The following is a 72,089-nucleotide window of genomic DNA, read 5'->3' as shown; positions in this document are numbered from 1 at the left end:
TTATGTCGATGCAGAGTATGTGTGGGGAGTGTGTGTATGTGTGGGGAGCATAAGCAAATATTTCTAGTGTAGTGAAAAAAGTCTGGTGCGCTACAACGTGTTACAATGTTGAAATCAACAATATCTAATATTGAACTTATATATATGAAACAAAAATTATATATGTGAATAAAGTCCACAAAAAAGGATGCTAAAGTCCAAACGGGTGCTGAACAGATCCCGGCTTTCCAACTCCAAAATAAACAGGTATGGAAAAACGTAGAAAACAAACTGGTGTTGAAGTGATTTTCAGCAAGGTATGTGACAGTTTCCCTCCACCTCTTGAGTATACTTATAGATTCACCCCTATTTCTTGAGGTGTCATCAGAGGTTTCTTTGGAACGATTACTATCAATATATGCCCATTTCATTTTCACTCTGGTAAGAAGTATACTCAAGAGGTGGTGGGAAACTGTCACATACCTTGCTGAAAATCACTTCAACACCAGTTTGTTTTCTACGTTTTTCCATACCCGTTTATTTTGGAGTTGGAAAGCCGGGATCTGTTCAGCACCCGTTTGGACTTTAACACCCTTTTTTGTGGACTCTATTCACATAAATAATTTTTGTTTCATATATATAAGTTCAATATTAGATATTGTTGATTTCAACATTGTAACACATTGTAGCGCACCAGACTTTTTTCACTATATTTAATTCCACACATTGGATCTTTGGTAGCAGCACACCAACATTATTAACGCACTTTCTCACATTTTCCAAATATTTCTAGTGGCAACTTCATTTGCAAATTTCACAAAAACACTAGCCTATCATATGTTCAACAGCCAGTAGCTTTTTTCCAAATATTCAACCATCCAGAGGTGTGTGTTATAGTGTGATAGGCACAGGGCCGGCCCTACCATGGGTCCCGCTGGGTCCATTGGACCCAGGCAGCACTTTGAGAGGGGCAGTTAACAGGTGCCCAAGATTTTTTTCCAGCAGTTTTGTGTGTGACAAATGGCCCTGGGCCACTCCACTGCCCTGTAAAAAGGCCGCGCTGCTGCCCTCAACACACATACTCATAGTTGCCGGGTGCAAGGGTACTCACACCCAGTCTAACACCGGCTGTTAAACACCTGAGCACACATGAAGAGCTCAGGTGTATGTACTGCCAGGGCGGGGTACCTACAGTAGACAGTGAGCAAAGATTCCTTTTCCACCAACAGCCAATGTTCGGGTGCAGCTTGCATTTCTATTGGGTGGAACTGGAGGAGTAGATGTAGAGTCCAATATATGGAACATCATCATTTTAATTATACCATAAATTTCTTTCACCCTCACAGTGAACTTGTCCCTTTTTTATTGACAGCAAAACAGAAGTCATGTTGTTTTAATGCACAAACCTGTGTTAAGATTTCAATACATAAAAAGTTTAGTCTGTTCACTAAATTGTCCAGTTAAAGTAAAGGTACATTTTAAATTGATGGTTGTAGATTAAGTTTCTGTCTGCTAGCTGTTCTTCCCAATAGAAAACAAAGCACACAGACACTCATAGCCAGTTGCTGTATTTTTGTAGTTAAAATATGGACATTTACCTGTGAAATAGTTAATAACTTTTAGTGCAGTGAAAGACATGTTATTGTGTACCCATATACAACAGATACCTTACTGTCATCCAAGCTGTTTAAATTGCATAAATTAAAACGATTGACCTCTAATGTCTCAGGATAGCTTCACCAATGACTTATCAAAACGTTTTATATAAACTAGATTTTTCCCTTCTAATAAATGTTTTGAATATCCATGGCAAAACAAATTGTATGTACAGTATATATTCCCCTGAGTTATATACTTATGTATTTTCTGCTTAATTATAGGCTGCTGCAGTCTCTTCATCAAGCAAGTACTCCATTAATTATTAACTTTTCTAACATTTCACTATCTCAGAGTTTCTATTTTCTTAAATGCAATGCTTAGTTCACTTAATAATAATTTAATTTTGGACATGTTTATACATTGCATTATTTGGCACATTGCAGCAGTAATTAGCTGCCACATTCTCAAGTCTTCTGTCAATTTAATTTTCATCCAGTAGATAAAATATACTCATCCTGGGGCCATATTTTTTAAGTGTATCTCTACAACTGACATGTGACAAGCCTTCTACGCAGTCTTCTGGTGTTTTGAAGTATCATATGTGACAGACCAAACTGGGACAAAGGCTTTAGGAGGGGACTAGGGGCAAGCCTCCTACCCACTGACTATGGACCCTAGATTTTAAGGGAACTCTTTGGGAGGTGTGTGCCTCGGGGCCTTGCTTCAGATTCAAGTCCATGTTTCCCCTAAACACACAGACTCTGGGAACTGGAAGACCCATATACATATTTGGGGTCTCTAGGCCCAAACCAGCAATGACTGTTGAGACTCAGAGCAGATGTTAATGTAATCAGCTCAAGCAACCTTGTGCTGGGGTCTCCTGCTATAGTTTGTTTATTAAGGTGTTATTTTTTTTATTAAGTGTGTCTCACCCAATGTCTGCTTCCTAGGTGTGCAGTTAATTGAGAAACCTATTGTTTTTATCTGTCTGCTAGAATTGTGTCCACTTCACCTTATAACCAATTTATTGTGGGATGTTATATGTTTGTTGATTTTCTTACTGTTTAATTAGATTATTGTTTACATAAGATCCCTGTTAGTTGTTAGCTGTTAATTGGATTGAAGTTTGCATTGTCTTGATAATATCCTCAAGAGGGGAATGTCCTCCTGTAGGGTAAAAAGCATGTGTCTGTGTTTCTATAAAGAGTCATTCCTTTGGCTCTATTCCAATATCTTGTCTGTGTACAATGCTTGGGGAAAAAAGAGCTGGTATTAGCTTGCGGTCTGCTTGGAATGGTTTGGAGGGCAGAAGCCAGAAGGCACTGTTTGGCGGAAGGAAGCAGCCAAGCGGGGTGCCAAAGCGGTTCCGCCACATCATAAGTCTCATGTGATATCTTGAAAATATCAAGATGTCAGCAAACCTATGAGTGTAATTACTTGCATGTGTATAGATCTGCTGCTCTCTGCTGTTAGTGACTGATATTATAGTGTTATGTATAATTATGTATTAGCATCTCCTGTCTCTGGGGGTTGGCTTAAAAACTTCCAGAATGAGGAGGTAGATAGAGGGAGATGGGTCTTACTCCACATGTCCACATACAGGAGCTGCATTACTGCAATACTGTTTTTCATCCAGACCAGTAGCAGAGACTATTAGGTAAGCAAATTGCTTCTGTTAAATATGGACACCTTCTAATCTGCGGGGACTTTAATTTAACAACAGATCCTCACTTATACAATAGTTCTGAGGTGAAAGGTTGTGGAAATTCTTTAAGCCAACTGTTCCACTCAGAGGAGATGTACGATGTCTGGAGGTGACAACATGCAAGCAAAAGAGATTACACTTACTTCTCTTCCAGACATCGCACATACTCCCATTTTAACATGTTTGTGTCTGATAAATGGCTACTACAAAAGGTATCCTCCTCTAGGATACATGATTTAACCTGGTCTGACCATGCTGTAATCTCCATTACTATAGCAGAGAAGCGTGTCTCCCCTTCTGTTCCCACCTGGTGCTGCAACATTTGATTATTACAAGAGACCAATAGCTCTAAAGTTCTCAACCAACATCTTAATTCATTTTTCCATTTAAATAGGTCTTCTGTTGATGACCCACATACACTGTGGGATGCTCATAAAGCATACTGTACATGAGAGGCATTCTGATCCAGCAGGGTGCCAAGGGGAAAAAGCATTACAGCCTTAAACTCAATACCCTCCTATCTGAGATTCATAGATTGGAATCCCAGAACAAACACGACACAAAGTGAAGCACCTCCCTAAGCCTCAGCAAATTACGAAATGATTAGGAATCTTACTAAAACAGCCGTATGATAAAATTATCCACCGTTTAAAAGCAAACTCCTACGCAAACGCAAACAGAGCTGACAGATACCTGGCTAACAGAAAAAAAAATAGCCCAAGCTAAATCCAGAATTGCTCATTTAATCCACCCTACCCTACACCACAAGATTAATAAACCCCAGGATATAGCAAACCAAATTGATGAATATTATGGGGCTTTATATAATTTAAGAGATGACCCAAATACTTCCCAACCCACCAGAGAAGACATTAAGGAGTTTCTACAGAAACTGAACCTCCCTATCCTCTCAGAGTCACAGTTACTCAAGCTGAATGCCCTGTTCACTACCAAAGAAATTGAACATACTATAACATCCCTCCCCAATGGAAAATCTCCAGGTCCAGATGGCTTTTCAAATGACTACTTCAAGACTTTTAGCAGTATTCTATCTTCTCATTTACAAGAGGTCTATACCAAAGCAGCCCTCCCCTCCTCCTTTCCAAAGGAAATGCTATCTGCCTATGTTGTCAATACAAAAAATGGTCACTTCCCCCACCTATAACTGGTCTTAACAGCAAGGAGCACTGGAAGGCCAAACGCATGTCAAAAAAAGCCAAGGAGTTTCCAGTCACAACTTACCAACCAGCCTGTGACCAATCAAATTAACCTATCTAACAGTATGCGTTAAAAACAGGGTTTTAGTTACACACATTTGCAAATACATGCATAAGCTGCAGGCAAAGGCAAGGCACCCTGATATCAAGAGATCCTAACTCTACCTTTAAAGAGTCTCCACAGTGAGAGCACATGTATTCTGATGGATAGATGGAGGACAGGTGACTGGAGGGAGCCCACCCCTCCTTAAAGGCGCAGGGTCACACTGAACACCCAGCATATTGCACAATGGCAGCAAAGGTGTCTGTGCCTATGTCGTCACCCTACCCAAACCCGGAGAAGATCATACCACGCCAGCTAATTTTCCACCAATATCACTGCTGAACACTGACATCAAAATATACGCAAAAATACTAGCCAAACGACTTACTGATATTATTACGTCCCTAGTAAAAAGTGACCAGATAGGCTTTATAAGGGGCAGACAGACTTCTGACACAACCAGAAGAGTTCTTAACATTGTACATTATGCAGAAAAAACTCGAACACCTTCTTTACTATTCTCCATTGATGCAGAGAAGGCGTTTGACAGAGTACTTTGGCACTATAAGTCATAAGTGTTATGTAAATTTGGATTTCAGGGTAATATACTATCTGTGATTATAGCTTTATACTCACAACCATTGGCAAATGTCTACACCTCTGGCCTCCTTTTCAAACTGTTTAATATCTCTAATGGGACTCTAAGGGCATGTCTATTGCTTTTCATAAGAATCTCCCTATGACTTTTGTAGACCAGAGGGCTGACCCTACGGGTAGATATCTGGTATTTAAGATCTCTGTTTGGGGAAGACTATTTACTGTTTTAAATTGCTGTCTACCTAATTCCAAAAAGATATAAAGTTGCTTTCCAGTTTCTGGCAGTCTTATCCAATTTTGCCGAGGGGGAAATCATCCTGGGGGGACTTTAATCTTGTTTTAGATCCTTTAATAGACTCCTACATGGCTTGATTATCAATTTCTCATTGTCAATTAAAAACTATTAAAAAAGGGGGGCATGACTGGCGCATACGGCGGATGGACGTTTAGCTCCGGAGCTCCTCTAACACCCCAGGCATTAAAGCCCCAAGCGACAGACCAAGATACCCTGTCAGACCGCAAACCAAGCCTCTGAATCCACACACTACCTGGCACTATGTCCCGCCGGCGGAGAGAACAATCTCACCCACAAAAGCTAACAGCTTTCTTCCACCAGGCTGCAGGCGGTGGGAAGCAAGATGGTGCCGGCCCTTCCCGCTCACGCGGAGGGAAGGACAGCTTGGCGGGGACTCCCCGATGTGGATCCCTTTTCCAGGGAACCCCAGGTCCATCTCCACCACCCGGAGCCTCCACGCCCCTTAGCAGAAGCCAGGCCAAATCCAGGCCGTGGCTGGATGACAAAAACTCGGCCTATGGTGAGTCCTATTATAGTACAGAACATCACTAGGGAACTACCTGACTCCATCCTATGTTTCCCCACTGCTAACCAGCCATTGCTGGATACCACGATGAAGGATATGCTGGTCTCCTTGCCCTTGCACAGCTCTATCCATTCAGACATTTTACACCTTACTAAACATTTTAAAGAAGAAATACATTAACTGGGCTCTAGAGTAGACCACGTGCAAAACAAAATGGATGAATTTGCTGGCACTATAAACGACTCTATTGATGCTCATGATGAAAAATCTGACGATCTCCAATGGGTTAAAGCCAAACTAGCAGATTTGGAGGATAGGTCCAGGCACAATAACCTGAAAATTAGGGGTATTCCAGAAAGTGTACAACCTGCAGACTTGCGCCAGTATGCCCTGGACCTCATCAAAACCTTGCTGCCAGAAGTCCCTGTTTCTGAACTAGCTATCAATAGCATTCACCATATACCCAAACCACTATTTATTCCTGATAAAGTCCCAAGGGATTTTTTGATGCAAATTCACTTTTTTCACACTAAAGACCAATTGATGTCTATATCCAGGAATCAGAATTCCTTTCCGGCTCTGTACACCAACCTGCAATTTTTTGCGGACTTCTCGCAATACACCATGCAACTTCGTAAAAAATTGACCACGATCACAAAGGCTTTGCGCAACGATGCAATTACATATAAATGGGGTAATCCTACCAAACTGTTGGTATCTAAAGATGGTCAAAATCATGTTGTCTCCACCTTGGAATCCAGGATCCAACTTCTGCAAAAGTGGGAGATCATCCCTGATCACCCCCTCTATAAAACCTCTGTGAAAGCCTGAATTACTTTTAACGGAGCCTACCGTCTGCTTGGTGCTAACTCCTCAAGTTGAAAAACCAGTGCCTTGGTATTTTTTGCTCATTTTGCCTGTCCTGGACTACATGTTTGCACCAAATGCCAGTAATTGGCAGACTGTTTCCCCCCCCCCCCCTACACTGATGCAGCCTTAACATATTCTGCATCCGGATATGTAATCCTCCCTTTTATTTCGATAGATTTTTATTGAATTTTAAATGCATAATGAACAAACAATAACAATAACGTGATGTCTGAAATATACAATAAATGTCAGATCAATGGCAAACAGTATAACAAAATTTAGTCATGTGATGTGTCAGGATACAATAATAACAATAAAGGACACGCATGGAGGGGAGGAAGGGCCCCCCCCAGACCGGCCCCAGCACCAGCCACCCCCGGGTCCCTCAAGTATGGCCCAAGAGCGACCGCCCGCCACAGCCGGCCTGGGGGGAGGCCCCCCCCCCCGTCACACCTCCGGCTCGCCAGACTGGTGGATGGTCCCCCAATCCGGCTACCAAAACCGTCTGAACCATAGAAATAAAATACCTGAACATCTACATAATTAGAAGAAAGGGGTAAAGGGGGAAGGGGGGTAGGTGGTCACATCAGTATTTGCCTATAATATAGGGTGGTAAGCGCAGGGGTCACACATGGTCTTTAAGAGAAATTTTCAGCAAAGTCAAAATCTAGCTTTAGAGTACCATCGCAGCCAAGGTTCCCACTTATTCGTTAACAAGTCTGCTTTGCCTGTAGAAGAGGCGAACATGAGTTCATGGGTAGCATGTGTGTGCATGGTGAGAATCACCTCTCTGATACTAGGGGTATCCAGTGATCTCCAGTGTCTGAGGAGCGTGAGACGTGAGGCTAAGAGGATATGAACAAATGGTGTTCGGATAGGACGTGGACGTGGAATGTGGTCAATGTTCAAAGAGCATAGTGCCAGTTCAGGGGTCAGCGAAAAGGAAGTTCTCCCAATTTGGGACAGAATTTCCTGCACCTTGTGCCAGTATGAGTATAGTTTTGGGCATTCCCATAAAATGTGGACTAATGAACCGACCTCTCTGCAGTGCCTCCAGCATGCAGGAGAGGCGTGAGCGGCAAACCTGGAGATATGTTGTGGAGTTAGGTACCACCTCAGGTTGATGTTTTGTGTAATTTTCCATAAGTTTGCACACTTAGTAGCCTCAAACGTGTAGAATATTGCCCACTGCCAGGCCAATATTGGGAATTCCTTCCCAAAGTCCCTTTCCCATTGGGAGTATGGAGCAGATTTAAGAAATTATGGAGATCCCTTTCAGTGGGGTTTTACTGGCAGTGAGATACTGGGCTATGAGCCAAGGCAATGCAAGGGAGATGATCTTATTATGTTGCAGAAATTGGTGGATCTGTCGGTATGTTATATTCAATTTTCAGGGACTGGAATGTTTTAATCGCGGGTCCTATCAGGAGGTCTTCTATCTGTGTGACCCCCAGATCTATCTAGTGGGTCACATTCAGGTAAGGAATAATGGAGGCCAGGCTAATTAGGGGTATTGGAATGGAGGTGAATCGCCCAGAGGGGATTGTAGAAGTCTCCTCCAGGAAGATACAGCGGCAGATAGGGTTGGGGAAAGGGACGTGGTGGGTTCTTTCTTATAACAGGATGCGAGTAGAAAACCACAAAGGTCCCCCCCCCCCAGCACCTGAGAGCTTTCCATTTCCACCAATAAAGGTGCATCTTCACTGCGGAACCAAAACCTTATTGGAGCCAGGACAACAGCCTAGTAGTAGTCCCTTACAGAGACCATGCCCCCCCCCCCCCCCCCCGACCTTTTGTGAAGAACCAGTTTGTGGAAGGAGTATCTAGCCCTTTTGCCTTTCCATACGTATCTACTCAGAAGGGATTGGGCTTTCTTAAAAAAGGAGATAGGAACTGGGATTGGGAGTGTCCTGAAAAGGTAAAATATTAGAGGAAGAACCATCGTCTTAAATAATGCTAACTGTGCCATCCATGACAGTTACGTTTTAGCCAGACTTTGGAGTATGCCAGCATACTCAGAAAGGGGGAATAGTTGAACGAGGGCATCTTTCACGTTCGATGTGAGCTATCGAATTCCGACTGGCTTCCTGGACCTACGTGAGTCATTGTTTTGCAACTCTTTGCATGCTACACCCACCTGCCCATGTCTATTAACATACTGACATACAATGTACGAGGCCTCAATCACTCTGTCAAACGCAGGTCCCTCTGGCAAGATGCATTGAAATACAAAGCGGACATTCTTTGCGTCCAGGAGACTAATTTCCCCCTTCTCCAACCCCCGCCCTGCAACCACCATAAATTCCTTCATTTATTCACTGCTTCCTTCTCCAAAAAAAGGAGAGGAGTACTGCTGGCTGTGAGATACACCTTGGCATTCCAATTAATCCAGGAAATAAAGGACCAGTCGCTACCTGATATTGATCTGCAATATTTGCCACGGGTTACATGCTTGACGGCCAACACAAGGTTCAGCCAGTTGGCAGTAAAAGTGATATTCCTTCCCTGCCCATGTTTGCTAGACCATGTGTCTGTGGTCAGATGTATATATTCACTTGCAGCTGAACATGGCCATACAGCTCTGGAATGCCTTTCTGCAAGAAATATTTTATGCCTGGGACCTTCCATTGTTGTGTTCCAATGGCCACAAATTTACGAAAGGCCTCCGAGTCCACCAGTTGATATGGCAGTAGTTGGCGGGCTATCAGTTCCGACAAGCCAGCAGTGAAACATTGGGCAAGAGGGTTATCCGGTGTCATCATTTTTTTATGCTCCAACATTTGGGCCACAGAAGCCTGCCTTTTTCCAGAACAATGTGACAACGGCATCATGGAAGGTGGAGTGGAGGACAAATGTGAGGAGAGAGGAGAAGGAGAAGAGGCTGGACAGTGAAAGCCTGGAGTGTGGCTTTGTGGGTTCTGACGGTGTTGCTCCCACTGGGCTCTGTGATGGGAGTTCAGGTGCCTTCTTAAGGCGGTTGTCCTTAGGTGAGGGTTGGGCTTACCACGACCTGCGTTGACTGCAAAAGGCTGCAGATGGCAGCACTGTTGTCAGCACCGGACACATTAAAAAAAGCCCACACTGCGGAGCCATGTCCCGGCGTCCTGGGAGCGCCAGATGTGACTGTATATGGTTGATGGCTCGCTCATGATACATTTGCAGTCTGCTTTGTACCTCTTGTGCAATGCAAGTTCTGCCTACCTCTACTCCCTATCTGCCGGTCTGTCTCTCCCTCTGAACTCCCCTCCTCTTCCTCTCTTGTGGGCACCCACGTGACGTCCATAGACACGTCATCATCCACGTCACCTTCCCCACCACTAACAATAGAGATCACTGAGTAGGCAGCAACAGCGGGGACCAACCTCCTTGGGCTGATCTGGGTACTGTTGTCAGACTGCTGAGTGGCGGCTGTTGATACCTCCTCTTCCTGATCCGATTCCATCAATGGCTACGCAATGCAAATGTCTTGTGATGGATCGGAAAATAATTCCAGTGACTCAAGCGGAGGGTATGTGGTGGTGGTGGTGTTTGTGGTGGTGTCTTTGGGATGCACACACCAGAGAGTGAAGAGGGTGCAGATAGAGAGGATGAGGAGTGTGTAGAAGAGGAAGGCTGAGTGAGCCACTCAACCAAGTCTGGTGCGTCCTTTGACATAATCGAACGCGTCTTCTGAAACTTCACACTTTGGCTCCAGCCTACTGCTCCTGCCCTACCCCTACCACCCCTGCGTAAGTGTCTGCCTCTTCGTCTGCCTGTCATGTTTTTAAATTACCCTGTGACAAAAGTCTCTAGAGAATCGCAGTATATCTGGAAAAATGTATATAACACCCTGCTTCAATCTGTGGTATTGGAGGCCACAGGTTTATCACACCAGTTCTACAAATAATTGGCCAGTAACTGTTGTCACTGTGTGTAGCACAGTTAACACTGCAAAAGAGGCCACATTTCTGCAGGACTTAAATACAATCTTAGAAAAGTATACTGTTAAATAACACCCCACTTCAATATGTGATATTGGGGGGCCACAGTTTTATCACACCAGTTCTACAAATAATTGGCCAGTAACTGTTGTCACTGTGTCTAGCACAGTTAACACAGCAAAAGAGGCCACATTTTTGCTGGACTTAAATACGCTCTTAGAAAAGTATACTGTTACATAACACCCCACTTCAATATGTGATATTGGGGGGCCACAGTTTTATCACACCAGTTCTACAAATAATTGGCCAGTAACTGTTGTCACTGTGTCTAGCACAGTTAACACAGCAAAAGAGACCACATTTTTGCAGGACTAAAATACACTCTTAGAAAAGTATAATGTTAAATAACACCCCACTTCAAAATGTGGTATTGGGGGGCCACTGGTTTATCCCACCAGTTGTTTAAAAAAATAGGCCAAGGAGTTTGGCACTGTGTGTATCAGAGTTAACACAGCAAAAGAGGCAATATTGTTGCAGGACACAAATACACTTGTAAAAGTATACTCAGATAACACCCCACTTCAATATGAGGTATTGGGGGGCCACTGGTTTATCACACCAGTTGTTCAAAAAATTGGCCAGGGAGTTTGGCACTGTGTATATCAGAGTTAATGCAGCAAAAGGGGCAATATTGTTGCAGGACACAAATACACTTATGAAAGTATACTCAGATGACACCCCACATCAATATGTGGTATTGGGGGGGGGGGGGGCACTGGTTTATCACACCAGTTGTTCAAAAAATTGGCCAGGGAGTTTGGCACTGTGTGTATCAGAGTTAACACAGCAAAAGAGGCAATATTGTTGCAGGACACAAATACACTTATGAAAGTATACTCAGATAACACCCCACTTCAATATGTGGTATTGGGGGGCCACTGGTTTATCACACCTGTTGTTCAAAAAATTGGCCAGTGAGTTTGGCACTGTGTGTATCAGAGTTAACACAGCAAAAGAGGCAATATTGTTGCAGGACACAAATATGCTTGTAAAAGTATACTCAGATAACACCCCACTTCAATATGTGGTATTGGGGGGCCACACTATTATCACACCAGTTGTTCAAAAAATTGGCCAGGGAGTTTGACACTGTGTGTATCAGAGTTAACGCAGCAAAAGAGGCAATATTGTTGCACGATACCAATACACTTATGAAAGTATACTCAGATAACACCCCACTTCAATATGTGGCATTGGGGGGCCACTGGTTTATCACACCAGTTGTTCAAAAAATTGGCCAGGGAGTTTGACACTGTGTGTATCAGAGTTAACGCAGCAAAAGAGGCAATATTGTTGCACGATACCAATACACTTATGAAAGTATACTCAGATAACACCCCACTTCAATATGTGGCATTGGGGGGCCACTGGTTTATCACACCAGTTGTTCAAAAAATTGGCCAGGGAGTTTGGCACTGTGTGTATCAGAGTTAACGCAGCAAAAGATGCAATATTGTTGCAGGACACAAATCCACTTAGGAAAGTATACTCAGATAACACCCCACTTCAATCTGTGGTATTGGGGGGCCACAGGTTTATTACACCAGTTCTACAAATAATTGGCCAGTAACTGTTGTCACTGTGTGTAGCAGAGTAAACACATGAAAAGAGGCAATATTGTTGCAGGACACAAATACACTTGTAAAAGTATACTCAGATAACACCCCACTTCAATATGTGGTATTGGGGGGGCACTGGTCTATCACACTAGTTATAATACATTAAAAGTGCTTTTGTCACAGTTTGTAGTATTTGCTGCAGCAACGCTCAGTCACCACATCAGTCACAATGCTGCACAGTGCACAATACAAATCCATTATAATATGCTTTCTATATTACAAAGTATATTATACCATGGATTACACCCCTATATAGTGCACTGCACACCAATACTAAAAAAATTCCAGCCCTTTAAATTACTTTTGTGGACATTAACAGAGCGATTTGTGTCACTGCAGATCTGTCCCTAGAGCACACTGGATACCTGTCCCTAAACTGAACAGAAACTGCACACCAATACCAAAAAAATTCCAGCCCTTTAAATGACTTTTGTGGACATTAACAGAGTGATTTGTGTCACTGCAGATCTGTCCCTAGAGCACACTGGATACCTGCCCCTAAATTGAACAGAAACTGTTCACATATACCAAATAAATACCAGCCCTTTAAATTACTTTTGTGGACATTAACAGAGCGATTTGTGTCACTGCCGATCTCTAACTGTTCCTAAAGCACAGACTGGATACCTGTCCCTAAACTCAAAAGAGACTGTAGTAGACCTATACCGAAATACCAGCCCTGAAAAGGACTTTTGTGGATCTTAACAGAGCTATTTGTGTCTGGCAATCTCTCCCTCATGAACACAGCAGACCTTTCCCTATGCTGACAAAAAGCAGAACGTGAAATGGCCACCTGCTCTCGTCTATTTATAAGTTAGGGGGCATGTGCATGTGCTGAAATGTTTCAGCACATTCCCGTTCCACCTGACGGCTGTGTCATGGGTCAAAGTTCTCCCCAATGTAAACGAATATGGCCGCTGCGAACAACGCCATGTGTTCGCAAAATTGGCGGGTAGCGAACAAGCAAAATTTGCCTTGAACCGACTGCCGGGTGAACCACAAGGCCATCTCTAGCGAACGCGAACTTCCGCAAATGTTCGCGAACGGGCGAACCGGGCGAACCGCCATAGACTTCAAAAGGGAGGCGAATTTTAAAACCCACAGAGACTCTTTCTGGCCACAATAGTGATGGAAAAGTTGTTTCAAGGGGACTAACACCTGGACTGTGGCATGCCGGAGGGGTATCCATGGCAAAACTCCCATGGAAAATTACGTAGTTGATGCAGAGTCGGGTTTTAATCCATAAAGGGCATAAATCACCTAACATTCCTAAATTGTTTGGAATAACGTGCTTTAAATCATCCAGTGTGTGAATACGATCAGGTATGACGTTGTATTGATCAGGTAGTGTAAGGGTTACGCCCGCTTCACAGTGACAGACCAAACTCTGACAGACCAAACTCCACTTATATTACAGAGGAAAAATTATAAATATCACTACTTGTACTAAATTAATAGACAATGTTGTAATCCACTGCACTTTAGGAAATACAGGTAACACAAACCTGACAGAATAACACAAATAACACAAATCGCTGCTACTTAAATGAGTAAATATAATAAAAAATAAAATTCATCCAGAAAAAACAGGAACTGGCTTTTTCATTCGAATAGGATGATAACATATACCAAAATATATCAATCAGATGTGATAAATATAAGCATAAAATCAGAAATACATAAAAGCATGAAATCACATCAGTAGGAGTCCATAAAGTCCAAAGGTATAAAGTGCATAGAGCAATGAAAGTGCAAACATGAAGGATCACAGGTGCAACTTATGGGGACCACCCTTGCTTGCCACCACCACACAGTGCCGGGAGAAGTATCTGAAATTCAGACTCACCAGACGCCTATGCCTAACCACTCTCATGGACTAGTCAACAACAGTATATAGTAAAATCAGGTTTCCTCCAGATCTCTGATTTGTGCTGCAAAGACTCCTCTGGAAGATTTCCTGGTAAATTTATAGTGAGTCTGAATTTCAGATACTTCTCCGGCACTGTGTGGTGGTGGCAAGCAAGGGTGGTCCCCATAAGTCGCACCTGTAATCCTTCATGTTTGCACTTTCATTGCTCTAAGCACTTTATACCTATGGACTTTATGGACTCCTATTGATGTGATTTCATGCTTTTATGTATTTATGATTTTCTGCTTATATGTATCACATCTGATTCATATATTTTGGTATATGTTATCATCCTATTTATTTGGTAAGAGGTTATCACGATCCCTGCGCTACTGAAATTCAAATGAAAAAGTCAGTTCCTGTTTTTTCTGGATGAATTTTATTTTTTATTATAGGAAAAATTAAATTAATTTTTTATCTGCAAGGTGCTGTGCCACCCTATATGAGTGGTGGGCAGTGGGCACAGTACAGTCTGTTGACCTGACATTCACTGGCAGGCAACTGCAATTATATTACAGAGGAAAAATTAAATGAATTTTTTTATCTGCAAGGTGCTGTGCCACCCTAAATGAGTGGTGGGCAGTGGGCACAGTACAGTCTGTGGACCTGACACACATTGGCAGGCAACTGCAATTATATTACAGAGGAAAAATTAAATGAATTTTTTTATCTGCAAGGTGCTGTGCCACCCTAAATGAGTGGTGGGCAGTGGGCACAGTACAGTCTGTGGACCTGACACACATTGGCAGGCAACTGCAATTATATTACAGAGGAAAAATTAAATGAATTTTTTTATCTGCAAGGTGCTGTGCCACCCTAAATGAGTGGTGGTGTAATGTTCTGGTACCTCTGGTACCCTTATTCCACTTTCCATTCCGTGTATGCGTCCCACCATTCTCTTCTGGTAGGTGCGCATACACCTTTAAGACCGATGCTGTCATCACTGAGCGCCGCAGAGCGGCTATTTCAACCGCCGGCGTTCTCACTCACATGTTCGTTCAACCTGCCTTGCATCTATGCTTACAAGCGTGTCTCGCTGTGGAACCTCGCTACAGATCCCTGTATCTCGCTACTGGATCACTTCCTCATCACCGGACCCTTCTACTACTATACTATAGTGATAAGTACCCCGCAGGGGAAACCTCCATAACTTACACTACTACTATTGCATTAAGGACTGTTACTACCTATCCATACTATCCTATCATCTGCACTGTTACATAGATTGCTAGCTCTTGAGACTACTACCATCTATAATCTCCACTGCTGCATAGATTGCTAGCTCTCCTGTCTACTACCATCTATCATCTGCACTGCTGCATAGATTGCTAGCTCTCCTGTCTACTACTATCTATCCTTGCACTGGGTTAGTCTATCCTGTATTTATCATCTGCTGTCCTCACCACCTGTTAGCATACTCTATACTAACCTATCTGCATTCCTAAATACCATCTTGAACTCTCCTGTACAAACCTATCAAGTGCTTACCATCCTTGTCACTGTTCACACCTGTCCCTTCAGCACATCACCTTCATACTATCATATACATCCTATCACTCCAGGAACATCTCATTGAGTGTGTATATATCTGTATGTTGAAGCTGACAGGCCCACGGTGATGAGTCCTGGAGAGTTGGATCTGGTATTCAACACATCTCTACATGACTACTGAGTGGAGATTTTGCAGCTGTAAATCCAGCCTATAACAAAAACGCAGGAGCGTTACAGATTGAACGAACCTTAAAAATGGATTCAGCAGAATTACCCACTCAAGTGACACAATTAACACAACAAGTAAAAGCGTTAATAATTGCTCTGACTGACGTACAAGAAAAGAATCAGACTTTAACACAGCAGGTAACCCAGCTCTCACGGCTTACTGCTGTTCAGCCTCCTGAACCTAAAATAAACCCCCCTCTAGTGTTTACAGGCGACCGGAAAAAATTTTGGGAATTCAAAAACGCATGTCAATTGCTTTTTTTGTTAAAGCCTCGTACATACCCCACTGATCAAATAAAAGTCTGTACCGTTATTTCATACTTGACGGGTGATCCACGGGCCTGGGCAGACTCTCTCTTTGAGAATAATGATCAGATTCTCAACACCTATTCTTTATTCCTAGCGGAACTCACCAGCTTATACGATGACCCCAATAGGCAGAGTACTACTGATATGCAGTTGAGGGCCTTGAAACAAGGAAGGAGACCTGTAGAAGACTTTGTATCTGAGTTCAAAAGATGGACCCTTGATTCAGGGTGGAATTGTAACGTTCATGCTTTTTTGGTTGTGGATGGATTTACAGCTGCAGAATTATTACACTCAGTAGCCTTGTAGAGAATCTGTTGAACAGCATATCCAACTCTCAGGACTTCATCACCGTGTACAGCCTGTTATATACTATATATATATTAATAGATGTTTAATGGAGGGATAGAGTATATGAGGATATATAGATGAGAGACAGGCTATTGTATGGTGAGCACTAGAAGTAGTATAGGAGAGTTGCAGGTGATGGTAAGCAGATAGGTTCTGATGTCAAGTATAGTGCAGATGGTAAGAGGACACAGATGGAGTATACTTTAGACAGAGTAACCTAGTGCAAGGATAGTTCAAGATAGTCCCAAGAGCTAACAGTCTTATGCAGATGATAGTGAATAGATAGATACAGATAGTCTTGGTAATTTGCAGTAGATGACAGTAGGAGATTGGTTAGTAAGAATCCCCTGCGGGGTACTTATCACTTAGATAGGTTAGGAATAACAGTGTCCATAGGAGAGGGGTTATCCCGTAGCAGGATACGGATCACCAGCGAGGTTTCCGGCTTTAGTTCAGCAAGGAAGGTATGTCAGCAGCTCCGACTTCTCAGGCGTAGGTGCGATGAACATGTGGGTTTGAACGAGCGATGAGTGAGAGCAAACCGGCAATTGAAATAGCCACTCATAGCGGCGCTCGGCAGTGATGTCATCCGGTCTTAAAGGTGTATGCGTCCTTTGTATATACAAGATGGGACGCAAAGAGAGGAGAAATATAGGAACAAGGGTACCATAGGTACCGGAACATTACAGTACCCCCCCCTTAAGGCCGGCTCCGGAAGGCCTCTAGAACTGGTTTTTCCGGATATTTCGAGTGGAAATTGCGAATAAGTCTAGGGGCATGGATATCGGAGGTATCCAGCCAGGTGTCATCTTGGGGCCCATAATTCTTCCATCGTACAAGATACTGGAGTCTTCTTCTATTGAAACGGGAATCCAAAATTTCTTTTATCTCAAATTCTTCTCCACCCTCCACTTGTACAGGAGGTGGAGGTGAGATAGTAGGCCTTATTCCTTGGTTAGGAACATGGGGCTTCAGTAGAGACACATGGAAGACAGGATGTATCTTGAGGTCTACTGGCAATGTGAGTTGTACTGCAGCTTTTCCAATAAGCTTCTCTATTGGAAAAGGTCCCAGAAATAGAGGTCCAAGTTTTTTACTAGGGATCTTTAGTCTCAGATTTTTTGTAGAAAGCCAAACAAGATCCCCAATGGCATATTGGGGAGAGGGTTTCCTACGGAGGTCGTAGTATTTTTTTTGTTGGCTATGAGCATGAGATATGGTATTGTTGAGTAATCCCAGAGAATCCTTTATCTGGGCAAGATAATCAGATGCTACTGGATTACTTGATGGTAAGATACGTGGCGGAAGGAGTGTGGGATGAAACCCATAATTCAGGTAAAACGGACTTTGCTTAGTAGTGCTATGAGTAGCGTTGTTATAGGCGAATTCCGCCAGTGGGAGGAGATCTGCCCAATCGTCCTGTAGATACGAAGTATAGCAACGCAGGTACTGTTCAATGCACTGGTTAACTCTCTCTGTCTGTCCGTTGGTCTGAGGGTGGTAGGCAGAAGTAAGGTTACGCTCTATTCGCAGTATCTGACATAGAGCTAGCCAAAAATTTGAGATGAATTGTGAACCACGGTCAGACAGCAGTGTTTTTGGAATACCATGTAACTTAAAGACATGTTTCACAAGTAATTCTGCTGTTTGTTTGGATGAAGGTAGTTTTCGGATAGGGGTGAAATGTGCCATCTTGGTCAGATGGTCCACTGATACCAAGATGGTGTTGAATCCTTTGGAAGGTGGTAGTTCCACTATGAAATCCAAGGATACCACTTCCCACGGAACCTGGGGTATCGGTAAACTACAGAGTAATCCTGATGGTTTCGTGTTGTCAATTTTAGACCTTGCACAGATATCACAAGATGAAACAAACTTTTTTACGGTTGTCTTCATGTCCAGCCACCAAAATTGCCTAGTGAGTAGATTGAGAGTTTTGGTCATACCCATATGTCCTGCCATAGGTACATCATGCGACAATTCTAAGATCTTGGTTCGCATATTAGGGGGTATGTATAATTTATCGTTGTAGTAGAGGAAGCCTTCTGCGTCAGTAGTTGGTTGTGGTGGAGGTGAATCCAACCCTATGCTGTGCAAAATCTCCTCCTTCAGTGAGCGAACGACTCCGATAATATGTTCAAGTGGTATTATAGGAACTGAGGGAACCTCAGTGCAATCTTTCTCGGCTAGTCGTGAGAGTGCATCCGCTTTTTTATTTTTGTCTGCGGGCGTGTAAGTTACTAAAAAATTAAATCTCAGAAAGAATAACGACCACCGTACCTGCCGGTGGGAAAGAGATCTATTAGTCTGAAGGTATTGGAGGTTTTTGTGATCAGTATATATCAGAATTGGCAATTGAGTGCCCTCAAGTAGATGTCTCCAATTCTCTAATGCCAGTTTTATGGCTAATAACTCCTTCTCACCTACTGGGTAGTTCACCTCGGGGCTACTTAATGACTTTGAAAAGAAAGCAACTGGGTGAAGAGGTGAGGTGTTTGTTGGTCGTTGTGAGAGAACTGCTCCTACTGCCATATTAGACGCATCTACCTCCAAGATGTATTGAAGGGATGGGTCTGGATGGCATAATATGGGGGCAGTAGTAAAGCTTGATTTCAGCAGGGAGAATGCTCCATTTGCTTCTTTTGACCAATTAAATGGTCTCTTCCTGCTTGTAAGTTGTGTGAGAGGTTTCACAATCGCAGAGAAGTTTTTAATGAATTTCCTATAGTAATTAGAGAATCCTAGGAACCTTTGTAATGCTTTGCGAGTGGTTGGCACAGGCCAATCCAGAATGCAGGATATTTTGCTCATGTCCATTTTGATTCCACTTTTAGATATAATATATCCTAGGAATAGTACCTCCTCTTTATGAAACAGACATTTCTTTGATTTAACATATAAGTTATGTGCAAGTAGTCTTGACAACACAAGTCTCACATGTTTTATGTGCTCAGGTAAGGAATGAGAATAGATAAGTATATCGTCCAAATATACTACCACACAAACATCAAGCAAGTCTCGGAATATCTCGTTTATAAAACGTTGGAAGGCTGCGGGGGCATTACATAGCCCAAATGGCATTACAAGGTACTCAAACAGTCCGTATCTGATTCTGAATGCCGTCTTCCATTCATCCCCTTTACGGATTCGAATTAAATTGTATGCCCCTTTTGGGTCCAATTTTGAAAAGAAAGAAGCCCCACGCACCTGTTCGATAAGTTCAGGAATAAGAGGTAAAGGATAACGATCCTTTATTGTGATGGCATTTAATTGTCTGAAATCAATGATAGGCCTAAGGCTAGAGTCCTTATTGCGGACAAAGAAAAGCCCAGCAGCAGTGGAGGAAGTAGAAGGTCGGATGAATCCTTTTGCCAAGTTTTCATCCAGATACTCCTTAAGGTGAGAGAGTTCATCCTGTGAGAGAGGATATACATGTCCGTAAGGCAACTTACTATTAGGGAGCAGATCGATACAACAATCATAGTCCCTGTGAGGAGGTAGCATTTGAGTGTTTTTCTCGAGGAAAACCTCCGATAAATCTTGATAACACTTAGGAATAATGTCATCTGGCAGTACAGACAGGATCCTATCATGTGTGGGGAGGTTACACATCGTCTCGCAATAGTGAGAAGAGAAGGCTAACGTTCTTGTTTTCCAATCGATGATTGGTTGATGTATGTGTAACCAGGGAAGTCCCAAAATGATTGGAAAATGTGGCGAAGTTAATACATCAAAGGTGGTGGTTTCCACATGAGACTCGTCAGCAGTTACAAGAAGTGCCTGTGTCTGACTGGTGATAGGACCAGAGGATAAAGGGGTACCGTTAATAAAACTAACGGAGACAGGTTTGGATTTTGAAACAATAGGTATTTTATTAAGGGTGACAAAACAAATGTCAATGTAGTTTCCACAAGATCCTGTGTCAATCATAGCCTTGGTGGTGATCCTAGTTTGGTCCCACTGCAATGTTAATTGAACAAAAAGATAAGGATTAGGAAAGGAAGTTGTGAGTCCCCCTAGCAAGACATTTGAACACTCACCCTCTTTTCTGCGGACAAGAGGACAGTCGTTTACCAGATGATTCGGGGATGCGCAGTACATGCAAAGATGTTCGGTTTTCCTCCTGGCACGTTCAGAAAGGGTCAGAGGTGGACGTATCATTCCTACTTCCATAGGAGTAGGGTCAGCAGGCAACATCCGAGAAGGACTGGAAAATGGTGAGCCCATCTTCTCAGCCTTTCTTTCTCGTAGTCGTCTGTCAATATTGATACTGGTCTGGATCAGTCCCTCTAGAGTGCCACGTAAATCCGCTCGGGCGAGCTCGTCTTTAACGGCCTCAGATAGGCCGAGTCTAATCTGCGTTCGCAAAGATGTGTCGTTCCACCCTGAATCAGGGGACCATCTTTTAAAATTCGCCACGAAATCTTCAACAGGTCTCCTTCCTTGTTTTAGGGCCCGTAACTGTGTGTCAGCGGTACTCTGCTTGTTGGGGTCTTCATATAAAGTAGCAAGTTGTGCTAAAAATAAGGGATAAGAATTTAGGAGTGGATCATCCTTTTCAAAGAGAGCATCTGCCCAGGCCTGGGGTTCACCCGTTAAATAGGAGATGATGGTACAAACCTTAATTTGGTCAGTAGTGTAGGTTAGAGGTTTTAACAAAAAAAACAATTGACATGCGTTTTTAAATTCACGGAATTTGCTCCGATCACCAGAAAACACTATAGGAAGCTTTATCTTAGGCTCACGGGGCTGAGCAGCAGGAGGCTGTGTGAGACGGCCAAGCTGCTGTCTCAAGGTTTGATTGTCATTTTTTACCTCTGTAAGTGCATGGATCAATGCATCTACTTGTTGTTTTAATTGTAGTACATGAGTGGATAATTCTGCTGAATCCATATTTTTTTTAAAGGCTCGTTCAATCTGTAATGTTCATGCGTTTTTGGTTGTGGATGGATTTACAGCTGCAGAATTATTACACTCAGTAGCCTTGTAGAGAATCTGTTGAACAGCATATCCAACTCTCAGGACTTCATCACCGTGTACAGCCTGTTATATACTATATATATATTAATAGATGTTTAATGGAGGGATAGAGTATATGAGGATATATAGATGAGAGACAGGCTATTGTATGGTGAGCACTAGAAGTAGTATAGGAGAGTTGCAGGTGATGGTAAGCAGATAGGTTCTGATGTCAAGTATAGTGCAGATGGTAAGAGGACACAGATGGAGTATACTTTAGACTGAGTAACCTAGTGCAAGGATAGTTCAAGGTAGTCCCAAGAGCTAACAGTCTTATGCAGATGATAGTGAATAGATAGATACAGATAGTCTTGGTAATTTGCAGTAGATGACAGTAGGAGATTGGTTAGTAAGAATCCCCTGCGGGGTACTTATCACTTAGATAGGTTAGGAATAACAGTGTCCATAGGAGAGGGGTTATCCCGTAGCAGGATACGGATCACCAGCGAGGTTTCCGGCTTTAGTTCAGCAAGGAAGGTATGTCAGCAGCTCCGACTTCTCAGGCGTAGGTGCGATGAACATGTGGGTTTGAACGAGCGATGAGTGAGAGCAAACCGGCAATTGAAATAGCCACTCATAGCGGCGCTCGGCAGTGATGTCATCCGGTCTTAAAGGTGTATGCGTCCTTTGTATATACAAGATGGGACGCAAAGAGAGGAGAAATATAGGAACAAGGGTACCATAGGTACCGGAACATTACAGGAATGACACATCTTTGTGAACTCAATTCAGACTCGGGTTATCGGAAGCTGTTAAAGACGAGCTCGCCCGAGCGGATTTACCTGGCACCTTGGAGGCCTTGATACAACTTAGTATCAACATCGACAGACGACTGCGAGAAAGAAGGGCTGAAAAGATGGGAATGCCATTGTCTAGTCCTTCTCGGATTTCGGCCGTTGACCCTACTCCCATGGATGTAGGAACCATACGTCCACCTTTAACGACTACTGAACGAGCTAGAAAAACATCCAGAAATCTCTGCATGCATTGCGCATCCCCGGATCATTTGATAAGCACCTGTCCCCTTGTTCGCAAAAAAGAGGGTGAGTGTTCACATGTCTTGCTGGGAGGATTAACGACTTCCTTTTCTAACCCCTATCTTTTTGTTCATTTAATATTACAGTGGGACCAAACTAGGATCACCACCAAGGCTATGGTCGACACTGGATCTTGTGGAAACTATATTGATACACGCTTTGTTACCTTAAATAAAATACCTATTATTTCAAAATCTAAGCCTGTTTCTGTTAGTTTCATTAATGGTATTCCACTGTCTTCTGGTCCAATCACCAACCAGACACAGGCACTCCTTGCCACTACCAACGAGTCACATGTGGAGACCATCACTTTTGATATACTATCCTCACCCCATTTTCCTATTATTTTGGGACTTCCCTGGTTACACACACACCAACCAATCATAGATTGGAAAAAACGGACTTTGGTTTTCCCTTCTCACTATTGTGAGAATACGTGTAACCTCCCATCTTATGGGAAGATTCTGTCTGTGGTGTCAGATGAAATTGCACCACTATGCTATCAGGATCTGTCCGAAGTGTTCCTTGAGAAAAATGCTCAAGTGTTGCCTCCCCATAGGGATTACGATTGCACTATCGATCTACTCCCTAACAGCAAATTGCCTTTCTGTCATGTTTATCCCCTTTCACAGGATGAACTTTCTCACCTCAAGGAATACTTGGATGAGAATTTGACAAAAGGGTTCATTAGACCCTCTACTTCTTCCACTGCTGCAGAACTTTTCTTTGTCCTCAATAAGGATTCCAGTCTCAGGCCTATTATCGATTATAGGCAATTAAACACGATTACGATAAAGGATCGCTATCCTTTGCCGCTTATCCCTGAACTTATTGAACAAGTGCGTGGGGCTACTTATTTCACCAAATTAGACCTGAAAGGGGCATACAACCTAATCCGAATCCGTGACGGGGATGAGTGGAAAACAGCATTCAGAACCAGATACGGACTATTCGAATACCTTGTGATGCCATTCGGGCTATGTAATGCTCCCGCAGCTTTCCAAAGATTCATAAACGACATCTTTAGAGACTTACTTGATGTCTGTGTTGTAGTATACCTAGACGATATACTTATCTATTCTCGATTTATGCCTGAACACATAAAACATGTAAGACTTGTGTTGTCCAGACTGCTCTCACACAGTCTATACGTGAAATTAAAAAAATGCCTATTTCATAAAGAAGAAATATTATTTCTAGGATACTTCATATCCAAAACTGGAATTAAGATGGATATGAGTAAGATATCCTGTATTCTAGACTGGCCTATACCAACAACTCGTAAGGCCCTACAGCGATTCCTAGGATTCTCGAACTTCTATAGGAAGTTCATCAAGAACTTTTCCGCCATTGTGAGACCTCTCACACAACTGACAAGTATAAAAAAACCATTCAAATGGTCAGAAGAAGCAAATCAAGCTTTCTGCTTGTTAAAATCAAGCTTCACTTCTGCTCCCATACTACGCCATCCAGACCCATCCCTCCAATATATTCTAGAGGTAGATGCGTCAAATATGGCAGTAGGAGCAGTTCTCTTCCAACGACCAACAAACACTTCATCACTCCACCCAGTTGCTTTCTTTTCAAAATCACTAAGCAGCCCAGAGGTGAATTACCCAGTGGGTGAAAAGGAGTTGCTTGCCATAAAATTGGCACTGGAGAATTGGCGACATCTGCTCGAAGGTACCCAGTTACCAATACTCATATATACAGATCATAAAAACCTTCAATACCTCCAGACTAACAAGACTCTTTCCCACCGGCAGGTACGATGGTCATTATTCTTTTTAAGATTTAATTTCTTAGTAACCTATACGCCTGCAGACAAAAATAAAAAAGCGGATGCGCTATCACGACTAACCGAAGATAACTGCGCCGAAATCCCTTCCATTCCCATAATACCCTATGAACGCATTATTGGTGTTGTCCGATCCTTGAAGGAAGAGATTTTGCACAGTATAGGAATGGATTCACCTCCACCACAACTAAGTACTGATGCAGAAGGCTTCCTCTATTACAATGACAAACTTTACATACCCCCTACTATGCGCACCAAGATCTTGGAGTTATCGCATGATGTACCCATGGCAGGACATATGGGTATGACGAAAACCTTTAATTTGCTCACCAGGCAGTTTTGGTGGCCTGATATGAAGACGTCTGTACAAAAATTTGTTTCTTCATGTGACATCTGTGCAAGGTCCAAAATTGACACTACAAAACCATCTGGACTACTTTGTAGTCTATCAATACCCCAGGTTCCATGGGAAGTTGTGTCCTTAGATTTCATAGTAGAACTACCACCTTCCAAAGGATTTAATACCATCCTAGTGTCAGTGGACCACTTGACAAAGATGGCACATTTCATCGCTATCCGTAGACTACCTTCATCCAAACAAACAGCGGAACTACTGATGAAACATGTGTTCAAGTTGCATGGAATTCCAAAGACTCTTTTGTCCGACCGTGGTTCACAATTTATCTCTAAATTTTGGCAAGCACTTTGTCAAATTTTACGCATTGAGCGAAAGCTCACTTCTCCCTACCATCCTCAGACCAACGGACAGACTGAAAGAGTCAACCAGTGCATTGAGCAATATCTACGCTGCTACACATCATACCTGCAGGATGATTGGGTGGATCTCCTTCCTCTAGCGGAATTTGCTTACAACAACGCAACCCACAGTACTACGAAGCAAAGTCCGTTCTACTTGAACTATGGGTTTCATCCCACTCTTCTTCCACCACGCATCCTGCCATCAAGTAACCCAGTAGCCTCGGATTACCTTACCCAAATAAAAGACTCTTTGGGTTTACTCAATACTACCATATCACACGCTCATAGTCAACAAAAAAGGTACTACGACCTTCGTAGAAGACCTTCTCCTCAGTATGTTATTGGGGACCTCGTTTGGCTATCAACAAAAAATTTAAGATTAAAGATCCCTAGCAAAAAGCTTGGGCCTTTATTCTTGGGACCCTTCCCAATCAGGAAACTAATTGGAAAAGCTGCAGTACAGCTCACCTTACTGGCAGATCTCAAGATCCATCCCATCTTCCATGTGTCGCTATTGAAGCCACATGTTCCTAACCAAGGAATAAGGCCTACCATCCCACCTCCACCTCCTGTACAAGTTGAAGGCGGAGAAGAATATGAGATAAAGGAGATTCTGGATTCTCGTATCCACAGAAGAAGACTCCAATATCTAGTACGATGGAAGAACTATGGGCCCCAAGACGACACCTGGCTGGATACCTCTGATATACATGCCCCTAGACTGATTCGCAATTTTCACTCGAAATACCCGAAAAAAACAGTTCTAGAGGCCTTCCAGAGCCAGCCTTAAGGGGGGGGTACTGTAATGTTCTGGTACCTCTGGTACCCTTATTCCACTTTCCATTCCGTGTATGCATCCCACCATTCTCTTCTGGTAGGTGCGCATACACCTTTAAGACCGATGCTGTCATCACTGAGCGCCGCAGAGCGGCTATTTCAACCGCCGGCGTTCTCACTCACATGTTCGTTCAACCTGCCTTGCATCTATGCTTACAAGCGTGTCTCGCTGTGGAACCTCGCTACAGATCCCTGTATCTCGCTACCAGGATCACTTCCTCAGACCCGAACCTTGCTACTGATCCCTGTATCTCGCTACTGGATCACTTCCTCATCACCGGACCCTTCTACTACTATACTATAGTGATAAGTACCCCGCAGGGGAAACCTCCATAACTTACACTACTACTATTGCATTAAGGACTGTTACTACCTATCCATACTATCCTATCATCTGCACTGTTACATAGATTGCTAGCTCTTGAGACTACTACCATCTATCATCTGCACTGCTGCATAGATTACTAGCTCTCCTGTCTACTACTATCTATCCTTGCACTGGGTTAGTCTATCCTGTATTTATCATCTGCTGTCCTCACCACCTGTTAGCATACTCTATCTGCATTCCTAAATACCATCTTGAACTCTCCTGTACAAACCTATCAAGTGCTTACCATCCTTGTCACTGTTCACACCTGTCCCTTCAGCACATCACCTTCATACTATCATATACATCCTATCACTCCAGGAACATCTCATTGAGTGTGTATATATCTGTATGTTGAAGCTGACAGGCCCACGGTGATTAGTCCTGGAGAGTTGGATCTGGTATTCAACACATCTCTACATGACTACTGAGTGGAGATTTTGCAGCTGTAAATCCAGCCTATAACAAAAACGCAGGAGCGTTACAGGTGGGCAGTGGGCACAGTAGAGTCTGTGGACCTGACACTCATTGGCAGGCAACTGCAATTATATTACAGAGGAAAAATGAAATGAATTTTTTATCTGCAAGGTGCTGTGCCACCCTATATGAGTGGTGGGCACTGGCAGTGGGCACAGTTCAGTCAGTGGGCCTGACACACATTGGCAGGCAACTGCAATTATATTAAAGGGTAAAAATTAAATGACTTTTTTATCTGCAAGGTACTGTGCCACCCGACATGAGTGGTTTGCACACAGTACAGTCTGTATATATATATAGAAAAAAAAAATAAAAGCAGGGTGATATACCAGCCCTAAAAAGGGCTTTTTGGGGTGCTGTCAGGATGCTGTGCTTACAGCAGGAGTGGACACACAACACTGGCCTAGCTAATGATTTTTCTATTAATTCTGCAGCAGCAGCACTCTCCCTGCTCTAACTAACTCTGCAGCTTCAGAATGAATCTAAGATGGATGCTGTCCTTGCTTTTTTATAGGCGGTGGGAGGGTCTGGGAGGGAGGGTATGCTGATTAGCTGGAATGTGTCTGCTGACTGTGAGGTACAGAGTCAAAGTTTGCTCAATGATGATGTACAGGGGGCGGACCGAACATTGCATATGTTCGCCCGCCGAGGAGAACGCGAACAAGCGATGTTCGCCGGGAACTGTTCGCCGGCGAATAGTTCGGGACATCTCTAGTAATGAGTTACACAGTTTACACTACACTACACTAATGTAGTGTAGTATACTGTAGTTAACCACTTTACCACCGGAGGATTTTCCTGCTTTACGTCCAGGCCACTTTTGGCGATTCAGCACTGTGCGAATTTAACTGACAATTGCGCGGTCATGCAACGCCGTACCCAAACGAAATTTACGTCCTTTTTTTTCCCACAAACAGAGCTTTATTTTGGTGGTATTTGATCACCTCCGCTTTTCATTTTTTGCGATATTAATAAAAAATGCGACAATTTTGAAAAAAATAACAATATTTTTCTACTTTGACAGTTAAAAAATATCCAATATATAAAATTGTTGTCATATATTTAGGCCAAAATGTATTTAGCTACATGTCTTTGACAAAAAAATTCTCAATGAGCGTATTTTTAACTGATTTAAGACCGGAAGATTTTACCCCATTCCTGACCAGGCCATATTTTGCGATTCGGCACTGTGTTACTCTAACTGACAATTGCGCGGTCGTGCGATGCTATACCCAAATTAAATTTATGTCCTTTTTTTCCCCACAAATAGAGCTTTCTTTTGGTGGTATTTTGAAAAAATAACAATATTTTATTTTTATAATTATATGAAATTCCCCCCCAAAAAAATGTAAAAATCTAATTTTTTTAACATTTTAGGCCAATTTGTTTTCTGCTACATATGTTTGGTAAAAAAAATCGCAATAAGCGTATTTTGATTGGTTTGCGCAAAAGTTATCGCAGCTACTAACTACGGGAAATTTTTGTCATTTTTATTGTTTTTTTTTTTTTAACTAGTAATGGCGGCGATCTGCGATTTTTTTTTTTTGCTAGACTGCGATATTGCGGCGGACAGATCGGACCCCTAACTGACATTTTTGACACTTGTGGGGGTACCAGTGACATTACTACAGTAATCAGTGCTATACTGTACATATGCACTGTTACTATAAAAATGACACTGGTAGGGAAGGGGTTAATTTTTATTGGTGATCAAGGGGTTAATGTATGCCTGGTGCTTACTGACGTATGTGGGGGGAGGGGACTATGTGACACAGGCACAGATCGCAGGTTCAGGTATGCTGAATCCTGTAATCTGTCCCTGCCTGTCACTTAGGAGATCCGCCCGGTTTGTTTACACAAGCGGGCGGATCTCCTCACTCGATCCCCGACGATCGGGGGAAGAGCGGCGGTGATCACCGCCTCTCCTCCCCTGGCCCGACTCTCGCTGTGTCTGAATACAGCGGGAGCGAGCCTCCAGTGACGCGCGCTGCCCATAAAGACCTACGTCGCTGGACGATAACGAGCCACTTTGCCGCAGTACGCTCCATGTGAGTGGTCGGCAAGTGGTTAATACATTGTTTAGCAGGGAGAGAGATTTCTGCTTTTTACAGTTTTTTGTCAGTTTGTTAGTTCTGTATATAGCACCAGGGCAGTATACAACATAACTTATATATAAAGGCGTGGGGTCCCCCCCAGTCCATACCAGGCCCTTTGTGTCTGGTATGGATTTTAAGGGGAACCCCACACCAAAATGTAAAAAAAAATGGCGTGGGGTTCCCCCTAAATTCCATACCAGGCTCTTACCTGAGAACACAGCCTGGCTGGACAGGACGGGGCTGGGGACAAGCGAGCACCCCCCCCTCCTGAACCATACCAGGCCACATGCCTTCAACATAGGGGGTGGGTGCTTTGAGGCAGGGGAGGCTCTGCCCCCCCACCCCAAAGCCCCTTGCCCCATGTTGATGGGGACAGGGGTCTCTTCCCGAGAACTGTGGGTTTTGGTAGTGGGGGTCTGTGGGGGGGAGGCTTATCGGAATCTGGAAAACCCCTTTAACAAGGGGGCCCCCTAATCCTGGCCCCCCCATATGTGAATGGATATTGGGAAAATTGTACCCCTACCCATTCACCAAAAAAGTGTACAAAAAAAATAAGGACAAAAGCCAGTTTTGGACAAGTCCTTTATCATCCCCAGATGATCACATCGCCCACCCACAACTGTAAAAATAGAAAGAAAAAACATCAGTTATTTATTCACTGCATCTGAGCAGTGGATTATGGGGCACTCGTGATATCAGATCCCTATAAAAGAGATGTCAAACTCAAACAGCTCATCCGTTGCGGGCGGGCGACGTAATCATCGGGGGACAGTATTTTTTTATTTTTATTTTTTTAATAAAGGACTCCAAAACTGGCTTTTGTCTTTATTTTTTTGTACACTTTTTTGGTGAATGGGTAGGGGTACCCAATATCCATTCACATGGGGGGTTGGGATCTGGGGGCCCCCTTGTTAAAGGGGGCTTCCAGGTTCTGATAAGCCTCCTCCCCGCAGACCTTACAACCACACACCACGATTGTTGGGAAGAGACTCCTGTCCCCATCAACATGGGGGCAAGGTGCTTTGGGGTGAGGGGGCAGAGCCACCCCTGCCACAAAGCAGCCACCCCCATGATGAGGGCATGTGGCCTGGTATGGTTCAGGAGGGGGGGTGCTCGCTAGCCCCCACCCCCTTTCTGGAATGCAAGGCTGTGTGCTCTGCAGGGTCTAGTATGGATTTTAGGGGGAACCCCACGCCATTTTTTTTTATTTTGGCGTGGAGTTCCCCTTAAAATCCATACCAGACCCGGGGGGCCTGGTATGGACTGGGGGGGACCCCACGCTGTTTTTTGTTTTCATTATTTTATATGTATTGCCGGGAGCCGACAATACATTACAGCTGCGAGCAAGTTTAAATTACATTTTTTCCTATTGAAATGTCGGTATTGCTGCAGCAGGCTACAAACATCGCACAAATTTTACAGGCACATTAAGGGGGCCCTCCAGGCACGATATTTAAATTAATTTTTCATTTTTTTTTTATTTAAAATTTTATAGTATAACAAACCAGTAATAATAAGTACAGGTGAATTTTTCATTTTTATTGTTTCACATTAAACATTATTAAAGTCCCATAGCCTTTAATGAAGTTTGCATGTTCACTAGAACATTTCCCCTATTCGAGATGTTCTAGTGCGAACCGAACAGGGGGTTGTTCGGCTCATCGCTATTCTCGACCATCCAGGGAGACAGTTTGTTCCCAGAGGGGGTGTCCAGGGACAGGAGATGACCCCTCAGCTACACACGTAAGGTGGAGTCGACCCCTAGCCTAAATGACCATGGAATTTGACTTTGGATTTGAGTTACTTATGTTCGATACACCACTCATGTGTTGTATGAAACTGGCATTATTCCTTTGATTATATCTTCCTTTATTCGAATTTCAATCAAATATATTGAAAGAAAAACAATAATTTTACTGACCATAGTGAACTTTTCCCTATGACTATGGTCTTGGGCTGTCAGGAAAAATGGAGCAAATGCTAGTTTGTATTGAAAGATATTCTGTCACCTTTCCCATGCAGGGCAAAATGGAAGTGTCTATTTAAGGGGCCCCAAACCCCTTTAAACTCACAATGCTTGCACCCCCTTGCTGCTTCTTTCTCTGTAGCACTAAAACCAGCTGTATCAAGTTGTGATGCCACTCCCTTGATCATGTGACAATGCACAGGTCTAGTGATTGCCTGATAGATCTGAGCAATGTCACAGGGAGAGAGGTCACATATTCTCCCATATCTGCTGGATAGTTTTATCAGCTGCCAATTTAATAGGACTGGCGTGGGAATGCATGTAAAGTGGATATAAAGGGGGAATAATGCTTTGCAGAGACTCTGTTACTTTGCCTGCATGTGCAAGAGGAAAGTGTCTATTTAATGCAGAACCCTGCCACAAATGGTGTTATAAATATATTAGTAGTCATCTCTGGGTTACAATTATTATAAATATTACATAAGAAAGCATCTATTTACATAGTAGTAATCATATTTGCTTAACAACAAGCAATTATTGACAAATACTGTATGTGGTATATTTAGCCTGCTTGATTTTCATAAAAAAAAAAAAAACATTAGTGTTCAAAATGGCATATGTTCTATTAACACACAAACAAATCTAATTTAATGACTTGTAGGATTGTGCCATCTAATTTGAATTAGATTTATATTATCTTCTGAGAGAATGATAATCATTAAGTTCTGCAATATGTCTCTAGACAGATAAGGAGATTCATTTCATTTTTTCTCATGTTTGCATTGAAAAAGCAAAAAGCGCTGTCCAATTAGACGAAATAACTGATGTCAGCTTCCTTACAGAAGTCTTTATATATTCATCAAAATATTTATTTTATTCCAATTACACCTTGTAATGATTCATCTCTGATGTACTGCACACCCAAGGCTGACTTTTGTACAGCTCATGGAACTTTCCATTGACCAATATATTTTATAATTTTATCACACTAAGTAGTTATATTTCTTGTTTAGCCAATGTAATTTTTTTTTTGTTATAGTTTTATTTTTAGTGGATTTTTTAAAAAAAATATAACAAAATTACTGAGCAGTACAGTGCAAAGGATACAAGCCTCACAAAAGCTGACATTAAAATAGAAATATTACATAAATATGTAGAGGTTGAATTAAAAAGGACATTAAAACAGTACCCAATGCAACCCAAAGTTTTTTAAACGGTTCCAGTATATCAACTAGTTTTGTTGTGAGATATTCAATCTATGAATGGCTGTAAAAGTATCCAGGAGCTGGGTGTGGGGTGGTTTGTTGGACAACCAGTACAGGGACATGGTTCTCCTAGGCGCTGTTAGAATATGGTTCACTCATTTTAGGACTGTTTGGATATAAAACGAAATGGCAAGGCCAGAAAATAATGGATAGGGTCTAAGGGAAAGGACGCATCTTCACACAAGACCAAAAAGGTTGAAAGTTAGGCAACTGACAAAATATGTGATATATAGAGCCCTTTTCCTAACCACCTCTCCAGCATAGTTCAGATAACTTAGGATTGTAGGCACGCAACAGCTCAGGTATTTTAAACCAGAACATCATAATCTTATAGGCATTCTCACTATACACCACACAGCGGGAGGATTCAGAAGCGGAGTCTCACATTCTTTCCCTGCACTTTACAGAAATGGGGTGTTGGAGGGCCTGAGCCCATTTATTTAAGTAGAAATCCTCACATACTGGGGATACTTTGAGCAAAAGTTTATAATTTTAAGAGAATAAATGTAACTGGTGAGGAAGCATATGAATTTAAATTTAAAAAGTTGATCCAGAGTAAGGGAAGGGGTCAAAGTGGAAAACAATTTTTAAATTGAAGGTATGAAGAAAAAACTGTTTAGGTACATGATGCCTAGATTGTAATTCCCCAAAGGAGAAAAGTTTGCGTGTAACTGGATTAATGAGATGGTATAGCTGGAAGGTTGTTACATTATCCCAGGGCACCATTCTTTCTTAAGACAGGGTGCCTGGAATCAGTGGGTTATACAAACGTTAGTCAGGAAGGGCAGGGTGAAAAGAGAAAATACCTTACAAAGCATTTTTCCAAATAGATAGTGTAAATAAGATAAGAGAGAAGAGCAGAATTGTTTTAGGTGGACCTGTAAACATCTGACCAATACAGAAAGCATAGGTGTATAGGGTAGATGAGCCCATCTTTTATTTCATTCCATCGACTGGGTGGATATTGAACAAAGTAGGAGGAGACGACAACACAGGTATGAGGCATGGTGTTCATCTGAGGTGGCGAGGCGTACTGGCGGAGATGAGGCTGCTTGTCCTTCTGGGTGATTACCAAAGCCCCTCTTTATGTGATCTCTGATGAGTTTTCAATCCCTAGGGGAGAGGGCTCACTTGCTGTGGTGATGGGCCAGTGACCGTGTGGTTGGACTTCACGTGTGAGAGTTTATCCCTACTGACACCCCTTGGGAACTTTAAAAGGACTTTTTAAAAGGACCGTTTAAGGCACAGGAGAGTTATTTTTTTACATAAAAAGCGCTGCTAATGCAGACATTGTTTATATTTTTATAGATGATGGAGCCATGATAATATAATTATAGATTTGATTTAGTAGCTGCTATCATTGCCTGAAACAAACTTATATGCATGGGATGTATGTTTAATTACATGTTATTGATTCTTTGCACTGTTTTTTCATGAGCGCTGGGAGGAAGGGACAAGTGTTTTTTACCAGCTGGTCACTTTCGTTCTTGCATTAGGTATGAGGCATAATAGTATTTTATCAAATCCGTTGCTCCCAGTCCACTCCAAGATTTCAAGGATAGAACAGTAGAATGTACTATTCGATGGAATCTATAATGGCAAATTTAAAATGGTTGCAAACCCTTACATATACGCAGTGAAGTGAGTAGCCACAGGTGACACACGGAGATGAAACAAGTCGTCCTACTCCTACATAAATTATACCTCTTTATCTGCAGTCATCTCTTTTCTATATCTGTTCAAAGTGCAAAATTTACTTTGGATCTCTCAGTTCTGAAATGCAGGGCTGGGCATCATTAGTTACACTTTGCAGATCTCAGTGAGAGGTGTTCTTAGCCCTGATTGGAGAAAAGGGACACATTCCCCCCTACACAGATCATGCAAGAACAGAGCTGAGGCTGTCAATCATAGGCTGTGTGCAGGAGCTCCTCCCCTATCACTTTTTTTTCCAGGAAATCCTGTTAGAAGTGACTCATGCAGATAGCAGAGGAATGAGGCAGCGGAAAGAAATGATACCTAGCGCTCTGGATTGAGACAAGAATACACTATAGAGGGAGATTCTTTATTCATATTTTATGTCTGAAGTTTACAATCACTTTAACCACCTCCTTCCCAAGCCTATTCTGACACTTTGCTCCTACGTGTAAAAATCAACTTTTTTTTTTTTGCTAAAAATTTGCGTAGAACCCCAAAACATTATATATTTTTTTAAGCAGAGACCCTATAGAGAAAAAATGGTGTGTTGCAATTTTTTATGTCACATGGTATTTGCGCAGCGGTTTTTCAAACACAATTTTTTGGGGAAAAAAAACACATTCATGAATGAAAAAAAAAAACAATAAACAGTAAAGTTAGCCCAATTTCTTTTTTTTTTTTTTTGTTTAATGTGAAAGATGATGTTACGTTGAGTAAATTGATACCTAACATGTCATACTTTAAAATTGCATCTGCCTGTGGAATGGTTGCAAATAATGGTGCTTACAATTCTCCATAGGCGACTCTTTAAATGCCTTTACAGGTTACCAGTTTAGAGTGGCACAGGAGGTCTGGTGCTAGAATTATTCATCTCACTCTGACATTCGTGACAATAACTCACATGTGTGGTGCATTTACAGTTTACATGTGGAGGTAACGTATGTGTTTGCATGTGTGTAAGCACAGTGGGACGGCGGCGCTTACATTTTTTTTTTTTTTAATTTATTTCTTTTATACAATTTTTTTTATACTTTTATAAAAAATAAAAAATTGTACAAACTTCATTGCTATCACAAGGGGTGAAAGGGGGTGTGGCTTGGATGGCACGGCGGATGGCAGCACACTGAAAGAGCCCCGGAACTTTTCAGCCCTAATCAGCTCTTCGGTCTCCTTCTGACACGGCAAAGGGAAGAATTCTTTGCCACGGTTCGCAGAGCAGACAGTCTCGGTCCACACCAGCCTCCTCAAGCAAAAATATATCGGCTCTTTTCAAAGCCCAAGCCGTGGCTAGATCCCTCAATCTGGCCGACAAGGTGGCACAGCTCCACCTCGAGGCGGATTTCAGTGAGGAGTCTTTGTCGGCTTCAGAGGACACGGTAAGAGAGGACCGCTCTCCCGACCATCCCCTCACATACGCAGATATGACTGTAATAGCTGCATATATCAAAAAATCCTTTGCAGCAGCCATTACCAACCTGACCGCCAACATAATGGTGCTTTCGGAGAAAATGGACAAAACTGAAAGGGAAGGGAAGGCCAGAAATACCGCCATTAAACGGCTAGAACATACTGCTGAATGGCATGCCGCACACCTGATCGATATCAACAGGCAAATTGAAGACCTGGACAACCGGGGAAGGCGCAATAATATAAGAGTCAGGGGAGTGCCAGAATCTGTACCCCCTGAAGACACCAAACAAGCCCTATATAAAATCTTTAATAATCTTCATGAGAGGCCTGAGGAATCGCCGATCGAGTTCGTGAGAGCCCACAGAGCCCTGCGCCCTAAAGGCCCTGATAATCTTCCCCCTAGGGATATTATTTGCTGTTTGCACAACTTTAACCTGAAAGAAGAAATTCTCTCCAAAGCCTGACAAAACAACCAAGTGTTGTTCAATGGGGAATCAATTCTTCTCTTCCAAGATTTATCCCCCATTAAGCTCAATAACAGGCGTGCTCTGCGCCCCCTACTGGAAGCTTTGAGAATTAAAGGTCACTCCTACAGATAGAAGTTTCCCTTTGTGTCACTTTCCATGGGAAAACTTACCTCCTGCGCTCCCCGTCAGACCTGACGGCATTTTGTGAGGCTTTACAGATTCCGTTTATGGAGGTTCCAGAGTGGTATGCGGAGTTCAAGGTTCCAGAGGTGCCAAACAGTCTGCAACCTTCTTCTGTGTCAGCATTTATCCGTCCAAGCAGCAAGAAACAGAAGCTGAGTAAATATCCTGACGGCACACCAAGACGCTCGGCTACTACACCTAAGACCCCCAAGACCCCCGGTCTCAGGGCTCACTTCTGACGCTGAAGCCACCTTGTGAACTCTGATTGACTGCTCACCTACTCTCGGGTGCTCCCTGGCCCTGAGAGTCGCTTCAGCTGCCAACGACAACTTTTGGTTCATCTTCCTTTGCAGCACCTGAAGCCCCTCTTCCCACACACATGCCGTGTCATACCTCTTTTTTTTTTTTGAGACCACTCTCAGCTGGGTTCAAGCATTGCTTGTTCTCTTCTTTTTTGCACTATTTTTGGGCCTGGTTTGTGTTGTTCATTCCACCCTTTCTTTTTTTTACGAGCAAACCAGAACGTGCTTACGGCACCTCCTGATTGGACCTTTTGCGTTCCAGTGCTGACTGTTCCTCTCACTCATCCCACAAGTCAGTAGTCTGAAACTGACTCTAGTTTCATTAGGCCCTTTTCTTGTGCTTAGTCAACTACGTTATTTGTTCACCTTCAGTGTCTTCACTGTCAGGTGTTGTTACATATTGACTTTTGATTTCCAGGAAAATAGTGCATTTCTGTGTATGACGTTCTCTAACCACTATTGCATCTGAATCTGACTCTTGTAATCGTCTTCCACCTCACTTTCTCCCTCGCTATCTGCTCTCTCTTTGCTCCTCCCTCTCTTTCTCTCCCTTCTTTACAGCCAACTCTGGGTCTCATACAGAAGAGTATCTTGGATCTCTCCTGCTATTCATAGGAGGACTTGAACACACTGCTTCATTGCTCCCATTTGAAGCCTAGCCATCAACACTGGAAAGGAGGTGGTGAGTAAGCGGAACTCATCTCAAAACACCTACCACCTGCCTCCCATTCACAATGTTTTCTGCACTTGGTAGGGGCCCCACGGTGCTCTGTTTCAATTGCAGAGGACTTAACACACCCAAAAAACGGTCTTCCGTCCTTAGAGCGTTGGGAAAGGCAAAACCTGCCTTTGTTTTTTTGCAGGAAACTCATTTCTGTTCCCGATTGGTCCCTAACCTAATCATTAGGCAGTACCCTAAGGTTTTTCACGCTACCTCACCAATCCAGAGAGCTAAGGGAGTATCCATACTGATCCACAAGGAGACTCCTTTTGTCCTCTCCCACCAACTTTCTGACCCTGATGGTAGATTTCTTTTTCTAAAAGGTACCATTGCAGGCAGACCAATAACTCTCGCTAATGTCTACTTCCCCAATTCCTCACATATTACGTTCTGTACGAAAGTAATTGACGAGCTGAAGGGGTTTGGGGATGGTTGCACCATTTTAGGGGGAGATTTTAATGTACCTCTCACCCCTCTGCTAGACACCTCTAATGATCACTCCTGCATAAAGTATAGGACCCTGAAAAAACTGAAGTCCCTTCTGGAGTCACTCACGTTGGTTGATGCTTGGAGGGCTCTTCACGCTGATGCTAAAGACTACACTTATTACTCACCAGTCCATGCTAAATACTCCTGCATTGATTTCCTCTACATTACCCAGCGGGACCTGCCAGATCTAACGGCAGCACATATAGGTATCCAAACCATATCAGATCACTCCCCTATTTCATTGACGCTCAACATCAAACCTAGAGACCCTCAGAAAACATTCAACTGGCGCCTGAACCCCTCTTTATTAGCCGACCCACTAATTCATAAACACATATCCACAGAGATTGACCTTTTTTTCAGAACCCACGCCACCTCCACTATCCCCCCCTTGAAAGTTTGAGAAGCACATAAATGTACCATCAGGGGTGCTCTTATCATGTGGGGGGCCCGACGTAAGAAACAGAGTGAGAGGGAGGTTGCTGCTCTCCTAGCCCGAATTGCGGCACTGGAGTCTGCACACAAACAATCCTTACCGACTGATACACTGCAAACCCTTATTTCTGCTAGGAAAGACCTACAACAAATTTTAGACGCCAAAGCAAAATGCCTTTTATTTTACCGCAAACAAATCCACTACAAACAAGGAGACGAGGCGGGTAAATTTCTGGCCAAGGCCCTAAAGGATGCCCAACTCTCCTCTAACATCCATGGCATCAAAAACAAGCAAGGGAAAATTGATAGGGACATACGCCTTATTGCCAAACACTTTCAGGAGTTTTATTCGAACCTTTATAACCTACCAGCCAGTCATAAACCGGCTTCCTTGCAAGGTGATAGGCCATCCTTAATCCGAGAATTCCTCCGTAGCAATAAACTCCCTAAAATCTCTAATTCAGACGCTAAGTCATTGGAAAATCCATTTACGGCCGAGGAACTCCTTTTGGCGATCGATTAGTTAAAACCAAACAAGAGTCCTGGTCCCGATGGCTTCACAGGCCATTATTACAAGACATATGCTGAGCAGATCTCATACCCCCTCCTCACCGCCCTGAATTCGCTGCTTTCGGACCGGGCAATCCCGCCCTCCTTCACTCAGGCACACATAACTGTGATTCCAAAGCCTAACAAAGATACTTCTGACTGCGCCAATTACAGGCCCGTTTCTTTGTTGAACCTAGACTTGAAGCTTCTAGCCAAGCTTCTGGCAAATCGTCTCAGGCCCTTACTCTGTTCTGAAGTCGATCAGTTTGATCCATGGATTCCATTTGGGCAAGGTCGAGGGCCTTCTCCTGTCCACGGACGCGGAGAAGGCCTTCGACAGAGTGGCGTGGGACTTTATGTTTGCAACCAGCAGACACGTGGGCTTGGGCGACCACATGCTTGCATGGATAACAACGCTTTACACAAATCCCTCAGCTAATGTCAAGGTGAACAGCACCCTGTCTGAGCCGATTCACATAAACGGGACTCGACAGGGTTGTCCGCTTTCACCTCTCCTGTTCATCCTCTCCTTGGAACCCTTTATTCGTGCAATCAACCTACACTCTTCCATCAGAGGTCTTGTCATCGGTGATAGGGAACACAAGATTGCCACCTACGTGGACGATTTGCTATTCTGTGTTTCACGTCCATCGATTTCACTTCCCAATTTAATGGAGATGTTCGAGCTCTATGGATATGTCCAACATGCTGATAATCTATCATAAATCGGAGGCCCTGAATCTGACCCTATCTGCTCAACAGGTCCTCGACATTCAACAAAATTGCACGTTTAGATGGAACCCTATAGGCATTCAATACCTAGGAGTTAGACTCACTCAATACCCTAAAAACTTATTTGAACATAACTATCTCCCACTTCTCGCAACCATCACACGTGAATTACAGACATGGATGCCCAAGTACTTCTCCTGGTTTGGACGAGCCTCCGTTATAAAAATGGTTACTCTTCCGAAACTTTTGTATCTCCTGCAGGCCCTGCCTATTGCTATACCCTCAAATTTCTTCAAGAAATTACGTTCTCTGCTGATACAATTTGTGTGGAACCGTAAACAGCCCAGAGTACACACACCATGACCAAATCCAAGTCAATGTGTGGTATGGGTTTTCCCAACTTTAAGCATTATTATTGGGCTATACACCTTTCCAGGATTATTGACTGGAACTGCCATGTGGGTACAAAAGACTGGGTGGGGGTCGAGGACTCGTTCTCCACTACTTCCCTGGCAAACGCCTCGTGGATCCCTATGTCACATTGCCCTAAATCTCTACTCTCACATCCTTTAATAGGACCCACCCTGAGGACTTTTTATAGTATTGCCCCCAAATATGATATCTCCTCCTCACCAGGGCCGCTGACTCCTTTGGCAAACAATCCAGAATTTGAACCGGGCATGGACAACCGTACCTTCCTGAAGAATCCTTTGGCACCGCTGCTAGCCCGGGACTGCTTTATTAAGGGCTCATTCAGACAACTAGCGGATTTCACCATGTTAAAAGACCAAAAGATGCCTCTCTGGGCATACTTTCAAACCGTAGCTACCTTACCTCACATAGAAGGCGCCACCTAGTGAGTAGACCGTTAAGTGACTTCGAGAAAACATGTAATTTGGGGGTAAGGGTTGAGAGGACCATCTCATTGACTTATCGTGGTTACAGAAGTTTACAGACAAGAGGCAGGACAGGTTCAAGGAGAGATGGAGCAACTCACTAAACATTGATATCTCTGATGCACAATGGAGAAGAGCGTGTCTACTCTCGCACAAATGCTCTTTGAGCACGAAATTGCAAGAAACGACATATAAACTTCTCTCACAATGATACGCAACTCCCGAAAAAAATAAACAATGGTACCCTCACACGGATGACTCGTGTTGGAGATGTGGCCGAGAGACAGGTACACTGACCCACATATGGTGGTCCTGTCCTATCATTTTTAACTTCTGGCAACAAATTCAGACACTAAGCTCGACCATAATAGGTGAGAAAGTGCTCCTCTCTCCTGAACGGTGCTTGCTACACATCAATGCCACACCACTACACAGCTACAAAAACTCCTTACTCATTCAAAAAATGGCCTAGGGCTATTGCAGGCACTTCTAGAAGTGATGAATAGTTGGGCCTAGTCCACCTTCAATATGTTACTAGTTGGGCTCAGGCCGTTTTTTTCTAAGCACCTTGATCGTGTTTTTTTTTACGTTATCCACTGTTTACTATTGTAGATTGTATTACATAAGGAATGTTTCCGCTTATGCACTATTTGACATTCGTACCCTTGCATCTGTTTTGAATTCAGTTGCTTTTACTTGAAGAAGTCGTTTGCTTCAGTGATGATTTTTCCATAAGCTACTATACCAACCTAATGACATGTTTGTACCTTTGCTACCTGTGCATTTTCTTTTTGTTGTAATGTACTTCATGTTCTCAATAAACTTGATTGTTAAACACAAGGGATGAAAAACATCCCTTGTGATAGCATGGGCCATGACAGGTCCTCTTTATGGAGAGATTTGGGGTCTATCAGACCCCCCATCCAGCCAACCAGACCGAGATTGGTCTAATCGGCTGCTTCCCTGGCCGCTGTTGGCCAGGTAAACAAAGGGGCAGAGCTTGAAGTGACATATGCTCATTGCTCCCAGTTTCCAGGGTTACAGAGAGAGGGGAAAGATGTCAGCTCCTCTCTCTTTGTCCCAGGCAGCCATCACCGCGGGCTGCATTGCTCCCGGCCTCGGCAATGGGACCAGAGAGCCCAGGAGAAGCGGCGGCTGGACCCCCATCCGCCACCCATCAAAAATGATTGAATGGCTAATTAGTCATTCCAATCATTTCTGCCTGAAAGGGGATTGCTGGCTGCAAACAATGATACTGGGATGATGCCTGTAGGTGCAGGCATTCTCCTGGTATAAAATAAAAGAAAACCGTGCATCCAAGTCTAAAATATAGCAGCCAGCATGAATCAACAAATGATAACAAAGATATAAAATAAAATGTAGCGCTAATGTCTAAGAATAAGATCAAAGTGTGAAGTCCACAATGTATATAATAAGTCCACAGTCTTTAACCCCTTGATGTGTGAAAGTTGGACGACACTTGGTGAACAGGGATAGCTTGCACCTCCACCACAGAGATTTGTTAGCCTCTTACCAGAATCAATTGATCACCGCTCTCACAGTGATCAGAAACACCTTTAAATCCTAAAGGAGATCATACTGGGGGGCACTTCTCTTGGTCCTATATCCTCTAAGTGCCGGTTCACACTGATGCGCTTGTACTGCGAATGCGTTGCGTTCTAAAAAGTCTCCAATCGCATGCACTTAAAAAATACATTGCATTCGTGACGGTCGTTCACATCTATGCGTTGCGATCTAGATGCGAATGTGATGCGATGAAAAAAAGGGTCTTGTGCGAGTTTACAGTGCTGCGTTGCGAATTTAGTCTCCATAGACATCAATGTAAATCGCTCTGAACTCGCATGTACAGTTCAGATATGTGCGAATATGTGTATAGTTTGTCCCGACAGCTACACCCCCCTATTTCCTGTCCCGAGCCTGCATGTGACATCCACAAACATCTTCATCAACAAACATGGCACCCAAACGTGTTGGGATCGACAATGAGGAGCTGATCAGGCTTGTCCGTTCCAGGCCATATATATGGGACAGCCGTACTGCAGAGTACAAAAACAACGCTATGAAGAAAAGAGGGTGGGAAGAAATTTGTGCAAGCCTGTATGAGGACTGGAGTGGATTCACAACTCAAGAGCGCAAAAAGAAAGGTATGTGTATATATTCTCCTATGGGGGGGCCAAGTTTTAAATGGGGATCTATGTGGGGGGCCATGTTTTAAGGGGATCTATGGGGGGGGCCAAGTTTTAAGGGGATCTTTGGGGGGGGCAAGTTTTAAATGGGGATCTATGTGGGGGGGCCAAGTTTTAAATGGGGATCTATGTGGGGGGGCCAAGTTTTAAATGGGGATCTATGGGGGGGCCAAGTTTTAAATGGGGATCTATGGGGGGCCCTGTGGAAGACAATGCATGCTCAGTATGTAACCACAGACGAAAAGAAATGCATTACGCAATGTTGAACATTTGAACAATAGTTTATTTATTGAAACAAAGTACAGTAAAAATTAATTAATACTCTTTATTGTATGGAATCAAGCTGCCATGGCACTTGACCAGCAGGACTCATAAAGTAGTCAGTGAAATTCTCCCTGATGTTGGCCCCTCTGTAGTTTCCCCTGGTGTGGATCCACTCTGCGCCTTCCATATCATCCATCAGGGAGTCCTCGAAGAGGTATCCATCTCGCGATCTTACAAAGTTGTGGAGTACACAGGCAGCTTTGACGGCAATTATGGCGTTATCCGTGGTTAGAGTCAGTGGCGTGTGTAGAAAGCGCCACTTATTTGCCAGAATACCAAAACTGCACTCCACAACTCTGCGCGCTCTTGTGAGCCTGTAGTTAAACACTCTCTTTTCAACAGTCAGTGAGCGATTAGCATACGGGCGAAGCAGGTGTTCCGAAATTGCAAAAGCCTCATCACCAACAAAAACAAATGGGAGGCTTTGCTGAGATGTTCCAGGCAGTGGTCTTTCATGTGGGAGGTCCAGGCTTTTTTCACGCAGCATTTTTCCAAAACTGGAGTGGGAAAAAATACTGGAGTCGGAACTGCTCCCATATGAACCAACATCTATGTAGATGAATGAGTAGTTTGCATCCGCCACTGCCAGCAAAACCAAAGAAAAATATTTTTTGTAATTGAAATATTTGGTGCCGCTACCAACTGGTCTCACAATCCTAATGTGCTTGCCATCTATAGCACCGACACAATTAGGGAAGTTGCAGCGTTGCCAAAAAAGATCAGCTACAGAGATCCACTCCTCTTTGGTTGGTTTTCTCATCACCACATCTCTTAGGACCTCCCAGATGGCAATACAGGTATCACGAACAATTGTGCTCACAGTAGATTTCCCCAATTTGAACTCGTAATGCAGGCTTGCAAAAGAATTACCAGTTCCAAGGTACCTGAAATAAAAAACAGAAAGTTATTATTAGTCATGTTTTTCTCTTACAGAATTACTAATACGAACAAGATGGCGTAGCCTCAAGGATACCCTGCAAAGGTACAAGAGACTGGAACGTGAGGCGAGAAGTGGATCCGGTGCCCCCCCTAAGCGTCCCTATGCCTTTGCCAGATGTCTGGATTTTCTGCTCCCGGTTCTAGAAATGCGGAAGTAAGTTTATTGTCAAATTCTCTTTCACTATTAACCCATCCTTCCTTCCCCCTCCCTCTTCACCCCACCCCCAACCCCCTCACCTTCCAATCCCCACCTATCATTCAAATTATATATTGGAGCGGATGATGAAAAGTTGTTTCATGTTTGTCATTGCAGCACACAAGCAAGTTGGGAGGAGGTGGAGAATGTGCAGGAGGAAGGGGAGGAGGAGGAGCATGCAGCTCAAGTTGATGAGGAAGAAGGCGTCGCATTTGCATGTTCGAATAGTAGTTCAAATATTCCTAACGAGTCACAGAGTTTGGATGAGTCAGGATCCGCTCAAGAACCAGAACAGGAGTTTGAGGAAACTGACGTTTCCACGCCTTCCACCAGGCCTCAAAGTTGAGGCTCTACATCCCACAGGAGGAGAGTCAGCAGGGCAACTGCTGAGGCGGAAGACGAGCAGACAAAGCACTTAGTGGACATTATGTCAGGCATCAGCCAGCAACTAGATGCACATAAATGTCCTCACACACTATTTGCTCATAGCTTGGTGCCTCTTCTCAAAGAGGTCCCGTCTGAAAGGTATTTCGACATGAGAATGGCGGTACAAAACTGCATACATTCGTTCTCTGTACCGCAAGACACTCCATGGTCCCCTCATTTCACACCCAGTCATTCTGCCATTCCAACAAACCCTTATCCGTCAAGTTTTGACCAATATCGGAGCATCCATGAGACCCCTAGATCCCAAATCCCATATCCTATTCCTTCCCCAATTCCCTCTGTAATCCCCCCCCACACTAGAACACCGGATGTCTCCACTTCTTCCCATTTCCCCCCCCTCCAGCAGACCACCACCACCACCATCACAATCTAGTGCATTTTCCCCAAAAATACCTCCACCCTATCCACAATATAGGCCCCCAAGTGGACCGTCACATAGAACTCCATCCCCGCTTGTGCCATGGCTATATCCCAACACCGTGGATCATACACCCTCAGGCTCTTCAACACCACTTGATCTGGAGAGTTCACCAAATTTTTTGGATCTATAGTACACTTGCCACTGTATTGCCACGTTGACCTAAGTTGTCTTTTTTGACCTAATTTTTCTGTATTTTGTTCCTTTGTTCTTGTTACATGCAACAAAATAAAAAAAAAATAAAAACTTTTTTTGAAGTCAACTTTGCCATCATATCTGTCTGCATTCACTGTATTGCTAACTATGGAGAAAAAAAATACATGACTTTTCACAAAATATATCACACTTACCGTAATGTAACAAGCAATCTTTCAGCAGGCACAACACTGTTCCGGAAGGTGGTGTTCTGACGCTCCAAACGTGAAAAGAGCAGCCCAAGTAATTTGTCAAAACTAAAAAAAAACACAACACACGTAAGTGGCAAGCAAAAGGGGGGCGTGGGGAGCTTCAGGAATGATTCGGGGGTAGATATAGGTGAAAACAGAGAGAGAGGAAAAAGAGAGATGGGGAAAAAAGAGATATAGAGGGAAGCAGCAAAAAGAGAGAAGAAGAAGGAGAGACTCCCTCTCACATACTAACCTATTAACAGACATCCGAGTATAGTTGAAAAACTTCTCTTCATGTTGCCGGAGATCATGATAGAGGACATTGAACTGACCTCTCTCTTCCCTGTTTGAAATTATGGGATGAACCCAATACCTTCGTCTTCTCATCATCATCATCCTCATCCTTCTCCTCCTCCTGTCCTTATTGATCAAGACTGCAGCAGTGGCAGTAGCAACTGCTGCCATGACCAAAGGCAAATGAAACATAGTGGCAATACACCAAAATACAGCACACTCTCCACAACGTAATCTCCAAACAAAACCACAGCTCACACTCCACGGTGTACTCTCCTCATAAAGACCAGGAAGTCCACCGGAAGTTAACACCCATTTCATTTGGATTGGCTGGAGCAAAAATCGCACCTGAGCTAATTAACATGATTATACGCAATGCGATTCGCATTGCAATCGCGCTGTACTATGGAAAAACGCAAGGTAAACTCGCACCGCAAATTCGCATTACAATCGCAAGCGCATCAGTGTGAACCGGCACTACTCACCACACATATGATAAAATGACACAGAAAGTCTCAGTCATGTATCGTATCTGGTGTATCAGAGCCGCTAGGAGGGACAACTGACTTCTTCCAGCTTGTGACGTGAGACGCGGGCAGACTCCTCCTACATGTTTCATAGTAGCCTACGTAGGGGTTAAAGACTGTGGACTTATTATATACATTGTGGACTTCCCACTTTGATCTTATTCTTAGACATTAGCGCTGCATTTTATTTTATTTCCTGGTATAACCACTGAAACCCAAGGTACGAGTATGTCCTTGGGTGGGAAGTGGTTAAAGACGTTTCCAATTTTTTTAATATTTTTTATTTTTTGTACAAACTTTATTGCTATCACAAGGGATGAAAAACATTCCTTGTGATAGCATGGGCCATGACAGGTCCTCTTTATGGAGAGATTCAGGGGCTATTAGTGACAGATACTTGTCGCTTCCAGTTTCCAGGGTTACAGAGAGAGGGGCACAACGTCACTTCCTCTCTCTCTGTCCCAGGCAGCCATCACCACCGACGTATCACCCCTGGCCTTTTGCAATGGGACCAGAAAGCCTGGCAGAGGCGGCGGCGGTGGGACTCCCTTTCGCCACCCACAGAAGTGATCGAGTGGCTAATTAGTCACTCGGATCACTTCTGCCTGGCTGCAAACAATGATACTGGGATGATGCCTTTTTTTTTTCCTTGCATATTACTGATTTTTGTCTATTATTTTCATAGATCCTCCTTAAAACAACTCCTGAAGAAGTGGATACCCCAGGATATATGCAGAGTGTAAGATTGGAACTACATTGATTCAGGCTCTCCATACTTTGCACACCTCATCTATTGTCCAATCGGGTGACCTTTACTAAACAGTGTTATGAGTCCCAATTATAGTAAAGATTGTAAAAACTGTAAAATGTTACGATTGTATGCTTCCAGTTAGGGTTAGTCAATAAGAATGCATGTCCAAAAATGAGGGCAGAGGTTTCTAGAAATTCAGTTAGTCTGTGTTATCGTATTGTGATGTTTTCTATTGTCTAGCAAAAGCAGACTAAATAATGGAAACTTCTTTAACCATTTCCTGTCCAAGGACGTACCCATACGTCCTTGGGTTTCAGTGGTTATACCGGGATGATGCCTGCACCTACAGGCATCCTCCCAGTATAATTGTTTGCAGCCAGCAATCCCCTTTCAGGCAGAAGTGATCCAAGTGACTAATTAGCCACTCGATCACTTCTGCGGGTGGCGGAAGGGGGTCCCACCCCCTCCTACCGCCGCCTCTCCCGAACAGGTTTCCATCATTATACTTTTTTTTCTTGCATATTACTGTTTTTTTTCTATTTTTTTCATAGATCCTCTTTAAAACAACTCCTGAAGAAGCGGATACCCCGTGAAACATGTAGAGTGTAAGATTGGAACTACACTGATTGAGGCTTCCCATACTTTGGACACCTCATCTATTGTCCAATCTGTTTTTAGAGGAAGTTAGGTTCTGCCAGAATCGTGTTGTTATTTTTTTTTTTTTTGTCTCGTTGGACTATCAATATGTGTATTTGCATTATTCCTATCCATTGTAAAGATGTATTTTTAATCTGAAATGTTGCAATAAATATTTGGAAATTTAAATAGAAGTACTGTGTAGTTCATACCGTACCATGAAAGTCCAAAGTGCCTCAATCCAATGTTCTATTGTGTATTTGATATTATAGGATGCAGGTACCATTATTAATTGTTTACTTATGTAGCACACTTTCTATACTATGTTTGATTGTTTGATGTATTTTGTTTAATGATATTGGATAGATGGCATTAGGTTGTGTTTGTAGAATTGATTCTGGTTAGGCTGGATTTTTCTCCTGATTCCTACGGTTTGGGCCAATGGCTGCACAGATGCCTTCGGCACCCAGGGATGGATGAGGCATCATGGGTGTTCCCTGGTGTGTTTGGTTGGCCCACTGGGCACTAATCTTTAATGCACTAATTGCATCTACCCTTTTGGTGGGTTCCCTTTACACCCTTGTTGGATCCACCGCTCTGTTTTTAAGTGCTACAGATTTGATTGATTCGTTTTTGTTGCTTTTTGGGAGGCTTGGGGTAATTTCCCTTGTTTTCAAGTTTGGGTTGTTTATGCAGGATCCACTAGATGGTGTGCAGCCATAGAGGAATCTCCACTTGTCATTGGTTTGTGCGCAAAGCTCAGCTGGAGGGGAGGAGTGTCCAGGATGTGGGTTTGGGTATTCATGGTAGCATCTACAAGCAACCATGTCTTGCTCCGCCAAGGCAGCATCACAACAGGCAAGACGGGGGGGGGGGGGGGTAAATACTGTATATGAGCAAGTTTCAGCAGTGACCTTGCTGGCACATGTGGGACTGTCAGTGTGGGTTGCCTTTTCTGTTACAAGGTAAGCTTTGAGGACTAAAACCTATTACTGAGGATGGGAAATTGAATTTACCTACTTGCTGTATTGCTTGTTGCACTTATTTGACTGATGGTTTAATATGCTGTACTGTATGTGTTACAGACCTACTGCCAATTACCCCTGGAGTACATGAAATTGATGATTGGAACTTCAGCCTATGCCTTAGTTTGTCCTGAATGGGTTTGGGCATTTTTTAGATAACCTTGGAAGGTACCTGTTTGTCTACATACTTAGCTGCCTCTTGTGGCACATAATTCAATTAACACATCTATTTGTCCATTGGAACACAGGCATATATATATTTTTCTCATTCTTTTTTGAGTACTGCTCCTTGTTGTCCATCCTGTCGCCTAATAAAGACCACTCCATTGGGGAGGGGGGGTTGTTCTGATCTATGTGTCTGGCTGGAGCCAATTTTTAGAATATTTCTTGAAATATTTCTTCTATTTTTATATGCTCCAACTGTCCAACTTTGATTGATGAGATGCCATTCATTAAACTTTCTAATAAAAACAAAAATGATTTTGTTTAATTTGGTTTTTCTTATCCTAACTGCATATAATATATAATCTAACAAACTGTTTATCTATTTTGTGCAGTCATTTGGGTGTGGTATTGTACAGTCAGGTCCATAAATATTGGGACATTGACACATTTCTAATATTTTTGGCTCTATACACCACCACAATGGATTTGAAATGAAACAAACAAGATGTGCTTTAACTGCAGACTTTCAGCTTTAATTTGAGGGTATTTACATCCAAATCAGGTGAACAGTGTAGGAATTACAACAGTTTTTATATGTGCCTCCCACTTTTAAGGGACCAAAAGTAATGGGACAATTGGCTACTCAGCTGTTCCATGGCCAGGTGTGTGTTATTCCCTCATTATCCCATTTACAAGGAGCAGATAACAGGTCCAGAGTTCATTTCAAGTGTTCTATTTGCATTTGGAATCTGTTGCTGTCAACTCTCAATATGAGATCCAAACTGAAAGTTTGTACACAGTGAGATACCAGGGATAAACAGTTTTCTGAAAAAGCTCCCAGTGGTTTACATATCTGGATGACACATGTGGTAGCAAAAACTTTTTTCCAGCTACTTTCAGAGAACAAAGTGCCCAATGCCTCTTTCCATTTGACAATGGTAGTAGAATCATGATTACTGTAATGAATATAGGACATAAAAGTTTGTTAAGAAATTGGTGAAGTGGGGCCGGCAGTTCTAAGTGTAGGGGTAATAGATGCTTTAATAAGAAGGACTGGGTTTGTAAATAAGTAAAGTAGGCAAAAGGGGGAAAGCTTATACTTTTGAAAGTGTGGAGGGAGCTACTGTTATATTGGTCATCCAGGTGAGCAATGCCCTTAAAGGAGATGTACAGTCAAAGCTCGTTTCGCTGTACATCTCCTATGGCTCACAGGAGTGCAGTTTGTTCTGCAGTCCTGTGACCTGTTTTCAGCAAAAAGCGGACTTCAGCCCACATCACAGAAGTCGGTCCAGGCACCGCGTCATCACAACCAGGGAGTCTGGATCCGCCAGATGCCTGGACCGACACTCTACCTGCTCCTCTGCACTTTGGGAATTAACACAAAAGTTTTCCTCAGGTGGTATCTTACCCCCACTAGAATAGCACATTTTAACAAACAGTTTTCCCCTCTATGCTGGTGGAGCTGTGGGAACCCTGGGGACATTATTTACACCTTTTGGTACTGTCCATTGCTTTCTAACTTCTGGTCTACAACTTTACAAATTATTTTTTCACTCACACAAACCCAGACTCCCCTAGCACTAATTCCCAGACCTAGCACTAATAAACTTAAATGCCCAAACATTTAAAACCTTTGCTGGGCACTCCGTCATCCACATCCTCCTGGCAGCAAGACAAAACATCACAAGATCTTGGAAACACCTTCAGCCTCCCAATGTGTTAGATAGAAACATAGAAACATAGAAAAGTGACGGCATAAAAATACACTTTTTTTGTTTTGTTTTTTTGTTTTTTTTTATATTTTTGTTTGTTTTTTTTTCTCAATAACTTTGTTGTTTGACTAAAGATCTATGTTTATCCTAAGCATGTTTGAAGCCATTTACTGTTGACTGTCTCACTACCTCTGCTGGTAGTTTATTCCAAGCATCAACTACCCCTTCAGTAAAATAATACTTTCTAAGATTCGTTTTGTACTTTCCTCCAGTTAGTTTTAGGTCATGTCCCTGTGTTCTTGATTTTGGTTTCATGTTACCCGTCTCTGGACTCGTTCTATCTTATCAATATATTTTTGGAAGTGAGATCTTCAGAACTGGATACAGTATTCTAAATGAGGTCTCAATAAAGATCTATGTAGGGGAATCAGTACCCCCCATTCCTCCTTTTGGTGATCCCTCTAGTGTTGCATCCTAGAATTCTATTTGCTTTTCCCACTGCCTGGTCAAACTGTTTGCCTTGTCAGGATTATTGGGGGATTTAATAATTAAATAAAAGAAAAAAAATGGATTTAAAAAGTCATGTATATTCCATCTTATGCATATAAGATTCTGAACAGTGTAGCTTCCATCTTGTTTGGAGGTGAAAGAAAGTTCATATGTACTTGTTAAACAAAATTTCTCTTACAATAGGGTCTTATAATTTCAACAGAGGTCTTTGTATCCCTTTTGTCATAAATAGGGTGATACATTGACATCTCTATCAGATAAGACATAATGGTAGAGTCAGCCTGTCTGTAAGTATTGCAACAATAGACAATGGCTCAGTGTTCTTCAATAGACATTTAAAATATAAATGTTAAAGATACCTTATATTATGTGTAAACTGTATATCAACAATTAAGTCTTATTATATTGTTGATGTGGTGGAATGTGTATATGATGTTTTATATATATATATATTGTGGGGAGGGTGGCGGGTATGACGGGTATCGGTGGCGGGTATGGATGACCCCTTGGGGGGGGGTTCGTTACACAGATAGCCGAGAAGTGGTTACAAACAACAGTTCGGTTTATTCATGCAATTTTCTTCACACAAGTGCAAGCGTCAAAAACATCAAAATAAAATAAAAGACAAAATAAATCCTTGCCACGGTGGGCGGCTACCTTCTCACACACCGGAACCTACCTAGGGAGTCTGTCCGCAACCTACTGTTGGGCAGACTTTGCTGATCCTACAGCAGACCATCAATAGTCCATTTATTTTCTCTTCACACAACAAATGTCCATTGAACATGTCCCTTTTCTCTTCACATAGAGGACATTCCTTTGTTTTTCTCTTCACATAGAAATAGTTCAAGACCTCACCTTGAGTAGTCGTCACACTTTTTACCCTCCTCAGCGCACATCGCTACAGGAGGTCTTCCCCTCCCATGCTCACACAGTTTCAGGGGGCACCCATCTGACTGTCCTCCTCTACCCACACGGCGTCAGGAGGCAGCAATCCTTCTCCCATGCTCACACAGCGTCGGGAGGCACACATCTGACTGTCCTCCTCTCCCCAGCTCACACAGCGTCAGGAGGCAGCAATCCATAGACTTCCTCTGGACAAATTATAGAGGCCTTAATTGCCTCATTCTGAATAGCTGAAATCTGTTCAACGTCCTTAGACAGTTCTGGCTACCTCTGCAGCCGACACCCTATAGTAATTGGTGAATTTTCTAAACCAGGTGGAAATGTATCTCCTGTCTGTGACTATATCCACAGATTTACCTGACTTCCTGTCACAATATATATATGTATAAATGTTAGAATACATTTCTTTTAAGTGTAAGGACATGTGTAAGTGTAACTAATTACCTAATTTCAGAGAAGTTTGTGTTTAAGTGTTTAAGGTATCATAAATACTACAAGCCAGACACTATAGATCTTCCAATCATAGCCTAAATGTCTGACAGCCTATGGAATGGTCAAATAATTAATGGATCTTCACTAGCCAGACAGGTCAAAGATCATCAGATAAGGATATGTTCTAATTATTTTAAATACAAAATCTAATGAACGGTACAATACTGCCCTCTTTGGACGAAATACCAAATGCAGTCTTGGTATAATTTAGATATTTCCAATATAAATATATATATTGTATTAATAATATAATTATTGAAATGCCATTACTTGCCAAGATGAATGATGGAGATTAGATGGACATTTATGTATGTACTGAGAGTATGGACAAGTTTTTATGTTGTGTTTTATAGTTAATCCTAAATATAGAGAAATCATCCGTTAATTTTATTATACAAAATATTGAGTTATTAGGAGAGGTGTGACTATGACCTCACCAGTTAAGGTATAGAATATCCCAACCAATGGGGATAATGTTTCATCCCTCTGGGTTTAACTTATGGTAATTTTTATAGCCCTTTGTTAATACCATATAAAAGAAGAACCCAGATGTGAGACAGGACACATTACATTGCACAACACACCTTACACTTGCAACATACACACTACTACATCCATTTATAGACTCATCCAGACATACTCCATCTTGCTCCATCATTTATCTGAAACTTGGAGGGAAGCCACCATCTTAAGAAAGGCATCCATCTTAGGACTCTGGTAACGACCATTTGAAGCTAGCAGCCATCTTAAATGTGGTAAATATGCCTTGCTGTGTAATTTGATTTTATTCAATATTGTTTATTCCTTCCTTATATGTTTTATATTAGTAGTATAGTAGATTTTTCTCTAAATAGCTGATTTTTGTTTTTATACATTTTTATTAATATCAGATTTAGCGCATTAATTGCGATTTTAGTCTTCCATTTTGCATGGCTTATTCTCGCTCCATCTGCAGTGGAGTAACTTTCGGCTATGCGATTCGCAGAAATTGTGGTCTGTTTATATAGAACACTTACCTATGGTTTATGCTATACCTGGAGAAATGGTAATCTTGCTTTCACTTTCACTTTCATTATTGAGCTAAACATCACATTGCATTAATTGTTTGAAGTTAGTATTTTATGTAGAGTTATCTTTTTGTGTCATTTAAGTTTGATCATATATTGTGAATACATGTCTTGTGAATAAATATTTTATATATATTCCATACTGTAGACTGTACTCACTAAGATTGGTATATGCTTTTAAAAAGAAATTAATCAATTAAAAAGAATTCACTACATATTGATTTGTGGAAATATGTGAAGATTCTCCTTCCTCACAGATCTTTGCTTATTAACATAAATAGACATTGTTATATTCAGAGCAGTATAAATATTCTGACATAATGGAGGCGGCCCAGCGAGATATTATTAAATATTCTTACAGCCTCATTTTGCAACCATTTTAAATAAGTACCCCCACATTTTTTTCTGCTGTAGTGCTGGCTAACACTGTATCCACAATGTTGTACTCTCTCAAGGGATTATTTTTCCTTAAATGCATTCGTTTACATTAACCACTTGCCGACTGCCTAACGCCGATCTACGTCGGCAGTCAGCCCCTCACAGGCAAAGTGACGTAGGGCTACGTCACTAGCTTGTGAGGGTCTAGGGAGCGAGCGCGCGCCCCCGGAGGCGCGCTCCCGCTCCCGCGTGGTCACGGACCCCCCCGCGCGTGTGACCGGCGGACCCGATGTCCGCCGGTCACTCGGCGATCGGCGGGGGAGAGGGAGAATGTCAGGCAGCTTGTGTAAACAAGCTGCCTGTCATTCTCCTTGCTGTTAGGATACTGATCACTCGGATCTAGTATGTAGATCCGTTGATCAGTGTCCATACAGCTCAAGCCCCAGCCAATCATAGTAGAAAGCACGCCCCTAGGGATACACACAGCCCCTCCCTCCCAAATAAAGTTAACCCCTTCACTACCAGTGTATTTTTACAGTAACAGTGCATATATATAGCACTGATTACTGTAGAAATGTCACTGGTAACCCCAAAAGTGTCAAAAATGTCAGTCAAGGGTCCGATCTGTCCGCCCCAATGTCGCAGTACCGCAAAAAAAATCGCAGATCGCCGCCATTACACGTTAAAAAAAAAAACAACAAAAATGACAGAAATCTTTCCCTTTGTTAGTAAACGCGATAACTTTTGCGCAAACCAATCAAAATACGCTTTTTGTGATTTTTTTTACCAAACATAGGTAGCATAAAACAAATTGGCCGAAAAAGTAAAAAAATTTTGATTTTTAAATTTTTTTTGGGGAATTTCATATAAAAAATGTGAAAAATATTGCTATTTTTGCAAAATTGACGCTCTTTTTTTGTTTATAGCGCGTGATAAAAAAATCGCACAGGTGATCAAATACCACCAAAAGAAAGCTCTGTTTGTGGGAAAAAAAGGACGCCAAATTCGTTTAGGTACAGCGTCGCACGACCGCGCAATTGTCCGTTAAAGTCACGCAGTGCCGAATCGCAAAATACCCCCTGGTCGGAATGGGGGTAAAATCTTCCGGGGCTTAAGTGGTTAAGATGCCCTTGCAGTAGTTCACAAACACTGCTCCTATGAGCTTATGATGGCTTCCCGCAAAGGTGAATATGGAAAAACACAACCTCTGGCAACCATGGCTCCAAAGGTACCAAACCCACTCCCTTGTGTAAACTTCCTTGCTCTTGTTGAATCCCCCTCTAAAAGGACCTTCTTCAAACCACAGCTCATTGTACCAATGCATGGGATTGTCACTGGAGCCTTGCCTTACCAATTTTATTACGTTCTTTATGTGTTACTTGTTCCAGTATATTGAGTATAACTTGTCACTGCTGTATCTGTGTACTCTTTCAATGTTCTAACATTGTTACAGAACCAATATACTGACCCACTGTTTATTTTTTTATCTTCATTATACCTTTTTCTTACCTTTTGCATACCATCTGTAATTACTTGAAAAATGTCATATAGAAATTATTGATAAACAAATATTATTTTTTGTAAATCATTCCTGCTTTCCTCATTACTCAAATACTCTGCATTTTTTCAATTTCCTCCCTGCATCTGTTAAATTATCAATAACACTTGTAGTTACATGGGCTGCTAGAGGTCCTGGTAGTTTGGTTCCCAGGCCTTTGGAAGAGATCATGTATCTTGATTACTCAAATTGTATTTTTGCACTGGAGCATCATTTTTTTTACAAACTCTGAACTGTGTTTGTACTGGTTCTCTCACACTTTACTATGTCATAAGGAATAAAATACATTGATCTTTGCTACTCAGATGAAGGTTTACATTTGCCAACTTTCTTTCCAATAATACAATACATTTTTCAATTTGAGACAATTTTTTGTACAATAAATCAATAAGCTTGCTTTTCATATCATAGTATGCATTGCACTGCTGAAATTTATCTTGCACCACACAGTTTCTTTCCATCAAACTGCTACCTGTAGTTTATCAATTTTAATACTGGAGGTATTTGCAACTTTTAGATGATTTTCACCATTTTTTTTCTAACTCCTTACTAAGCTGCCTTCTTTGTGCCCATGGCTCCCAATTTTGCTCAGCTATGTCTTTTAATGTCTTCAACACTCCAGTTTCGTTAGCTATTTTTTTCCTTATTTTTTTTCAAATATTGATCATTATTAATCATTTTTTGAATTACGAAACAAAAAGTTACAGATGTAACAGAAACAGCTAAGATCACAATGAAACATATAGTACAGAGATCATAGTTAGCATTATATATCCTGATTGGCTCACTGGCTGTGATTGACAGCAGCTGGAGCCAATGGCTCCCACAGCTGCCAAAAGCCAATCAGGAGTGCAAGTCCCCAAAGAGGCAAGGCTCTCCTGGACATCGTTGGATAGAGAGGGGGCTCAGGTAAGTATTGGGGGGGCTGCTGCACACAGAAGATTTTTACCTTCATGCATAATGCATGAAGGTAAAAAAACTTGTGCCTTTACAACCACTTTATTGGTATACACTGTATACTACAGTGTCATGTACCAGGTTTAAAAAGTATGATTAGAAAAGGTTATTCAATAAAATTATGTACAATAGAAACTTAGCAAGAAATTAAAATAGTGAAGCGAGAAGTCCCTAAGAGGCTGTGTAATTTAGACTGCACAACTAGTGTCCAATAGCCAGATGTAGAGCTTGCCAAGCATTGTACGTGCGAGCAAACATCATTTTAAAGGATGTGTGTAATGTATATTAAGAGTGTTCATGACTGAAGGTAATGATGAGGCTTCTTTCTGTTTCCAAGCTCTAGCCAATGCCAGTCTTGCAGCTATCACTGTATGCAAAAAAGAGTACCTGGTATATAGAGGCCCAGGCAAGCTATATGAGTAATGGAGGTAATGAAATGAAAATATTTCCTTCCAGAAGAGGGAAAGGACACAGTAGTTCCACCAGATATGAATTATTGGATCCAATATGACCACATTATTTCCATAAAAGTGGGGAGCATTGTTAAGCATAACACTGTGCCAGTTTTGAGATGTGTAATACCATCTGTGTAGGCTTTTTTTGGACAGTTTCCCAGTGAAAGAGACATTTGGATGATTTGGGAGTTCATTTCAGGGCAGTGGACCACTGATGGATAATTAAGGTATCACCAATACCTGATTCCCATTGTAGCATTGTCAGCAGTTTTTCAGGTTGTGAATGGAAGTCGAGGAGGCAGTATATGGGTGTGGTTCCTTTTTTGCTTGGATTGGGATTGGTGTAGAGTTTCAACAAAGTTTGAAGCAATGGTAATTTGAATGGAGTACTCAAAATGTCTAATGTAGAGGCATTTGAAATAGATTGGAGTGAATAGATATAATATTTTCAAGGATTGAACAGTCAAATCCATGTAAAGGTGTCCTAGCAATCGGATGCCAGCTGCTGTCCACAGGGATACGTTAAGATCTGCTAAACTTAAAGATCCTAGGAGGATCATGTTTTAAACTGCAGGAAGTGTAATGCAGGAGGCTCTGGAGGTAGTTTGGCATATTTTTAAAGCTGCATTATTGATATCTAGGTAGATCCTAGAGAAGTACTGATTTAAAGAAGTAGCTTATAATAACAGAAAGGGTTGGAGGTAAGAAAAAAAACATTTTTTTTTCTTTTTAAATCCTATGTTTATCAGGTGGAGAGGACCACCATTGCCTGAGATAGTCCAGGAGAGTTGCTTTGTAGTATTTTGCTACATCTGGGGTCACCATGCCAGCATGTGATTTGGTAGCATTGGTGGACAACCTATTAATTCTTGCTTTGTTAGTTCCCCCACATAAAGTTGTCTATAGGTTTCAGAAGAGATTGAAGGCAAGTTTAATATTACATTAATATTATTGGCAGGGAATGGAACAGGTAAAGAATAAGTAACTAATTTTTTGTCCAAGGATGTGAGAATTATAGTCAAATAGGCCAATTTAGAGCCCCTGAAGATGAGAAGACTCAAGATCCTTGCTTTTTAAGAAGCGATGTTATACATACTGTATAGATAGCATGAAAGATTTGGTGTTGTTAATTTTATATAATGATAGCCGCCCAAAAGTTGTAATATTTTGCAAAAAATAAGAGAGGAGGCAAGATTTTTCATGGAGAGTAGAATATCAGGGACGTGATCTAGACACTGAGGAAGATGGCTGCTTAAACCAAGTCCTCACACTCCTTGGTACCGTTTACAGCTGCAGAGGGAGAAAAACTTCACAACCATTGGCAAGATTGACAAGATCAAGTAGGCTTTGTTTATAGCGTAAAAAAATAAAAACCACAGATGTGATTAAATACCACCAAAAAAAGCTCTATTTGTGGGAAAAAATGGACATCAATTTTTTTGGGGTACAGTGTCGCACGATGTGCAATTGTCACTTAAAGCAACGCAGTGCCGTAACACAAAAAAGAGCCTGGCCATTAAGGGAGTAAAACCTTACGGAGCTGAAGTGGATTATGACCTGCTGGGGAGGCCCCAGATATGCCTATTGAGATGGAACTATTTCACAGAGTGCCATGGCCCAGAGGCAGAGACAATGATCCCCCTAGAGACATTGTCTGCTGTATGGTGAAGTTTCAATTAAAAGAGGACATATTGAGCAAAGCCAGAACCAGAGGCCGTATCCTATGTCAAGGTACAGAAGTCAAGTTATATCAAGACCTTTCACAGATCACTCTGCATCAACGTAAAGACCTCAATCCTCTTCTAGATCTTCTCAGGGAAAAAGCAATCCAATGAAGATGGAAATTTCCCTTTTGGTTATCAGCAGGTCCTCCCGGGTGACCCATACTTTTAAAAGTTCAGGAAGATCCACATTCATTTTGTGAACAATGAGCATCCACGTATTGGATCTATCAGACTGGTGCAGTGATCTAATCCTCCATGTATCTTGGGAGAATATGTGTCGTATGTTTCAATAAAGATTGAGTGTTTGCTAACAATTCAAAACATGCATCCTAGGTATAGTATTTGAGGCTAGAGTAACATATAGTATAAAAGATATAACATTTAGCAAAATAAATAGTGGGTTTGAAACAATATTCTGGTGGTTTTATCGTTTCGAGAATAGTAAACGACATGAGTTTAGCAGGATAATTTAATATAAAAAAGAAGCATATTGTCAAGTCTGTGTTTATAACTAAGGTTAGAAAAGAAGGTTTTACCAGATCGAATATATCCCCATTATCAAAATTTTGTTGATGAACAGAAGGTCTATGTAACTGCTTCTCTAAAGAGGCTTGAGGTGAGATATAGAGATATGAGTATAAAATATTGGGGATATATTTATACCTCAACCAAAAGAACGGATAAGAGTTCTTACAGACCATTTTAACCAAATCATTAGTTCAATAGAGTATTCTCAAGTATGCTACCAGTTCAGGTCTCAGTGCTTACAGGCTAAATATTCTTATTGTTATGTATTTTCAAGAGAGAAAAGTCTGGCTGTTCTCTGCTTTAGTATTTCAGGCAAAAGGGGAGGTATTATGACTTGATTTCTCCAGATCGGATATCTGACACTATACCCTAAGGGGCACAGTATCGTAAATATAAACTCATACGGTCATCATGAACTGCTACTTCGATCACCTCCACCATCCACTAAAAGTGGTTCTATGCAATGCCCCTATTAACAACTTAAATACTCCCTGTTGTGTCCTACTTCCCATTCTTTTCCTCTGCATGAAGTCCATGAGTCTAATACTCCTGCAATCCAGGGACCACAAGAGTGTAATGGAATTAAAACACTCAGTTCCCTTAAACAAACTTTCTCTCTTACTGTAGTATACATATACTGTATACCATCTTTATCATTCCTGCCACACCTTACCACAGCAAAGGTACAAAAAGCCTGCGCTGACCCACTCTGACAACACCTATCATATCAGGCTAAAGAGCAGGTCTCTTCTAGCCATAAGTTGGATATAATCCCCTAAACCCCCCTCTCCCATTTATTTTCCCCTATAACTAGCCTGATATATTTCCTACACTAATAAATGTCATAATGGCCAACCTTAAGATGGTTTCACTCATTTCTAAAGGCCTCAACATAACAGAAAAGAGATCTAAACTTCTACTGTATATGAAAAAATCTAAAGCTGACTGTTCTTTTACAGGAAACTAATTTTCGTACGAACAACATCCCCAAACTTACTAACAAAGACTTTCCCATAATCTTTCACGCTACAAACAACATAGCCAAAACAAAAGGAGTAGCTATTCAACTCTACAAAAATCTCCCCCTAGATACCACTAATTCTCTAATTGATGAAGAGGGACTTTTTTTTATTTATTAAAGGCACAATTTGGGGGAAACCAATTACAACAGCAAATATATACAGTCCTAATAAAGCACAAGTCACCTATTTTTGAAATATTTACCCTGGCACTTACCTCTTTTCAAACAGGTATCCTAAAGGCCCGTACACACGTACCGATTGTCGGCCAAAAATGTTCAGCCGCCGAACGATCGGCCGATTTTCGGCTTGTTAGTATGATGCTTCCGACAGCCGTCAGTGCACTTTCAGCCGAAAAGAATCTGTCGTGCAAGCATTAAAATTTTTGTTGACCAACAGAATTCGGCCGACAGACAGCAGATTTGCAAGACTGAGCATGCTCAGAAAAGAAAAAACACACGGAAAGTTAACCATCACATGACATCACTTCTGCAGTCGGCTGTTGTTGGCCGACAAAATTAGTGTGCAGTCTTTTGCAGTTTTCAACAGACAAGACAGCCCTCGGACAAAAGACGGCAGATCGTTCGGCCGACGATCGGTACGTGTGTATGGGGCTTTAGACTTGTAGAAGTCTTCAACATACCCTTAAATCCACTAGAAGAGACTTCACTGGGCACATCCTTATTGCCTTATCAGGCTCTCTGCCAGATTTAAACTCAGCTATATGAACTTCTACACGACCCATGGCACTCACTCCACACAGGAGAAAAAGAATATACTTTTTTTTTCATGCCACACAATCGCTATTCTAGAATATATTAATTTTGGATATCACAAAAGGACCTTCCACTACTCACGAGAGCAACAATTGAGCCTATTTTCTTATCAGATCATCACCCAATTTCTATAACATTAAAATCCCCTGAGAAACCACAATTCACCAAAACATGGCAGCTTGACTTAACTTAACTTTCACATCCCAATAACGTATCCACCATTAATAAACATATCTCTAACTTTTTGGATCACAACACCCCTGACATCAACCCCCTTACACAGTGGGAAGCTCACAAATGTGCAGTAAGGGGGTTATTAATATCCGTGGCAACTGCACGTAAGCGAGCCAAACAAACTGCAATGGATGCCCTTCTGAAAAAAAATCAAAATCTTAGAAAAAAAAAAACATGAATTGACTAAAGCAAAACACACACTAAGGGAACTAGTCCAAACTCATACCCAGCTAATGGAAGAGCTTCGGCAAAAAGTAAGAAGAAACTATGCTCTAGCTCGAAAAATTTTCTATGAGCACAACAATAAAAATGGTAGACTCTGAGCTAGAGACTAACAATTTAAAAAACCTAACTTTACTATTCACTCAATCCAAACATCTTACGGACAAACATTACTAACAAGCAAAGACATCGCAAATCAGTTTGCTCAGTACTATTCTGAACTTTATAACCTTCTCATGGAACAACAACAACTGGGTAGCAAACAACCGTGACAAAACTATTGATGACTTTTTAAAACGCTACAGCCCAAAACCTATATCCAAACAACAAGCAAGCAAACTTGCCCGCTAACACCAGAAGAATTCATTACATCCTGAAATCCCATCCAAAAATGTATTAGAAGCACACATTTCAGTCATACCAAAACCCAGCAAAGATCCAAGCCTAACCTCCAATTATCATCCTATCTCACTTTTAAACACGGATCTGAAATTATTTGCCAAAATACTCGCAAATCAACTTCTTCCATTTATCACAAGAATAATAAAAAAAGATCAAATAGGCCTCATCCCTGGCAGGGAAACTAGGGACAATACTTTAAAAGCCTTCAACATACACCATTGGCTCACCAAAATCAACTCTCCCGGATTCTTCCTATCCTTAGATGCTGAAAAAGCAATTAATTATTTTTTATTTTATTGTGAATCTAGTGATAGTTCAGTGAGTGTAGTGAGTGACCATTCATTTTTACTTTAGTGTCAGTTTGTTTGGTCAGGGCAGGTTTACTGCATTAAAGTTCAGTGCCTTAGTGCACGTTTAACGCAGTATATTTCTGTGCGTTAAGTGCAATTTAACGCAGTATATTTCAGTGTGTTATTTGCCATTTACGGCAATATACTGTATTTCTATGCGTTACTGCAAATTTAACGCAGTATACTTCTGTGCATTAGTGCATGTTTAACGCAGTACATTTCTGCACATTATTGCACGGTTAACGCAGTCTATTTCAGTGCGTTACGTGACATTGACCACAGTATATGTCAGTGCATTAGTAAATGTTTAACACCATATATTTTTGTGTGTTACATAGCATTTAATGCAGTATACTTCTGTGTGTTAGTGCACGTTTAACGCAATATACTTTAGTGCATTACGTGCCATTTACCACAATATATTTCAGTGTGTTAGTGCATGTTTAACACAGTATATTTCTGTGCGTTACTGCACATTTTTCGCATTATATTTCAGAGTGTTACGTGTCGTTTAACGTAGTATATTTCTTTGCGTTAGTGCACATTTAGCGCAGTATATTTCAGTGCGTTACGTGCCCTTTTATGCAGTATATTTCTGTGCATTCAGTATATTTCAGTGCGTTACATGCTGTTTAATGCAGTGTATTTCTGTGCATTACTGCATGTTTAATGCAGTATATTTCTGTGCATTACTGCATGCTTAACGTAGTATATCTCTGTGCATTACTACACGTTTAATGCAGTATATTTCTGTGCTTTAGTGCATGTTTAATGCAGTGTATTTCTGTGCATTAGTGCACATTTAACGCTGTATATTTCTGTGCATTAGTGCACGTTTAATGCAGTATATTTCTTTGTGTTAGTGCAGTTCTACCGCAGTTTATTGTAGTTTGTCAGTGGAGTGTGTCTATGTAGTGAGTACTCAGGTTAAAGTGCACCAAACACCACTTTTCATTGAATAAAGTGCATTCACTTATACATTTCCACATCTTTATTACAGTTTGTTTTTAAGCTCCTTCCCACTGTGTCTGGGAGGCCAACAAGATGAGACAAATGTTCCCATGGCGCTGTGAGGGGGAGTATGTGTCCACAGGCAAAGGTGGATGTGGACAGTCCTCAGGCAGAGCATCATTTCCTCTGTTTAGTGATGTTGCCTGTGCTATCCAGCCACAGCATACAGAGGATGTGGTGGACTGGCTTACTAAACCATCCTAATCCTCCTCATCCTCTCTCACCCAAGCAGAGACTAGTGCACAGTCCACTGCAGCTGCCAGAGTGGCTAAATCTGCCTCCTTGTCCACAGCTATTCCTGCCATAGCCTCAGCATCAGGCAGGAGAAGTCAGCTGAAATATTTGAACACAGTGTCAGCCACTTTCTCCTTGATGATGCACAGCCATTACTTGATTCAGATGTCGGTTCTGAGGTTGAGGAAGGTAGGAACATGAGCCTACAGAAAGGGGAGAACATTGGTACACAAATTGGCAGTCATGTTCCCCCAGCCGCAGTGTATTGCCAAGTTGTCTCCAGTGGTAATAAGTATGGGGGAGATGATGACAATGAGGTCGCTGACATGACTTGGGTGCCAGATATAGCAGACAAGGAAAGTGAGGGTAAGGCACAACTCCAACGAGGCAGCCATAATGGAAGAGTAGAGAGCAGCCACCCAATTTAATCACATGGTGGAGTTGTTATTTCCCGTCCCAGGTTCTAAATGCAAGCTTGTCAAAGATGCTGGCTTTACAACTTCTGCCTTTCCATCTGATGGATTCTGCCCCTTCCATGAATTTGCTGTACCACAATGGCAGGTTCCTAGATGGTATTTTTTTTTCACGCAAGGCTATTCGAGCTCTGTACCATCATGTGGAAGGCATTGTTGTGGCATCGTTGGGCAAGGCAGTCAGCATGTTACTGCTGACACATGGTCCAGCAAGCATGGTCAGGGTCACTATATTTCATTCACAGCACACTAGGTAACTCTGCTTGCAAGTTGGAAGGATGCAGAAGAGGGCTCAGCACTGCATCTTTATGTGCTGTCACATCTCCATACAGCTAGTGGTGATGATCCAAGATTTGTCAGCTCTACCCCCTCCTCTTCCTCCATGCCCTCCTCTGCTGAATTGTCCTACGAACCACAAGTACCCCTTAAGCGTTCAAGGGGCTATTCAATGAGGCAGGCTAAAAGGTGCCATACAGTGATTTAGTTGGTGTGTCTAGGGGACAGGAACCACACCAGAGCAGACATTCTTGCAGCTCTGCAGGGGCAGGCCCAGAGGTGGTTCACGCCACGCCAGCTGGAGCCAGAAATAGTGGTGTGCGATAATGATACAAACTTAGACAGAGAAAGTTGACACATGTGCCATGTCCTCAATTTGGTGGTGCAGCGTTTTCTAAATAGGTACTAATAGGGTTGGAAGATCTGCTAAAGCAGGCCAGAACAGTCTGTAGTCATTTTAGGTAGTCATACACAGCCAGTGCTTAGTTGGCAGAAATTCAGAGGGAATTGCACCTGCCCATAAACCACCTGATGTGTGACAGGTGGAACTTGACTTTGGCAATGCTGCAGTATCTTTGTGTATCAACGTGTATCTTTGTGAGTATGGCACAACGATAGCTTCCGGCCAGCTCTGCTTTTTTTCCTCACACCAATGGCTGCTGATAACGGATGCATGCACCTTACTATCGGGACTGTGGACCTCGCGCTTATGGAATGTGTGATAATTATCCAATTTAGTGTTTGTAAATTAGCTGCCTGCTGCAATAAAAGTGCTAGTGCTTTAAATGAGTGAAGGTCAGTGATTGCAGCGCTGCTATTTTAAATATATAAATAAGTGTTCATAAAACAATTTTAGAAAATGGTGATTAAACCATTCATGTAAACCATCAATAAGGTGCTATTCGGTGCAATTATTCAAAATATCAAAAAAATAAAAAATGAAAATTAAGAATTAAAATATAAAGTGCAGATATTACAATGTAAAACTCCAAAAAATGCAAACTGAGTGTAAACAGTCCATAAAACAGTTCTTTGCGGTAACAGAAGCAGGATACTTGGTCTTGCAACTTCGGGGTCTCCCCCTTAGGGTATCTACTTACCACTATGTGGTGTTTTTAAAGCAGATTATAGTGGAGTGAGCTGTTGTTTCTTGCAAAGCTGTTTGGACTCTGTTGTAAGCGATCCTTCTTCTTTTAAGCGGTATTCTCAGGTGTCCTCATGAAATAAAGAATTGCAGGACATAGTGAGGACCGTTTGAACTGTGAATTTATTAGGTTAAAATACAATGGAATACTCACAAACATATAACATGATAAAGCCTGTAAGTGCCTATGTTAGGTGCGGTGGTGTATCGCTCCTCAGCGTTCTCCTATCCGACCTGAAGTCACGTGGCTGCCTCTCGGCCAATGGCTATACGCGTTTCGCTGTGAACACAGCGTCATCTGTAGCTCCAGATACAGATGCTAGCGTCAAAAAAAAAAAATGCCCAGGTGTGTTTTTGCTGGCATTTTTTGGGGGGTTTTGGAGGCAGCCAAAACATCTGAACTTGTGCACAGTACCACTATACACAAGTTCAGATGTTTTTCCTGACTGCAAAGATCCCAAAAAAATGCCTTCTATTAAACCGGCAAGGTGTTACAGGAGCGAAGCAAACCCCCTGTCAGAAAGTTTTCTAATACAAACAATCTTTTTTTTTCATGGTTCTGTACATGCTACAGAGCTGAAACTTCACATGCACACCTTTTAGACCCCCCAGATACGAAATCCATAGTAAAAATCAAAAAATCTCTTTTTTTTTTTAATTTTTCAATAATTGGCTTTTTTATCAAAAATGACAATTTTTAAGAACTTTTTTTTGTGTGATTTTGTGTCTGGGGGGTCTAAAAGGTGTACCTGTGAAGTTTCAGCTCTGTAGCATGTCCAGAACCAGAAAAAAAGATCATATAGGTGTTAAAGTTAAAGGAGGGTCCCGACCCACATCCCTGTTCTACTGAAAAATTATCTTTTTTTTTTCATGGTTCTGGACATGCTACAGAGCTGAAACTTCACATGCACACCTTTTAGACCCCGCAGATACTAAATCCAAAGTAAAAATCAAAAAATCTCTCTTTTTTTTTTAAATGTTTTCAATAATTGGCTTTTTTTACCAAAAATGACAATTTTTAAGAACTGTTTTTTGTGTGATTATTAGTTAATGGGGCATGACCCAGAACCCTAGGCACTTTTTAGGGGCATTTATTGGGTTTTAGGGCTTCAAAATGGTGTTTTTTGATTACCGAAGTTCGGGTCCCATTGATTTCAATGGGGTTCTGAAATCCGAACCGAACTTTTGGAAAATTCGGGTGTTCTGGTCGAACCGAACTTTTCAAAAGTTCGATCATCCTTATTTGTCATATGCCTTTAAAAATAAGCCAGGTAGTCCAGAGTGCATGGTATTTCTCAGTAGATTCACTAGCCAAGGCCACGGTTTCTTTCATATCAAATAAATTATCTACCTCATATAGCCACTCCTGAATTGATAGGGTATGGGTAAATTTCCAATTGCATGATATTATAGCCTTTGCCACATTCAATAAATGCCTAATTATGGAGCGCATATAGTGTTTCAGAGGATAATTAGAGCTATGTAATAGGCAACAGGCAGGGGTAAGGAAGAGATTTGTATCAGTAATTTTGACAATCAACTCACATACTTTTTGCCAAAATGGCATTATCAGAGGGCAATCCCACCACATGTGCCCTTAGCCTGGACACATCTCCAACAGAGGTCTGTGGAAACTTTTTTTTGAGGACCAAGTAGTCCGCCGCAATGTCACAGTCCTGCCAAAAAAAGCACAGATTACTGTAGTAATGTCACTGATACCCCCAAAAGTGTCAAAAATGTCAGTTAGGGGTCTGATCTCTCCGCCATAATGTTGCAGTCCCACAAAAAAAACGCAGATAGCCGCCATTACTAGTAAAAAAAAAAAAACAATAAAAATTACATAAATCTTTCCCGTGGTTAGTAGACGCGATAAATTTTCCGCAAACAAATCAAAATATGCTTATTGTGATTTTTTTTTAACCAAAAATATGTATCAGATAACAAATTGGCCTGAAATGTAAAAACATTTTGATTTTTACATTTTTTTTGGAGAATGTCATTTAGCAGAAAGTGAGAAATATTGCTTTGTTTTTTTTTCAAAATTGTCACTCTTTTTTTTGTTTATAGCACAAAAAATAAAATTGCACAGGTGATCAAAAGAAAGCTCTATTTGTGGGAAAAAAATGACATACGTTTGGGTACAGCATCGCACAACCGCGTAATTGTCCGTTAAAGTAACGCAGTGCTGAATCGCAAAATAGGGTCTGGTCATTAAGGGAACAACATTCCCTTGACGATTGTGACGCTATATGCCCCAAATACTCACCAGCTTCGTTTTCTTCGCAGGCTACTTAAACAAGTCCACAGGATTAAGTATGGGCATTTATTGATGTGTGGCGATTTCAATTTAGTTGTCGACCCTGGGCTGGACTCCTCGTGTCCTTCCGAGGGCCGACGCGTCTCTTTGAGTTCTTTGTTGAGTTCGGAACGTTTGTTCGATGTTTGGCGATGCTTGCATGCATCCGAGAGAGACTACTCGTTTTATTCCAATCGCCACCACTCTTACTCTCGCATTGACTTGTTTGTCGCCGACTTCTATCTCCTGGAGAAGTCCACCTCCTCGATGGTCAGGGATATTACATGGTCGGATCATGCTGCAGTTGAAATGACCATTGAGGAGGGGACGCCGGTTCGGACAACCTTCCTCTGGAGATGCGACAGCAAGATCTTGCAGAGCACCTCCTCTCAGACGCATATCAAAAAGCATCTTAGCGAATTTTTCAAATTCAATACGAACTCTGTCTCGGACCCTTGGGTGCTGTGGGCCGCACACAAGGCCTTTATTAGGGGTGTGTGCATCCAACAGCAGGCGAGGGCGAGGAAGCAACATCAAAAGCAGGTGACAGATGTCCTATCCCAAATTCATACCCTGGAATCTTTAAATAAACAGTCTCCCTCGGATGCTCGTTCATCCACGTTGACACGTCTCAGGCATGATCTTCGCTTATTGTTTTTGGAGCAATCGGATAGACTTCTCAACCACCTTAAACAGTCCCATTACACACAAGCCAAAAAAGCAGGCAAACATCTGGCTTCTAGGGTCAAACGGAAGCAGGCTAAAACCCGTATCCCTTTTTTTTTAGACGCGTCCTCTGCACATAAGGTGTCTCACCCCCAAGCTATAACTGACGCTTTTGCTGACTTTTATGCCTCCTTATATAATCTCAAAGACTGTCCTGACGAGGGCCAACCCACTGACCAGGCCATTAATCGTTTTTTACAATCTCTCACCCTACCCTCCCTTACGGATGCCCAACTTCACTCTTTGAACCTCCCCATCACAGTGCAAGAGGTCTTAGACGTTATAAAGACCCTACCTAAGGGTAAATCCCCAGGCCCGGATGGTCTCATCAATGAGTACTACCAGCAATTCGCGCACACCCTAGCCCCTCATTTGGTTGAGGTCTTCGCGAAAGCTACTGCCAGTGGCTCTCTCCCGGATGACATGCTCAAAGCCTATATTTCCACCCTCCCAAAGCCGGGTAAGGACCCTACGACCCCTGCTAATTTTCGCCCGATCTCCCTCCTCAACTCGGACGCCAAACTCTTTGCCAAAATTATAGCCAAGCGCCTTCAAAGGGTATTGCCCAGTCTCATAGGGTCGGATCAAATGGGGTTCATGCCAGGCCGCCATACATCCGACGCTACTAGAAGAGTCCTAGACATTACCAACTATGCAAATCTCCACAAAATCCCTTCAGTCTTATTGACTATAGATGCGGAAAAGGCCTTTGACAGGGTCCATTGGGGATATATGTACTCTACCCTGAGAAAATTCGGCTTTTCCGGTCCCATTCTCATGGCCATTTCCGCACTGTACTCAAACCCCTCGGCTCAAGTCAACACCTCTGGTGTCCTCTCAAAACCGTTTCACATAACGAACGGCACTAGGCAAGGTTGCCCACTATCCCCTTCTTTATTTAACCTTATCATTGAACCCCTAGCGGAATCTATTCGGTCCAACCCTGCCATATCGGGTTTTTCTATTGAGAATACACGCCATAAGATAAGCCTATTTGCGGATGACATCATCCTCATGTTGACGGACACTGCTCTATCCTTACCCGCTGCTTACAGCGCTCTTCAGTCCTTTAGTGATATTTCCCACTATAAACTAAATGCGGCAAAATCCTCGGTTTTAAACTTGGGGGTTGATGATAGAACAAAATGCCATCTACAAAAAATAATCCCTATTCCCTGGTCCTTGGATAGTATTCATTACCTTGGTATAGATGTCACCTCCACCCCCTGCACATTGCTCCCCGTTAACTTACGACAAATCCTTAAGAAAACTACGGCCACTCTACAACATATACAGAAAACAAAGCTAACGTGGAGCGGGCGCCTTGCAGCTTACAAAATGATAGTTCTCCCGCAAATTCTTTACCTGTTCCGGAACTTACCTATTCCCTTCCCGTATACTAGCCTCTCTTTGTTAACTAAACAACTCCATAAATTTCTATGGGAGGGCAAACGCGCTAGGTGTGCACCCTCTCTTCTCCATAAACGAAAGCAATGGGGTGGGGCGGGCCTACCTGACATCCCCGCTTACTATTGGGCAATTACTCTATCCCAAACTAAATTGTGGTTTCAAGACTCTTCACCTCCACTTTGGGTGGACTTGGAAAGGGGTATCGCCCCTACCAAAAACTTACGCCTACTCCTCCTCAGCGATAAGTGGCTACAATGGGACATGAGGATGCTTCCTCTACCCATGCAAGCTTTATTGAAGGCATGGCGCAAATGCACCCCCCATATATTCGCAGTGAACATCCTCCCTTCTACATCCATGCCTATTTCTCTATTAGCCACACATATCCCGGACCTCCCTGTCCAAACCCTCCAACATCATGGCCTCCTGGATATTTCACAGTTTTTTACAGGCGGTCGAGTGCTACCCAGTGCCACTTTGTTGCAAACTTACAATTTTCCGCCCTCTTTTTCCTTTCATATTCTGCGTATCCGACACTTTCTATCCCTGCATCCACTCAAAGAGATACTGATTGATAGACGACTATGGGACACATACACCACCTGTCCAAAAAACCTCAAACGCCTCTCCCATTACTATGACATTCTCTCGGATAATACCTCCTTTTTGAAAACCCCACCCATGTTCAAATGGGACACAGATCTTGGCTCGACCTTCTCTGTCACTCAATGGAAGCAGGCTTTACGGATAGTACATAGACATACCCACTGCACTACACACTGGGAAATGGCCATGAAGATCACCAACAGGTGGTATTACACTCCTTACCGCCTGGCTGGCTTCTCCAAGGCCTACTCGCCCTTATGCTGGAGAGACTGCGGACACACAGGAACACTTCTGCATGTTCTGTGGGACTGTCCTTCCCTCAGAAGTCTGTGGAATAACGTCTTTAAATATATAGCCTCTCAAACGGGCTGTATCATAACCCCGAACCCTGCTCTAGCTCTCCTTCATTTAGGCATCGACACGCACCCATACATGCTTGGATCTCACATATACTTATCGCTACTCGTCTTCTGATTCTCAGAAAATGGAAAACCTCATCACCCCCTACTATGCAGGAAGTTATCTTGTTGCTCCAAACCAATCATAGATTTGAGCGTTCCTTAGCTGTAAATGCTACAACCCTAGCGAAGTTTGATAAACACTGGGACTTCTGGACTTCTGCTGTATGATACATTACTGATCTACTGTATGTTGCTCGTATGTTGCGGAGACACCTCCCTCCCCCCCTCCCCCTCCCCCCACGCGTGGGCTGGAGACCCAAAGGGCGGCACGCGCGTGGTGGATTCGTATAAGCCTTGGCTTAATTCCCTTCCTTCCCTCCTCCGCATTACATATATTCCTTCTCTTTTTCGCTCATATGATGCCCAGTTTACACCCCTTCATGTATTTCATGTATTACACTGTACCGCTCATTTTGATTGCCTGTTTTTTGACGTGTGTCCTTACGGAATCACTAGTTTTGTTTTTTTTTCACTGTTATTGCATTGTTGCTTCTGTGCGAGTGATGCTCCTGATGAGTTCTAGCAAATAAGATGCCACATATTGACATATTGACATTGCTTGTCAACCCCGCTCATTGCCCTACCTTACCTACCAGTTTTACTTATCCCGTTGATGGATGTTGGATGACGGATCCCCCCCCCCCCCCACATCCTTCTGTATGTATTATTGCATTGTATTTCTTGATATACGATACTATGTTACTACTACAGTTCCTCTTGTTTGTTATCTTTGAAAACTTAATAAAAATTCATAAAAAAAAAAAAAAAGGAGTGTATTGCTAACAGAATCTATTGCAGTGTGGCAGTAGATTTGCACATCTGCTTAGAATGTGAAAAACATTGTTTTTTTTTTTTTCAAAATTGTCACCCTTTTTTGTTTGTAGTGCAAAAAATAAAAATTGCACAGGTGATCAAATACCACCAAAAGAAAGCTCTGTTTGGGGGGAAAAAAAAGGACGTCAATTTTGTTTGGGTACAGAATTGCACGACCATGCAATTGTCCATTAAAATAAGGCAGTGCCGAAATGCAAAATAGGGCCCGGTCAATAAGCAGCAAAATCTTGCGGTCTTAAAGTGGTTAAAATCCATACCAGACCCGAGGGGCCTTGGATAGATTTTGGGGGGGACCCCACGTTGTTTTTTTTTTTTTTCATTTTGCCGGGAGCTGACAATACATTACAGCCGCGAACAAGTTTAAATGACATTTTTTCCATTAGAAATATCAGTATTGCTGCAGCAGGCTACATACATCACACACATTTGCCACTTTAAAGGCACATTAAGTGCCCCCCCCCCCAGGCACGATATTTAAAGGAATTTTTCATTTTTATTGTTTTACTTTAAGTATTATTAAAATCACTGCTCCTGTAAAAACGATTGTTTTTTAAAAAAAAAAAAAATTGCATTGATTCATGTCCCCCAGGGCAGTACCCAGGTCCCCATACACTTTTGGGCCAATAACTTGTATTTAAGCCTTTAAAATTAGGACTTTTGATTTTTCATGTTCGTGTCCCATAGACTTTAATGGAGTTTGCATGTTTGCTAGAACATTTCCATTTTTCGAGATGTTCTGGTGCAAACCGAACAGGGGAGTGTTTGGCTCATCACTACTCTGGATATGATGTCTACTGT

General features: G+C 42.2%; 1 protein-coding gene across 1 annotated transcript; it reads right to left on the bottom strand.

The window, feature by feature from the left end:
• Positions 1 to 38,820: 38,820 nt before the first annotated feature.
• Positions 38,821 to 43,506, bottom strand: LOC309548162 (uncharacterized protein; the record flags this gene model as incomplete). Its single annotated transcript, XM_082248125.1, has 2 exons — positions 38,821 to 38,985; positions 42,922 to 43,506. The coding sequence occupies 2 exons, from the start codon at positions 43,504 to 43,506 to the stop codon at positions 38,821 to 38,823; spliced, it is 750 nt and encodes a 249-aa protein (XP_082104251.1).
• Between the last annotated feature and the right edge of the window lie 28,583 nt (positions 43,507 to 72,089).

This window comes from Pelophylax lessonae, assembly GCF_965119305.1.
Source record: "Pelophylax lessonae genome assembly, chromosome: 2".
Classification (NCBI taxonomy): domain Eukaryota; kingdom Metazoa; phylum Chordata; class Amphibia; order Anura; family Ranidae; genus Pelophylax; species Pelophylax lessonae.
Note: the sequence above shows the minus strand (reverse complement) of the source record. Positions and strands in the feature narration are given on the sequence as shown.